Raw genomic sequence first — 72,089 nt, 5'->3', positions numbered from 1 at the left:
AAGAAAAGGACGCAAATTTCATTTGGGTACAACATTGCATGACCACGCAATTACCAGTTAAAGCAGTGCAGTGTGAAATTGTAAAAAGACCTTTGGTCCTTAGGCTGACAGTTGGTCTAAGGCTTAAGTGGTTAAACATGTCCCTTTAAAAAAAAATAAAACATTTTTAAATTTCCCTCCCTATGTGCACTGTATCCTGGCGCCGGGCAATATAGGAAGCGCCACGTCTATGCAATCACAAGATTGCAGATGAGGCGCTTCATTTGTCCAAAAAAAGAGTGCTCTGTGGCGCAGCCAATCGCATCACAGCTTCCGGCATGATTGACTGGCCGAACAAGTGCATAGACTTGCACTTGAGTGAGCGGTGGGCGGTGCTTCCGACGTCGTGTCCCGACTCCTGCATGAGAGGATCAGGTAAGGGACTTAAAAATTCAATCTTCTTCTTGAATCTTGATTCTTCATTCAGCGCCACCGCCGGTACTCCCTCCACATCCACAGGGTTACTATGGTGGTCGGCAGCATACCGCAGCATACCACAACCCCCCCCACCCCCTGCTAAACAAGATTTAAAGAAAAAGTGTTATTATCGGTGGTCGGCAGCATACCCCCCCAAAGAAGCTTTAAAAAAAAGGGTTATTAATAATAACCCTTTTTAAAAAAAAAAATTTAAATCTTGTCCAAGGGGGGCATGCTGCCGACCACCGATAATAACCCTTATTTTTAAAATCTTGTTTATGGGGGGGAGGGAGTTAATGCTGCTGACCACCGATATTAACCCTTTTTTTTAAATCTTGTTTGGGGGGGCATTTACGGGGGTTAATGCTGCCGACCACCGATAATAACCCTTTTTAATTTTAAATCTTGTTGGGGGGGGTATGCTGCCAAACACCGATAATAAGTTATTATCAGTGTTTGGCAGCATACCCCCCCAAACAAGATTCAAAAAAAGGGTTATTATCGGTGGTCGGCAGCATTAACCCCCATACCTGCCCCCCAACAAGATTTACAGGTTGTAGATATGTGTGATTTACAGAATACAGATATGTGCGATTTACAGGTTGTAGATATGTGCGATTTGCATGTTGTAGATATGTGCTATTTACAGGTTGTAGATATATGCGATTTGCAGGTTGTAGATATGTGCGATTTGCATGTTGTAGATATGTGCTATTTACAGGTTGTAGATATATGCGATTTGCAGGTTGTAGATATGTGCGATTTGCATGTTGTAGATATGTGAGTTTTGCATGTTGAAGATATGTGCGATATACAGGTTATAGATATGTGCGATTTACAGAATGCAGATATGTGCTATTTACAAGTTGTAGATATATACGATTTACAGGTTGTAGATATGTGCGATTTGCAGGTTGTAGATATGTGCGATTTACAGGTTGTAGATATGTGCAATTTACAAGTTGTAGATATGTGCGATTTGCAGGTTGTGGATATGTGCGATTTACAGGTTGTAGATATGTGCGATTTTCATGTTGTAGATATTTGCAATTTACAGGTTGTAGATATGTGCGATTTACAGAATGCGATTTACAGAATGCAGATATGTGCTATTTACAGATTGTAGATATGTGCGATTTACAGGTTGTAGATATGTGCGATTTGCATGTTGTAGATATGTGCAATTTACAGGTTGTAGATATGTGCAATTGACAGAATGCAGATATGTGTGATTTACAGAATTCAGATATGTGCGATTTACAGAATGTGATATGTGCGATTTACAGAATGCGATTTACAGAATGTGCGATTTACATGTTGCAGAATGCAGATATGGGCAATTTACAGGTTGCAGAATGCAGATATGTGCGATTTACAGGTTGTAGATATGTGCTATTTACAGGTTGCAGATATGTGCGATTTACAGACTGCAGATATGTGCGATTTACAGAATGCGATTTACAGAATGCAGATATGTGCTATTTACAGGTTGTAGATATGTGCAATTTACAGGTTGTAGATATGTGCGATTTGTATGTTGTAGATATGTGCGATTTACAGGTTGTAGATATGTGCAATTTACAGAATGCAGATATGTGCGATTTACATGTTGCAGAATGCAGATATGGGCAATTTACAGGTTGCAGAATGCGATTTACTAGCCGCCACTGGATCACAGTCTAGGGTACTTTTTGATTCAATTACTTTAATTGTAAGGGATATATATATCTATTTGAAAAGTATTTTAGCCATGTTGAAGTCATATTTGTCTTTTGTATCTCTTCCATTGTATGTAGAATTGTCTGTGTTTACATGTGCTGATAAGTCAGCATATCAACAATTAAGCTAGAAGGCCATTCTGGCCACAGGAGTGTACAGCCAGTACTCTGTAAATATGTCTTTGTTTTTCACAATGAAAAGTAATTTTGTAATGAAAAAAGCTGCTCAGCTATTATTTTACTTTTTGCCTCTTTGGCCAGGACTACCTCCACCTAAGCGTGTGGAGGTTCCAGGTTAAAGGTGATAGCAGGTATGGTTAGTGATAAAAATACTGATCAAAAGAGAGGAGACTGTAATGGAAATTTGTAGGTTCTGTATATAATTGTATTCTATTTTATATGTATTGCACAATGCCCTCACTATAAGGATGCCACCTTTTCTTCAAGCCAAACCCGAACACTTTAGCCGTACACGGAAAATTTTTATTGTTAAGGGGGTACGCTGTGGACTCTGTTGTAAAGGAGGATCGTCAAAGGCAAGCCGGGTCGGGTGACAGGAACAGGTAACAAAATGCAGGTAGCAGGAACACACAGGAATGCTGTAGAGCAGACAGCACCAATTCTGTGCACTGGCAGTGTTTAAATAGGCTGTTGTGCTCCAAAGCTGTTACTGATGCGTGCAAAGATGCGCACATGCGGCACTCTGGCAGGTCTTGAATTCTCATGCGCACGTACACACATATGCGCGTGTGCGCGCACTCATGCTGATGCACCGGAGGTGTTCCTATTCTTCGGCCGCCATCTTGGATATTGGCTAGCCTTTCCTGACACAAGGAGCAAACAGGACAGGGAGACGGTGGATGGGATCAGGCTGCAGGGCAAGGGTACAAGGTCACAGGAGGGACGGGGACGGGTTCAGGGTACAGGTCAGGGCTCAAGGACAATACAAGGGCAAGTGTGTGAGTGCTTGCCGGGTATAATTACACATCTCCTGCAATCAGCCTCAGGTGACACCGGATCGCAGGAGATAATGTCGGCTCCACACTGCCAGGAGACACCCACTGGTGGACGCCAGTACTGCGGCCCAAGGATCAGACAGTGCCACCAGCAGGTGAAACCTTTCCTGACAGTTCCAGACTGCCAGGAAACACCCGCTGGTGGACACCATTACTGCAAGCCAAAGGTCTGACAGCGCCACCAGCAGATGAAACATTTCCTGACACACGCTGTCCCTCTGCCCGGGGTTCTTGGCACTTGATTGGATAGATTGATAACAGCGCAGCCATTGGCTCCCGCTGCTGTCAATCAAATCCAATGGCGCTATAGATGCCGAATGATGGACTTGGGAGTGCGCCTGCAGGGTAACCTCCCTGAGAGTGAGCTTCTCCTAGTGGGGACCCCAGAAGACGAGGTTCGGGGCCACTCTGTGCAAAACGAGCTGCACAGTGGATGTAAGTTAGATATGTTTGTTATTTAAAAAAACAAAAAACGAATCCTTACAATCACTTTAACCACTTCAGCCCCGGAAGATTTGGCTGCAGAATGACTGAGCCATTTTTTGCGATTCGGCACTTGCGTCGATTTAACTGACAATTGCGTGGTCGTGCGATGTTGCACCAAACAAAATTTACATCCTTTTTTCCCAGAAATTGCGCTTTCTTTTGGTGGTATTTGATCGCCTCTACGGTTTTTATTTTTTGTGTTATAAGCAGAAAAAGAGCGACAATTTTGAAAAGAAAACACTATTTTGTACTTTTTGCTGTAATAAATATTTAGGCCGATATGTATTATTCTACATATTTTTGGTTAAAAAAAATTGCAATAAGCGTATTTATTTATTGGTTTGCGCAAAAGTTATAGCGTCTACAAAATAGGGGATAGATTTATAGCATTTTTAATATTATTATTTTTTTTACCAGTAATGGCGATGAGCTGCGACTTTTTTTTATCGTGACATTATGGCGGACACATCGGACAATTTTGACACATTTATACAGCGATCAGTGCTATACAAATGCATTGATTACTGTAAAAAATGCCCCTGGCAGTGAAAAGGTTAACACTAGCGGGCGATCAAGGGGTTAACTGTGTTCCCTGGGAGGTGATTCTAACTGATGGGGGAGGGGACTGACCAGAGTGACAGATCATGGTTCCTAGCTAATAGGAACAGACGATCTGCCATTCCTCTCAGAACAAAACACGGATTTGTGTGTTTACACACACACTTCCGTGTTCTGTCCCTCATGCTCGCGATCGATCGGTGCATCTGTGCACTTTCCTCCAGCGGCACACGCACGCCTGCTATCTCGATCCCGGGAGCCTGATGTATAACTACGACAATTCACGGGATCGTGCTGACCTGCCACCGTATAAGTGATATTAAATTCAACCATAGAATGCACAAAGGTAAAAAACCTGCATCTTTTACAACCAATTTAACTCTAAACTGATAACCTGTAAAAGACAATTTTATCCCCTTAGCACCGACAGTACACACTTATGCAGTCTCAGATTTAAGGGGTTATACCGGGATGACGCAGCTGCAGGCATCACCCTGGGCCAGTTTTTAGAGCGGGTGGTTGGCTCTTTAGCGATAACAACTGATACGGCTAAAAGCCACTGTTATCTGTTAGGCTGTTATCCTAAAGGAGCGGGAGATGATGTCCCCCCCCCCCACCACTGCCTTCCGCTGCTCTTCCTGGGCCTCCCATCCTGCGGGGAGACCCGATTCATGATCCGGCACTTCCACTGGCTAGAGTAAGACTGGAAATGGCTTTGCGCCAGTCTCTTATGTAAAAACACGGAAGTGTCACTTCCGGTTTACTCGGCTGGCAAGGCTGCGGATTTAAAAAAAATTACAATATTCAAAATCGCCGTTTTCAGCGATCTGAATACTTTGAAGTGCAACGGAAGGATTGGGGTCTTTTAGACCCCCAAACCCTCCATAAAGAGTACCTGTTTTTTTTTTTTAAAGCGCTCCCATACCCGCGAGCTCAGCAAAGAAAACGCATACCTAAGTCGCACCTGTATATGTAAACGGTGTTCAAATCACACATGTGAGGTATCGCCGCGATTGTTAGCCCTTGTACACACGGTCGGAGAATCCGTCGGAATGTGTCCTATCGGACCGTGTTGTCGGATAATCCGACTGTGTGTGGTATGCATCGGACTGATTCCGTCGGACCCAATTTTCCAACATGTTGGAAATATTTCCCGACCAACTGGTTCGATCGGACATACTCCGATCATGTGTAGAGAATTTTGATCGGACCAAGTGCCACGCATGCTCAGATCAAATTCCTACATCAAAGCTATTGGCTACTAGCCTGAACGTAGTCCCATCGTAACGAAATTATGTCATCACGTTCTGAATGATCGGATTTTTCGACAACTTAGTCCGACCGTGTGTATGCAACAGTTTCGGACAAGATCCAACGGACAAAATCCGACGGATTTGGTTGTCGAAATCTCCGACCGTGTGTACAGGGGCTTTGAGTGAGAGCAATAATTATAGCAAAAGACCTCCTTTTTTTTAAAGCGTTGCCTATGGAGATTTTTAGGTACCGTAGTGTGTCGCCATTCCATGAGTGTGCACAATTTCAAAGCATGACATGTTAGGTATCTATTTACTCGGCATAACATCATCTTTCACATTTTACAATAAAATTGGGCTAACTTTACTGTTTAGTTTTTTTAATTCATGAAAGTGTCTTTTTAAAAAAAAAAAAAAACTGCATTTGAAAGACCACTGTGCAAATACCGTGTGACATAAAATATTGCAACGATCACCATTTTATTCTCTAGGGTCTCTGCTAAAAAATATATATATATCTTATATATATATATATATATATATATATATATACCGTATATACTCGAGTATAGGCCGACCCGAATATAAGCCGAGGCCCCCAATTTACCCCCAAAAAACTGGAAAAAATTATTGACTCGTGTATAAGCCGAGGGTGAGACATGCCTGTCCATCCCTGTGTGTCCGTCCATCCCTGTGGGTCCATCCATCCCTGTGTGTGTGTCCATGCATCCGTGTGTGTGTGTGTGTGTGTCCATGCATGTGTGTGTGTGTGTGTGTGTGTGTGTGTGTGTGTGTGTGTGTGTGTGTGTGTGTGTGTGTCCGTGCAGCCTACCTGTGTCCAGCCTGCCTGCGTCCCGTCCAGCCTGCGTCCCGTCCAGCCTGCGTCCCGCCCGGCCCGTCCCGGCCCGGCCCGAGCCGAGCCGAGCCTCCGTCCTTCAGCTCTTCGTCGGCGGCCATTCTAGGATTCAAAAGCCGCGCCTCCGTCGGTGATAGGCGGAACACTCAATTTCCCACTGACTGCTGTTCCGCCTATCGGATGTCCGTGATAGGCGGAACACTCAATTTCCCAGCAGCCTGTGTTCCGCCTATCACGGGCATCGTCTCATCCTCGTCCGTAGTACGAGGATGAGACGATGCCCGTGATAGGCGGAACACAGGCTGCTGGGAAATTCAGTGTTCCGCCTATCACAGGCGAAGGCGGAGCCGGAGGCGCGGCTTTTGAATTCTAGAATGGCCGCTGTCTGTCTGCTCGACACGCTGATCGAGCGGGCAGACAGCGATGACTCGAGTATAAGCCGAGGGGGGCACTTTCAGCCTCAAAAAAGAGGCTGAAAATCTCGGCTTATACTCGAGTATATACGGTATATATATATATATATATATATATATATACATACACACACACACAATGTTTGGGGGTTCTACGTAATTTTCTAGCAAAAAATACAGCTTTTAACGTGTAAGCAACAAATGTCAGAAATAGGCTAAGGCTTGAAAGGGTATGAAAGACTTGACATGTTAGGTACCGTATTTATCGGCGTATAACACGCACTTTTTTCCCCTTAAAATCAGGGGAAAATCGCGGGTGCGTGTTATACGCCGATACTCCGCGATTTGCACACACGTTTTTGGGCTCTGGGCGGCTTTCGGCTGCTCTCGTACCTTCTCGGCGGCTTTCGGCTGCTCTCGTACCTTCTCGGCGGCTTTCGGCCGCTCTCGGACCTTCCGAGAGTGGCCGAAAGCTGCCGAGGTCCGAGAGCGGCCGAAAGCCTCCGAGAGAGGCCGAAAGCCTCAGAGAAGGGCCGAGGCGGCCGAAAGCCGCCGAGAAGGTCCGAGAGTGGCCGAAAGCCGCCAAGAACTTCCGGGTGCCGCCGAGATACACGGGACATCTCGGCGGCGCCATTTTTAAAAACATAAGCGGACAATGCACTAAGACGGACAAGCTGCATGTCAAGGCTGCAATGAGGACAGGCTGCAATGAGGACAGGCTGCATGACAAGGCTGCAATGAGGACAGGCTGCATGACAAGGCTGCAAATAACGCTGACGAGGCTTCAGATGGACACTGATAAGGCTGCATTGATGGGCATTTAAATGTAAGGTTTTTTTTCCTTAAATTTCCCTCCTAAAAGTTTTTTCCACAAAATTCCCTCCTAAACTTGGGGTGCATGTTATACGCTGGCGCGTGTTATACGCCAATAAATACGGTATCTATTTGCTTGACACAATCTTTTTTATTTTATCAAAAAATGGGTATAATATTGTGTTTGTTTGTGCGAACATTTATTTCAGTGTATTTTTCTCTGAAAATAAGAGTTTGATAAATAACTTTGCAAATATTGTGCTTCATAAAAAATTGCAACTACCACCATTTTATTATCAAAGGTCTCCGCTTTAAGAAAATATACACTTTTTTAAAGGAGTTTACAGTAATTTCTAGCAAAAAAAATGCCTATTTTAACCACTTCAATACTGGCCACTTTTTCTCCCCTTTCATGCCAATTTTCAGCTTTCAGCGCTGTTGCACTTTTGAATTGTAAGGTCATGCAAAGCTGTACCCAAATTCAATTTTTCAATTTTTTCCCCACAAATAGAGCTTTCTTTTGGTGGTATTTGATCACCTCTGGGTACTTTATTTTTTTGTTAAACAAATGAAAAAAAATGAACATTTTGAAAAAAACTAAAAAAGTTTTTCTTTGTTTCTGTTATAAAATGTTGTAAATAGACTCAGCCACTCACTGTCTCCTTTTTTAAGGTTTTTCTTGCCAAATTTTATTAAAACCAAGTTCGGAAAAACACCGGAGTTTCCCATGCAAGGGTATTCAACATTTATCTTTTATCAAAGCAAACGACATTCAGCCCTTCTGGACGGGCTGGTTCATGGACAGCTCTAAGCAGAGAGCGATGACTCAGTCACCGCTCTCTGCTCCTCCAGCGCTTACTAGAGCACCGGGTTGGAGAAGGGGTGGGCACAGCTGGCTTTGGCTGTCAGCTGAGCGCTGATAGTCAGAGCCAGCTGTCAGTCAGGTAGCTGTGTGGATCCAAATAATATGGTTGGGATCCTCCCAAAGCCCGGAGCTCTGAAACGTCAGCCAATGGCAGGCTTTAGCAAAATTATGTGTATCCCCAATATTGGCCATGCAACACATCGGCGGTGATGTGACGCATGACGTCATCCCGCCCATGGGGTGGGGTAGTGCCACATGTTGCGTCACCAAGGGAACCCCTAGCAGTGCCGCTCTGGCATCTACGGCAGGGCAGCCTGCTCATACCACCAGCTGTTTCCATTATGGGATTAATTGAGGGAGGTGTTCCTCCCCACATGTTCCCTATAATTACAGAATGCCACCCTACTCGTCTGTCTCAGTCTTGAGTCTGCAGATGATGTGTGGATATGGTGTTTGCTCTTTCCAAGGTAACACATTTATAGCTTTATACATTTTTGGACTTCAAGTCTTAGGCCCCTTTAACACTGAGGTGCTTTGCATACACTAAAGTGCTAAAAATAGCTCCTGCAAAGCGTCCTGAAAGAGCCGCTCAATGCACTCCAATGTGAAAGCCCCGAGGGCTTTCACACTGGAGCGGTGCACTTGCAGGTCGGTCAAAAAAGTCCTGCAAGCCGCATCTTTGGAGTGATGTAGGAGTGGTGTATTTACCGCTCCTAAAGTGCCCCTTCCCATTGAAAACAATGAGGCAATGCTGCAAACCCATGGGCGGTTTCAACCCTTTTTCGCCCGCTAGCGGGGTGGTTTTAACCCCCGCTAGCGGCCAAATAGCACCGCTAAAACGGTATTTTATATACCATATAGCGCAGCTTTAACTCCAGCGCCCGCAACGCTTCAGTGTGAAAGTAGCTTAACTCACATGAGTTGCTCACCAATATAGATTATTTTTGGCCACCCTAACAATGATCCCACCTATCTGATACAGTTACTTCAGATGCTCTTTAACTGCTGCTATATATCTTTGCATATGATGGGGACTACTCACTTCCTTATTGCCTGTGATTTTTTTATTTTTAGATCTTATCACACAGTGACTGGTGGCTGTGCAGGGGTTGATTTCCACCATAATCTCCCTTGTACTGCGTTCCCTGTGTATACAGCAGTGATTGCTGTAAGAGCTTCCTCCCTGGATGGGCCCCCCTGATTTATGCTCTGCAGATGACAACACACATGTCTCTTGACTAGTGTAGTCTGAATGTTCCCCTTATACTATTCCTTACCTATTAGAAACGAGACCACACCATAGGTTGGAGTAAACTGGCCACAACAGCCTTTATTAAACATAACTCAAAATTCACTCCAATAACTTGTAAATATGAAAATATATAAATATATAAATATAAATAACTTTATTAACATTAAACCACATTAAATAACATTAACTGCCCATTCTGGTGATCTCTGACGGTGACCCCACTTAAGCCAATACCAAATCACTGCGGTACACCTGACCAACTTCCCAAAGGCCTCCACCTGTGACCGGTCGGAGACAACTTCCGCCAGTGAACATAACCGTATTCCCTCCAACGTTCAGGAATACCCAGAGGGGCCGATCGTTAGATGAGCCCCCCACACCCTCAGATCCCTTCTGAGTACCTGTCTACCGTCAGAAACCACCAGAAAACACACCGCCACAGCCCGAAAGGGTGACCCCCTCAACCTTGAGGGCCACCCCACACCCGAAGAGCTTTCTGTATCTCCTCCTGTAAGCCCAAGGACCAGAGGTCAATCCCCACATCCGATAGGTGAACGCCATCCTGCCGAAGATAAAGCCCCACATTCACCTCCAACTCCCGATGTCGAACCACAATGCCCCCGTTCTGCACCACAAACCGCCCAACCACCTTATTCACCCTTATCCTAGTTTTTTCAATGCTGGCTAAAGACCTAGCCCAACGCCACACCGTCCTGGCCACAATGTCCGACCACACCAAAATGGTGCCCGGGAAAAGGACTCGCAGGCGCAACACATCCGCCTTAATATCCGCCAAAATGTCCTTCACCTTCCGAACGCCCAGGTCATTGCCCCCCGCGTGAACAACCAGCACATCCGGGGGCCTGTCTCTCAAAGCGAAGCGCTCCACCTCCCTCATGACACGCTCCCACCTCATGCCCGGGAACCCCAACCACATCACCCTAGCCACCCGCCTGGGGATACCCAATTGCCTGCCTGCTGGTAGAGAATCACCTCTCCTGGCCCCCCAGCACACGTACGAATGCCCCAGGATCCAAACGAGGCGTGGAGAACCTCCATCTGGAATGAAAACAAGAGAAATAACAAAACAACCAACGGAACGTTACAAGTACAGTACTCCCCCCCCAGAAATCCCAACAACAAACAACAACACCCCCAGCCGCAACCACCTTACCCCAGGACCAACTGTGGCCGGACATAGGACCAGAACCTCCGGGACTCCCACCTACCAATCCGGCGAACCACCGCCTCCTCCAGCCCACATCGTGCCGCTTCCGTTGCCGCCCCAATCCGGAAAGAGTGGGACGCGTATTCCCGCTCATCCAAACCCACCGCTCTCAGGCATTGCCGGAAAACCGACACAAACTGAAACCGGGATAGAAAAGAGCCCTCCGCATGCACCAAAAAGGGGGCTGCCCCCGCAGGCCGCACCGCCCGGAAAGCCCGTACCGCCGCCACCGGGCATACTGCCGAGCCCGGAAGGGCGAGCAGCGTAATCGCCACTCCCTTGCCCCGCTGATCAGTCTTGGATCTACGCAACCGTATACTCACCCGATCCGCAACCACCTGCACATCCTGATCCAACAGACCCCCAGCCACCCATTTCGAGCGACACACCAACTCCCCTATCCTAAACGCCCCATAAAACGCCAACGAAAAAGCTGCCGTAAACAGAACGGTCTCGTAAGCAGACGAGCAAACGTCCACCAGCCGAGAACAAATTGCCACCAAATTGTCAAACGACACCGGCCGGCGCGCATCCCGACCCTTCTGATCTCTCCGGTACCCCTTCAACGTTTGCCGCACCCAAAAATCCTTCGTCCCGTCCGGCTCCCCCCACAGTTTAAACAAAAAGGCCAACCCAGCCAGCTTCCGCTCAATGGACGCAGGCGACAGACCCGTCTCAATATTCCGGGCCACCCAATACAATACCACCCAGCGCCGGTCGGAGCCCCGACCAGCCACGCCAACCTCCCGCAGGAACGCCCACCATTCCGCCCACACCCTAGAATAAGCGGACCATGTAGCCTCACTCAACGACCTTTTTAACCAACCTGCGGCGATTCCAAGGGCAGCTCCCACATCTACCCGGGGCAGGGCGCCCCCGACTCCTCCGCTCCCGGTGCCAGCTGCCAGAACTTGTCCCACTGAAAACGAGAGAGTGAGTCAGCCAAAGAATTCTCCACCCCAGGTATATGCACTGCATAAACGTAAACATTGAGCCGCAAACAGCGAAAAACCAGCTGTCGCAGCAGCCGGATGACAGGGGGCGAGGAAGCAGTCATCCGATTGAGGACCTGAACCACCCCCATGTTGTCGCAATTGATGCGCAACTTCAAATTACGAAACTCCTCCCCCCACAGCTCCAACGCCAACACTATCGGGAATAATTCTAGCAAAACCAAATTGCCCAACAACCCCGCAACCGCCCAGGAGCGCGGCCAAGGTTCAGCACTCCACCGGCCCCGAAAAAATGCCCCATAACCCGTAGACCCAGCCGCGTCAGTAACCAACTCCACATCGAAGTTGCTCACCGGCCCCGACATTCACATGGCCCGCCCGTTATACGACCCCAAAAATTCATGCCATGCCCGCAGGTCCTCCCTGTGTTCCTTCCGCAAACGCACAAAATGGTTAGGGAGCGGTCACCCCGGCGGTGGCCCCCGACAGCCGTCGGCAGAACACACACGGCCCATAGGGATGATCCGGCAAGCGAAATTCAGCTTGCCCAACAGGGACTGCAGGGCCCGAAGCTGAACCTTCGGCCGGCCCTGCATCCCTGCCAACTCTGCCTGCAGATACGGTAATTTATTCTCTGGCAATCGACACTCCATTGCCAGCGAATCAATCACGATCCCCAAAAAACTCAATTCCGTAACCGGGCCTTCCGTCTTATCCCCCGCCAACGGCACCCCGAACCTGCCCTCAATGTGCTGCAACGTGGACAGAAGAATCGCACACACATTGGAGGCAGGCGGGCCCACGCACAGAAAATCATCCAAATAGTGGATGACCGACTCCAGGCCCGAAACATCTCTCACCACCCATTCCAAAAATGAGCTAAAAGCTTCAAAATAGGCGCATGAAATGGAACAACCCATGGGCAGGCACAAATCTACATAAAACTTGCCCCGCCAATGGCATCCCAACAGCCGGAAGCTGTCCGGGTGGACCGGCAGAAGTCGAAACGCCGATTCCACATCCGCCTTGGCCATGAGAGCCCCACGACCATACCGCCTGACCCACCGTACCGCCGCGTCAAAAGACGTGTAGGAAACCGTACACGCCTCCGGGTCAATGAAATCATTGACCGACCCCCCTTTCGGAAAAGACAGATGATGAATCAAGCGAAACTTCCCCGGCTCCTTCTTAGGAACCACACCCAACGGGGAAACCACCAGGTCCCCCCACGGCTGCACTTCGAAAGGCCCGCCCATCCGGCCCAGCGCCACCTCCTTACCCAATTTGTCATCCACCACCCCCGGGTGATCTAAAGCCGAGCGCAAATTCCTGGCTAACGGCGGCACCCCTTCCAAAGAACAGGGAATCCTAAAACCGTCCCGAAAGCCCGCAATCAACCCCCGCGCCGCCTCACCATCCGGATACCTATTTAGGAAAGGAAGCATCCTTCCCAGGTTCACCGGCGTCATCCCTTTTGTGACCGGCGTCACCGGCGCGCTTACCCTTTTTGAAACAGCGGGACAGGGGGTGGGTGCCGCCGCACCCGGAGCACTCATGCTTGAAACGGCACGCGCCCCCGAATTTACAAGCCCCTTCATTAAAGGGCCAGCACACCCCCCACTTTTTACCGGCCGGCAGTCCCGGGGACGACGCACTCCCGGCCCCCCCCTGAAGAAACGGAGTGGGCGTCCGCAGAGCAGACATAAGCCTCATCCATAGGCTTATGTCCTTGTGATCCCAGCGCAGGTCAGCCCGCACCGCCTTCCGCTGACGAAACTGCTCATCATAGCGCAGCCACGCCAACCCCCCATACACCCGATGAGCCTCACCAATCGCGTCCAGGTAACAAAACAACGCCGAGCAATGCTCGGGGTTCTTTTCCCCTATCACGCTAGCCAAGATAGCGAACGCCTGAAGCCAATTCGCAAATGTGCGCGGGATCAGCCGATACCAACGCTTCTCCTCGTCGTCCTTCTTGGAACTGTCCGGCTTGACCCTATCCAAGTTAAACTTCTCAAGGGGGAGCAAAGAGAAAATCTCCACATACTCACCCTTTCCGATCTTGTCCCTCACCTCCTGCTTCAAATGCGCCCCCAACGGGCCCTCGAAGCAAACATAAACTTCGCACCGGGCAGCATCCGCGAGCCTAACCAGATCAGACCGCGCCCCCGGGTCCGCGGGCACCCCCGAGCCCCCAGCTCCCGCATCCACGCTCCCCGCTGCCACCGCAGGCGGTGCGTCCCGCGCAGGCACAGCCTCCGCCCCCCCGCCCCCCCCCAGTACTCAGCCAGGGGGCCACCTGAGGCGACCCCGAGCCCCCAGCAAACTTACCAACAAGGGCCTGCAGCCCCTCCAACAGCTCCTGCAGCGGACCCGAGGGCCCCCCCAGGGCTACTGGCCCCCCCCCCCCCAATGATCCAGCCGAAACCCCCCCATGTCATCCTGGGACCCCGTGGGCCCCGCACCCCCCTGTGACACCCCCATCAGACCACGCAAAGCATCCGCCAGCAAAGTAGACTCGCGCAACTTACCCGGCCCCCCCGGGGCCCCGGCAACCTGAACTGGTCCGGGTGCAGAAAAGGACACCTCCTCCTCCTGGGACAGCTCGCTCTCGGACCCGACCTCACCAGCGCGCACCGGGGACGCCGCCATCCCCCTGTGCTCCGAGCGGTCCTTCCGGTCCATGCGATCCGGGACTGCAGGCAATGTCCTCCTCCCCCCGCCGCCCCCGGCATGCCGGCGTCTGAAACCGGCCCTTCCAGGCACCTTGGCGGCCTTCTGCGACCCGCCCTCCCCCCCCACCAGCATGTGACCCCCCCGAAGCGCCCCCCGCCCCCCCGCCGCGCGGATCACCGCTCCTGAGCCAGCAGGCCGCAGATCCACTGCCATGTGCACCCCCCCTGACACCCAGACCCCGAGCCACCCGCACTCCCCCCCTCCTCCGCCGGGCCCAGTGCAGGCCCGGCGCCATTGCCATGCTGCCGCGAAGCCCCGCCCCCCTCCGGTCGGCGGCGCAACGACCGCCCGGACCGGGGAGAGCCGAGAACCGTCCGTTTCGCCGGGGGGACCGAACGGTCCTCCCCCGGGCTCCGGGAGTCACGAGGCGGCCGAGATGTAGGCCCAGGGGAAAAACGCGCCGGAGGCCGAGACCTCCGCGCGCGCAGCTGTACCTCACCTGTCCCGCCGCCGTCCTCATCGCCGTCCGCCAGGTCACCCACGCGGTCCCGCAGCCAGTCCGCTCCGTGCACCTCCGCCGCCCGTCGCAGCCGCGCGAAGAGTCCCTCAAGGTCAGCCATAGCAGAGGAGCAGCGAAAAACTGCCTCCTCTGTGTCACACTGTGCTCCGAATGATCCCTTACAGCCACACCCCTCCCTTTTATGTGACCCCTCCCCTACACTGAACTTGTTTCCTGCAAACCTTTTCCTCAACTCCACCCATAAAGCTTAACCCTCTGTGTCCCTCATCCACACTGTCATGTCCAGCACTCCTTATATCATTTCATTCTTAATCCGTGCTTCTCTTTCTGCATCTGTGCTTGTAAGTATAACCAGTAATTATATTTGATGTAAAGTTATAGGACCATTTAATATATGTGTATATCAATATATGCTTCCATACTGATTTCCAAAGTAATTGATTATATATATACATATATATATATATATATATATATATATATATATATATATATACTTTCAGAAGCAAACACCCCATTCCCTGAGGAAGGACTATTGGACAAAACATGTTTGTATGACCACTAATACTTACCTGGGCTGAAGTTGTACGTAGGCGTTTCGGTGGATGGTTTAGATGGCTGAGGGTATTTTTGTATGTATATACAGATATGAGACATGTATAAGTGTAAGGCCGCGTACACACGGGCGGACTGTTCGCCCAACTTTGTCCGCTGAACAGTGTTTGGGCGGACAGTCCGCTCGTGTGTGGGCTTTCAGCGGACAGTTTCAGCGGACAGTTGGACGGACAAGGTTTTTCAGAATTTCCGAAAAACTGTCCGCTGAAACCTTGTTTCAGCGAACAGTCCACTCATGTGTAGGCTTGTTCGTCAAACAAAGTTGCGCGCATGCTCAGAAAGGATTTTCACGCCGAAAGCTATAATGCAGTGTATAGGACGTCGTATTTTTCGTCCCGTCGTACTGCCGTTCACGTCATCGCGCACGGTTTCAGCAAACTGTTCGTTCGTCGTGTGTGGCCATGTCCGTCCATGCTAATTTTGAGCGGACTGTTTGCCGAAACTGTTGGACGGACAAAGTTGGGCGAACAGTCCGCGCGTGTGTACGCGGCCTAAGTGTTTTTTGTTACTTTGTCATTTTATAGGGACTTTCTTCCCTGTTTATTCGTTTTTTAATAAAAAAAAAAATTTTTTTGACATGTGTTACTCTCTTTCTGCCTCTAAAGTCCACGATGGGTTCTTTTTTGATATGCAATTTGTGCAATCTAGCCATTATTGTTAAATATTTGGATGTTGGCAGATTACACTACACCCACCCCCAGCCTTTCTTTCTATACCTCTTTTTTAAAGCTGAACTCAAGCTAACACTTTTTAAGACCCCTTTCACACCACACCGCCTATAGCGTCGGCGGTAAAACGCCGCTATTATTAGCGGCGTTTTACCGCCGGATTTGTGGCTCATTTCGGCCGCTAGTGGGGCGTTTTTACCCCCGCTAGTGGCCGAGAAAGGGTTAAAACCGCCAGCAATATGCCGCAATACCGGAGTTTTGCCGGCGGTATTACCGCTCCTCCACCGCTCCAAAGAAGCTGCTGGCAGGACTTTTCCTGACGTCCTGTCAGCGCACCGCTGCAGTGTGAAAGCCCTTGGGGCTTTCACACTACAGACAATGGTGCAGCAATTGTAGGGCAGATTGCAGGCGCTATTTCTAACACTATAGCGCCTGCAAAACGCCCTGGTGTGAAAGGGGTCTAAGGCAGCATTTTTTTTCTATTTGAGTTAAAGGTTTTATATAAATTAATAAAAGCTGACTATTGTTAGCACCTCTGTCAGTATTAGCCCTCTAATGTCCTGTACACACAGACGGAGTTTCATTTGGAAAAAACGTGGATGTTTTTTTTTTTCAACGGAATTGCGCTCAAGCTTGCCTGCCATACACACGGTCACACAAAAGTTCTCTGAACTTTTGTCAAGAACGCATTGACGTTCAACACTACGACGGGCCGAGAAAATTAAGTTCAATGCTTGAGAGCATGCATTGAATTGTTTCCGAGCATGCGTCAGAATTTGTACAAACGATCGGAATTTCTGATTGGAACTTTTTCCGACCAAAAAATATAGAACCTGCTCTCAATCTTTTGCTGGCTGGAACTCTGCCAGCAAAAGTCCGATGGAGCATACACACGGTCGGAATTTCTGACCAAAAGCTCACATCTGACTTTTGCTGGCAGAATTTCTGATCGTGTGTATGGGGCTTTACTTCCACTTTTGCTGGACAGTTTGGTTTGTTAAAGGACATTGAAAAACAGCAGACTTACTGGTTGGATCACCAGTTGAAAGTAAAGGGAAAAAATAAAACTAATGCAGGACACCACATCTAAGAATTGGTAAGCTGGTATATATTATTTTTTATTTATGAGTTTAATACTGCCTTAATGAATTAAACATACAGCTAATTTTAGGTCCTCTGATATGCTGACCATACAAAATAGTGGCAGCACAGTGGCTTAGTAATTAGCTCTCTGCAGCACTAGGGTTGTTGGATGGAATAAACCCTATCTGCATGGAGTTTGCATGGCCTATCTGTGCTTGTGTGGGTTTCCTCTCACAATCCAAAGATATACTGGTAGGTGAATTGGCTCTTGTCTAAATTGGCTATAGTATTTATGCATGTGTAATAGGGACTTCACATTGTAAAAAGTATAAAACGCTGTGTAAATTGACAGTTCTATATAAATACCTGTAATAGTAATGTATGTTGCATTCATCACACTAATTTGAAATAGAACCAGTATGTTGATTATTTTTTTTTAAAAAGGGGTTATTTTATTTTCTAAAGAATAATCAAAGATTGTGGGGGTTATTTACTAAAGGAAAATCCACTTTGCACTGCAAGTGCACTTGGAAGTAAAGTCGCTGTAGATCCGAGGGGGACATGCAAGGAAAATAAAAAACAGCATTTTAGCTTGCACATGATTGGATGGTAAAATCAGAAGAGCTTCCCCTCATTTCAGATCTACTCCTTAGAGTTGGGTGACTCCACTTGCAGTGCAAAGTGGAGCTGCCTTTCGTAAATAACCCCCACAGTGTAATAAAGAGCAAGCAAAGCTAATTAACCGCTTGCCGACCACCGCATGTACATTTACTTCGGCATAATGGCACAGACAGGCAAATGGACGTACAGGTACGTCCCTTTAAATTTGCCGCTGTATGGCCACGTGCGCACCGCTGGCGGTGTGCACACGACCCTGCCGCGAGCTCTGTGAGTGCGATCACGGGTCCCGCAGACTCGATGTCTGTGGGGATACCCACAATTGTCTTAAGAGAGAAAGAACTGGAAGATGCTGATGTAAACAAGCATTTCCCCATTCTGCCTAGTGACACTGACACTTATCACAGCTCCCTGTGATAGGGAACAGTGATCAGTGTGGTGTCACACGTAGCCCCTCCCCCTACAGTTAGAATCACTCCCTAGGACACACTTAACCCCTGCAGCGCCCCCTCCTGATTAACCCCTTTACTGCTAGTCACATTTAGACAGTAATCAATGCATTTTTAATGCACTGATCGCTATGTGAATGGTTTCAAAATAGCGCCAAATGTGTCCAATCTGTCCACAATGATGTTGCAGGCACGATAAAAATCACAGATTGCTGCCATTACTAATAAAAAAAATATTAATAAAAATGCCATAAAAATATCCCCTATTTTGTAGACGTTCTAACTACTTTTGCGCAAACCAATCAATACATGCTTATTGTGTTTTTTTTTTTACGTAAAATATGTAGAATATGTACCGGCCTAAACTAAGGGGGAAAAAATATATATTTTTTTGGGGATATTTATTATAGCAAAAAGTAAAAAATATTGTGTTTTTTTTCAAAATTGTCGCTCTTTTTTTTTTTTTTGTGCAAAAAATAAAAACCACAGAGGTGATCAAATACCACCAAAAGAAATCTTTAAATGTGGGGAAAAAAGGACGTCAATTTTGTTGGGGAGCCACGTCGCATGACCGCGCAATTGTCAGTTAAAGCGACGCAGTGCTGAATCGCAAAAAATGCTCTGGTCAGGAAGGGAGTAAAATCTTCTTGGGCTGAAGCGGTCAATAAACAGTATTTTAATTGATCCAATGAGTTCATATAATCTTACAGGGATGGCAAATTGTCTGGGGCTAAAGTGGTTGATCACTGCAGATATTTGGTGCATGTTGCAATAATCTTTATACATTTCATCTTTTTTACTGTATATATTAAATCTCCATATATGAACCAATAGAATTTATATAAATTTTTTTATTTTTTTTTATTTTGCAGTATGAGTTTTTGAAATTGTAAACCCTATGGAGAAAAGAAAGAACTCCCAACAGATGCCAAAACCCACCAACACTAGAATGGTGAGACCAAAGTTATAAAATACTAAATAATATAGCCGCACTATATTATGTATTTTTGTTACAGTAATGTCCCTTGACACACACGTATTGGATGGCTTCAGTTCTACTGTCTTTCTATTATTTGCCAACCGTTCACTAGGTTTGCAAAATTAGTAGCTCCACAGACATGACACGCTCCTCCCGCCACTGACTGATGCCTACCTAATGAACAGATCAGGGGTTTAGTTACTATGGACACCTTAACTCTTTTTTGTACCTTTTTATCTCCTTGGAAACGGAATGCTTCTAGTCTATTTATTCTCAGAAAAATTCGTAATGCGCTCATCAGCAGCCTGCACATGGGGAGGGGGAGTTCAGTGAGGGAAGTTTTTTTTTTAACCATGTCTGTGTTTATGTGCCCCTGTCATCCATGAAAAACCGTCAGTGCTAAAGTTTTCTTGAGTGAGCTAGTAAAATGACCATGATGGGCGGATTGCAGGGGAGGGGGGGCAATAAGCATGAAAGAAGGCTCTTAAGAGGAAGAGGTGCTCACATCCCTCATACTTCAGATAAGAAGCAGTAGGCTCAGCACAGAACAAATTAGACAAAATGTGCAGCACATACAGACCTGGAGCAAAATAATTCTTTTTTTTTCCCCTTAAGAACAAAGTAGACTTTTTGTATATCATTATGTCCGCCAACTTATAAATGAAACAAATGAGGGCTTAACATTTTTCAGAAATTCTGAGGAGATGCTTAAAACCTTGCTTGATCCATCAAAAGGGGGATACGGGATTACTGGAACAAAGCAAGCAATATTAAGACTTTCCTGTGGTCACAGAGGTCCTACATAACAATTGTTCTTAATCCAAATTGTAAGGAGATGCTGCCACTGAGAAGCGCCAAGAAGAAGTTGGCTACTGAGAAACTTCATTTTATGAACAATTTGCTGTAATCTGTACCACTCTGTAATATCAGCGACCACTTGGTCCAATCTTCTGCCGGGAAAAGGCTGACTTAAGGAATTAAAGGGATTGATCAATTTTGATGCTGTAATGTGAAATATAGAATTTTTTTCCTGAACGTGGGACTGCAGAAGAAACAGTGAAAATGAATGTCTCGATCCTGATCTCCTCTTCGGACAGTTACCATCCAGAGTCAATTCTCATCCCGGTGCTCTACTCCCTCATTTTCCTAGTAGGTACGGTGGGCAATAGCCTGGTACTGGCGGTGCTGCTGAGGAATGGAAAGATAAATAACACAACTAATCTCTTTATCCTGAACTTAGGCGTGGCAGATCTGTGCTTCATTATTTTCTGCGTGCCATTTCAAGCCACCATCTACACCCTAGACAGTTGGGTGTTTGGCCCCTTCATGTGCAAAGCTGTTCACTTCTTCATATATCTCACCATGTATGCCTCTAGTTTCACCCTGACCACTGTGTCACTTGACAGGTAAGACAAGGTCTTTACTTAGCGAGATTAAAGAAAAAAATCATGATATTTTTACTATATTAATAAAAAACAATATTTAATAATATAAATAGTATATATTAATATTTAATATACATTTAAAATGTATTTAAAGCAAAATGACCACACGTATAAATCTGGTATATCATTAATTAATACCATTCCCTAATTTGTTTAAAGGGGAAATTCAATTCTCAAACTACTTTACTTTTAAAACGTGTGTCAAGCCAAAGCTTTTTTTTTTGTAGTTTTGTATACAGTGGGGAAGGATTAGACAGCAATAAAAAAAAAAAAAAAAACTGTAAGGGGTTCTAATACTTCCCCACTCTATCCAAAAAATAAAAAATTGGGCTTGACATGCACCTTAATTCCAGACTATAACGTTAACTAGAATGTGTCAGAATAAATAACTATTGAAAAAAAAATTAAGGTTGCGCTAATAGTTTTAAAAAGAATTTGTCACCAACATTGCATGAATGCTTAAACATGAATCACTTCTGTTATTAGACCAAATGACATATATTTTCAATCTGTTTCCAAGTTGTGGCTTCAATCTGCACAGGTTACACTTCCAATGCAGTGCAAACTTTACTCCCGTCGTGGTCATGCTGAGTAATAATCTGTAGTGTCATGGCACAAAGCAGTGTTTACAGTTTCATGGAACTCCTAAGATTACATGGCAATGTCAATATAAATAAAGAAAATGTGAATTTCACTTTTAAAAATGTCTTAATCTGCTTTTATACATTCAGATTTTGTTTTATATGGGTTGCTTTTGTTTTAAAGGGGTGGCTAGACAATACATGTCAGTCATATTTAAAATACACAACTATTGTCTCTGGTTTCCAGTTGAAAACTGGAGAGAGAAAAAAAATCACAATAATTTTTTTCTTATGCCCCATACACGCTGTCGTACATTCCGACCACAAAATCCATCGGATTTTTGGAGAAACTAGTCTTGCATACACACGGTTGATCAAAGTTGTCGGAAAATCCAATTTTTTGGAAGGAGGTGACGTTCGTAACGTACGACGGGACTATGTAGAGGCCAGTAGCCAATAGCTTTCGTCTCCAATTCTTTTCGGAGCATACTACGTCGGGATTCTCTACATGCGATCGGAAAAAGTTTGATCGGATTTTGTTGTCTGAAAATTTGAAATCCTGCTCTCAAACTTTTTCCGTTGGAAATTCCGACAGAAAAAGTGAGAGCCCACACACGATCGGATTTTCTGGCAACATAATCCGATCTGGCTTTTGTCGTCTGAATTTCTGACCGTGTGTATGGAGCATTATGCTCTGTAACTGAATCTACTTCTTTCACTTAACCCGTGGTTCTAAAAGCACCTCTGCAAGAGGGGACGGACATTGTATCTTTAATGGGTGGACACCCTTAAGGCCCGTACACACGATGAGAATATCAAACAAAAAAAAACACATTCGCTATGATCATCCCATAATTTATTCGTCAGTACACAGCTTTCGAGAGTGGATCATGACAGTTCATGCAAAAATATCTTTCTTGTACGATAACAGAATGATTTCCCTGTAATTAATTTAGTATTTGTAGGAAATAAATTGTGTTACCAAGACCTTGTATGTTTGGAAACGAAAGAATACATTACAATTTCGAAAAACGATTAGATCGGTACCTTAACCACTTCAATACAGGGCACTCCCCCCCCCCCCCCCCCTTCCTGCCCAAGCCAATTTTCATCTTTCAGCGCTGTTGCTTTTTAAATGACAATTACGCGGTCATGCTACACTGTACCCAAACAAAATTTTTATAATTTTGTTCCCACAAATAGAGCTTTCTTTTGATGGTATTTGATGCACCTCTGGGGTTTTTATTTTTTGCTGAACAAATAAAAAAAGACTGAATATTTTGTAAAACAAAATGTTTTTCTTCGTTTTCTGTTATAACATTTCGTAAATACATTTTCTCCTTCACTTATGGGCACTGATGAGGCTGCACTGATGGGCACTGATGACATGGCACCAATGAGGTGCCACTGATGGGCACTGATGATGGGCACTGATATGCGGCACTGATAGACGGCACTGATGGGCACTCATAGGTGGCACTGATATGCAGCACTGATGGGCACTGATGGGTGGCACTAATGGACACTGATAGATGGCACTGATAGTTACATAGTTAGTCAGGTTGAAAAAAGACACAAGTCCATCCAGTTCAACCTTAAAAACAATAAATAAAATAAAAAATATTGTACAATCCAATATACCCAATTCTATGCCCACAGTTGATCCAGAGGAAGGCAAAAAACAAACCCCCCAGCAGAGCATGATCCAATTTGCTACAGCAGGGGAAAAAAATTCCTTCCTGATCCCCCAAGAGGCAATCAGATTTTCCCCGGATCAAATAGGCATCACTGATATGGAGGAATTGACAGGCATTGCTGATGGTCACAAATTGGCATCATATGTGGGCACTGGCATCCCTGGTGGCCATGGGTGGCATACCTGGTGATCATCAGTAGTGGGCATCCCTGGTGGCATCCCTAGTGGTCCTGGGTGGGCTTCACTGATAATCAGTGCAGACCCCCCCGTCAGGAGAGCCACCGTTCAGCTCTCCTCTACTCACGCCTGTCAGATGCGAGTGTGAAAAAGTCGATACACGGTTTTTCCTATTTACATCATGACCAGCTGTGATTGGATACAGCTGATCGCGTGGTAAAGAGTCTCCGTCAGAGGCTCTTTACTGATATCAGTGTTGTGGTGTGTCAGGCTGACACACAGCACCACCGATCGCTCAGCAGGAACCAGCCGAGATTGAAACCATGCATGGGCAGGCTGAATGTATCAAGTTGATCGACTGATCAACTCGGGTACAACCAGCTGCTAGACTTTACATGCGATTATCACTATCAGCTGGTATAGCCGCTAGCAATAATCACGTTTTTTTCTCTGTGGAGACGGCTTCTCCTGCCAGAGGATACAATGGCTCAGTGGTAGGGATTCCCTTGTCAACACTGTCTGTGTTGATAGGAAAATCATGCAAAATTCTTTTCCTGCAACCTGTGCTCCTTGTATGGCCTGCTTTAATCACCTTCTAAGCCTAGCACAGTTCCAATGCAAGGACAAAGCTATTTGCTTGGTTTGCTATTATGTAAGTTTACACCACTGTGATGGGGTAGTGTGCAAAGAAAAAAAGTATTACAAGCCACTGTTTTACAACGTGCTAGAGCAAATAGAACAGAATGAAATATCAGTTTCAATAAAATTCTAACAAACAAAAACAGCACTGTTCTCACCAAAGCACACCAGTGCACCAGCATGGCTGTTGGTGTGACTGAGCCCTTAAAGTAGACCTTTCATAAAGGGAAAAATGGTGGCTCCATTTCAAATTTTAAAAATGCTAGCTGCCTGACACTGACTCCTGGTTCACACCTATGCATTTTTAGTGCGTTTTCAGATTTGCAGAAACACACTACAGTCCATTTAACATGTTTTCCTATGGATGTAGTTCACATCTGTGCATTGCTCATTTCAAACAAACGGAAGTGAAGGGGAAAATGTTCAGAGCTTGCAGAAGGTTACATAATTACATAGTAGGTGAGGTCGAAAAAAGACACAATTCCATCAAGTCCAACCTATGTGTGTGATTATATGTCAGTAGTTTCTTGTATATTCCTGTATGTTGTGATCGTTCAGGTGCTAGGCCCTTTTCACACTGGGGCGGTGGGTGCATCAGTAGAGCGCCGCCATTTTTAGTGGCGATTTACCATAAATTTTGCGGCGCTATTCGGTCGCTAGTGGGGCTCTTTTACCCCCCGCTATCGGCCGAGAAAGGGATAAAACCACCACAAAGTGCTGCTGCAGCAGCGCTATGCCGGCGGTATAGCCGCGCTGCCACATTGATTTCAATGAACAGGAGTGGTGAAGGAGCAGTATATACACTGCTCCTTCACCACTCCAAAGATGCTGCTAGCAGGACTTTTTTTAGCGTCCTTCCAGTGCACAAGCCCTCGGGGCTTTCACATTGGAGAGACAGCAGCAGCTCTTTCAGGACGCTTTGCAGGCGCTATTTTTAGCGCTGTAGCTCCTGCTTTATAGTTTCTTGAAACTATCGATGCTCCCCGCTGAGACCACCGCCTGTGGAGGGGAATTCAACATCCTTGCCGCTCTTACAGTAAAGAACTCTCTATGTAGTTTAAGGCTAAACCTCTTTTCTTCTAATTTTAATTAAAGATGTTACAAGGAGGCAGAAAAATACAGTAAGAAACTATTTCATAAAACAATTTATTACAGGACCATTAAGTAGTGAATGTGTATGGAGTATTTTTGGTGAATAAGGATTTTTTTTAGTGTCACTTTAAGACTTACTCCACTTTTCCAAATGCCTGTAACAGGATGACATTGGGTATGCTGATGTACCTTGAGCTGGACAATAGAACATTTTTCTCACTATTATATATAAAAAAAAATCATATTTATATCTTTTTTTTGTAGTAATTTTATTAATCATTGTGAAAAAATATTATGCTTGGCAGTGCAATATGAAGCTATTCACCTTCACTTATATCTCATAGTTACCCGGTTCACTCAGATGAAAAGTTTTTATTATTTATTACCTTAAAGTGGTTGTAAAGGTAATTAAAAAAATAAAATAACAAACCTGTTATACTTACCTCCACTGTGCAGCTCGTTTTGCACAGAGTGGCCCAGAAACTGGTGTTCTGGGGACCCTCGGTGGCTGTCTCGGCTCCCCCCCGCAAGGACTTCTCACGTTCATGCGAGCTCCCTCGCATGGTGAGGAGTGTTTGCGGGCACACTCCTGTGATACAGCCAACGGCCATAGCCGCTCACTGTATCATTCGACCCCGCCCCCCTCACCACGTCATTGGATGTAATTGACAATCCATCTACTGTAACCAATCAACGGCCAGGCTGAGGGGCGAAGAGGATGTCGGGGGTGAGCACGGGACTTTTCGAGAGGTCAGGTAAGTAAAACGGGTAGGACTGGGGGGGGGGGGGCATTGTCGGTTGTTTTTTCACCTTAATGCATAGAATGCATTAGGGTGAATTTTTTTTTTTACCTTTACAACCCCTTTAAACTTGATTAGTTATTTGCAGTGGATACAAGCCAATGTAAAATGAATATGTTATGTCTGATTTTTTTTTTTTAATAAACACAAGGTATGGTTGAATCGTGAGATCTCTTAATACAGTGTTAGACGACATATGGTTTTGTAGCTATTATGTGACTCCAGATCTCTGCAAGCTGCTTCATAGCAGATGGACAATCACTAGTTATCTATAGCTAGCATGTGGAGTCTAATCATGTATCCTGTATAACAAAGTATGCAATGTCTGTACTCCAAATAATTACAGTACACACTATAGATATGGCAGCCTATTTCTGCTATTTATTTTTGTGCATGAGACTCGAGAACTAAAAATGAGGGCAAAATGAAAAGTTGTTCACAGTAACAAATCAGATTTTTGTTAAAGTTTTTCTTGAAATGAAAGCTGGCCATACACTATTCGATTTTTTTTTTTTCGTTCATCAAAAAAATCGAACAGATTTCTCCATCCACACTATGCACTGTGGAAGGATTAAATCCCCCTGCTGGGCTATTGTATTATGACAGCTGGTGGCAGCTGTTGTCAGAATACCCTAACAGTGGCTGCATCTGACTGGATGCAGCATTTGATTTGCCAACAATTTTCCACCCGCCTCCTTTGCTTTTCAATGAAAGGTTGTCAGAGAGGATGGGGCCAATAGGGCCACCCACATAGCAACTTTCAGAAGAGTTCATCAAGAACAGTGTATGGCCAGCCTAAACTTTAAACCTGATTGGTTTCTGTTGGCAACAGTAAAAATCTAGCCAAAACTTTGAGTTTTGTACAGAACTGTGGTGCATTAGAACCTCTATAAGGATTTTATTGCTGTGTGATCGCTGAGAATTATCCTCATTTTCTGTCCCAGGAAAAGCGTGCCCCAAGGACAGGAAGTAATAGAAGAATTTTCTGACAGAGAGGGCAACAAAAGCACATATATAGTGTCTTGCAAAAGTATTCACCCTCCTTGGCATTTTTTGTGTTTTGTTGCCTCACAACCTGGAATTAACATGGATTGTTTGAGGATTTGCATCATTAAATTCACAGAACATGCCCACAACTTTGAAGATTTTTTTTATTGTGAAGCAAACAACAAATAGGACAAAATAACAGAAAAAGTCAATGTGCATAACTATTCACCCCCCCCTAAAGTCAATACTTTGCAGAGCCACCTTTTGCAGCTATCACAGCTCCAAGTCGCTTTGGATAAGTCTCTATGAGCTTTCCACTGGGATTTGTGCCCATTCCAAGTCTGAACACAGATTTTCTATTGGATTGAGGTCTGGGCTTTGACTAGGCCATTCCAACATATTTACATGTTTGCCCTTAAACCAATCAAGTGTTGCTTTAGCAGTGTGTTTGGGGGCATTGTCCTGCTGGAAGATGAACCTCCGTCCTAGCCTCAAATCACACACAGAGTGGTACAGGTTTTGCTCATGAATATTCCTGTATTTAGCACCATCCATCTTTCCCTCAACTCTGGCCAGTTTCCCAGTCCCAACTGCTGAAAAACATCCCCACAGCATGATGCTGCCACCACCATGTTTCACTGGTGTTCTTTGGGTGATGTGATGTGTTGGGTTTGCGCCAGACATAGGGTTTTCTTTGTTGGCCAAAAGTAAAATTTTAGTCTCATGAGACCAGAACACCTTTCTCCATACATATTGGGAGTCTCCCACACGCCTTTTCACAAACTCAAAACGTGCCATTTTGTTTTTTGCTGAAAGTAATGGCTTTCTTCTGGCCACTCTCACGGCTTATTGTTGTCCTATGTACAGATAAGCCAGTCTTTGCTGTGGACCTCTTCAGCTCCTCCAGGGTTACCTTAGGTCTCTGTGCTGCCACTCTGATTAATGCCCTCCTTGCCCGGTCTGTGAGTTTTGGTGTGCGGCCATCTCTTGGCAGGTTTGCTGTTGTGCCATGTTCTTTCCATTTGGTTATGATAGATTTGATGTTGCTCCTAGGGATCATCAAATATTTGGATATTGTTTTATAACCTAACCCTGACTTACTTCTCAACAACATTGTCCCTTACTTCCTCTTGTCAGATAAATAATCAATACTATAGTATATTAAATTATTCATCCAAAGCAGTGCTCTTGTCAAAAGTTAAAATTGACTCTACCAAATGCCCAACACAGGTGTATTTAGAGGAGAACAAACAGAAGTAGCAGGTGGTGATGAGAACAGAAAGTCCAAAAGAACACACAGTTGGAGATTTTAGTGCAATCTGTAAAATGTGCACCTTCCACCAGATTCCTCCAAATCGTGTATCACACACCTCTCTGGGGTTTGAACTCACCAGACTTCTATAGTAAACAAGCCTTAATCAATATCCAGGGCAACCTCCACATCTTGTGCTCAATTGGAATCACAAAAGGAATCCACAGGTGCCTGTGAGTGTGTGAAGGAGCTCAGACACGTCATAGGTTAGGACACAGACACTCTGTTGCTCGGTGACAGGTTCGCTTTGGACTGACACTCGCCGTACAGCCGTTTCCACAGTCTACCCTCCTCATGCCTCCATCACACTCACCTCACCCACTTCACACCCAGCCTGGTGACTTTTCTCCTTTATTTTTATTTTTTTAAATCTTTTTATTAAGTTTGTATGTATAACATACAACAATGGGACGCGTCCACAAGGACAACATCCATAACCAGGCCAAGTGGCCCAATACCTATCTAACAGAGACCTCCTATCTAACAACCCTTACCCCCCCACCCTCCAGTCACATCTCGACAATTCTACCAATTCACAGTTTCTCTTAACACATGTATGTGTGTGTTATTACCATGCAGATCTACGCTATCCTCCTAGTAGCTGCTTCCTTTCTAGGCAAAGCTGTTGAGTGTTAGACCACTAAGAGTGAAATTTGGCTGGCCCTGTCTCGGTGGTCCTCATGTCATTTCCTTTATCCTACAGTGGTGCTGGAGTTAAACCACGAGTGCCATACTTTGTCAAATTTCCTCATACAGCCTCTATTTTCATGTGTAGCTTTGTAATAAGGTAGCATTGAATTTACCAGGCCTTTCCAGGTGGAGATGCTCGGAGCCTCTGTTTTTTTCCAGGCCAATAAGATAGGCTTTCTGCCATAAAAAAATAGTATATCCAAAATTATTCGCATGGCCCTTGTGGGCACTACATCATCTACTAGACCCAAGAGACAAACCCTAAGACTTTTCTCCTTTAGATCGCCCTCTGAAGGAGAAAAGGGCGATCTGACCAGTATTGATGCCAGGCACGGACATCCTTTCCAACTCCAACTCTCAACTTTAAACACTTTGTAAATTTATGCTCCCAGATGGGACTTTTTCCAGATGACCAGCAAAAGGACAGAAAGGTCTTCTGTTTACACAACCCCTGATAAGTAAATCTCCTTTCCACATATATGTGACTGTTGAAGCATTTGAGGGAGGTGCTATATGCATTGCTGTACATTCAGACTTTGGCAAAAAGACTACTTTAATCATATGGATAATCTACTATATGCTATCCATTGCTAATGAATTGCTATTATCTATGGTGTTAGGAAAGTTTTCCCACTACAACCATCTTCTGCTATAATAAATATCCCCCCAAAAAATGTAAAAATTTCTTCATCAGTTTAGGCTGATATGTATTCTTCTACATATTTTTGGTAAAAAAATCGCAATAAGCAAATATTGATTGGTTTGTGCAAAAGTTATAGCGTCTACAAAATAGGGGATAGATTTATGGCATTTTTATTATTATTTTATTTTTTTACTAGTAATGGCGGGGATCTGCGATTTTTAGCAGGACTGCAACATTGCGATGGACACATCGGACATTTTTTATGGGACCATTGACATTTATACAGCAATTAGAGCTAAAAATAGCCACTGATTACTGTATAAATGTCATGGGCAGGGAAAGGGGTTAACACTAGGGGGCGATAACTGTGTTCCCTATATGTGTTTCTAACTGTGGGGGGGGGGGGGTGTGGTTGACTAGAGGAGGAGAGTGATCATTGTTTCTACTTAGTGGGAACACACAATCTGTTTCCTCTCCCCTGACAGAACCGAGATGTGTGTGTTTACACACACACATCCCAGTTCTTGCTCTGTCAAGAGCGATCGAGGGTGCCAGGCGGTCATTGCACCTGCCAGGCACACGCATCAGCTCTGGGGACATGCTGCGGGTGCGTGGTCACCTGCTACAGCACCTTAAAGAGCCAAAGTACAGCTACGATGGCTCACGCAAGGGAGCCAACCTGCCGCAGTAAAACTGCGGCGGCTGGTTGGGAACGGGTTAATGTACTTCCGTTCCAGCTGAGCCGTGGTGCAGGACATCATGTCCTCTTGTGCAGCGAGCCCCCTCCCTGTCTTCTGGGACCTGTATGTGTGTCCCAAAAGACAAGCTGGCCATTCACAAAGCACCACGCGCCTCTCGCATGCGCAGTAGGAAACCGGGAATGAAGACGCAAGGCTCCAGTGATGGCTTCCCTTAGCTAGAATGGTGGTGCCTGTACCCGATCCGATAGACGGATCGGCCTGGGGGGGGGGGGGGGGGGGAATCATGGGCTCCCTGGACAGGTAAATGTCCTTATAAAAATTCAGCAGCTACAGTGTTTGTGGCTTTGTTTGTGAGTTTGTTAAAATGTTTGTGGCTTTAACTGGCTGGAGAGTGTGATGTTATTACAGGACAATTTTATGGTCCAGTTTATTGAGGCCCCAACTAGGAATGATGCTCTGTTGGACCTGCTAATCTCAAACCATGCAGAGCGTATTACTAATGTTCAGATAAAGGAACACCTGGGTAGCAGTGACCATAACATGATTTCATTTGATGTTAGCTGTAAGCAAAAATCACATACGGGAAAGATTAAAAACACTTAACTTCAAGACAGCAAATTTTCCAAGGATGAGGGCTGCTCTCTAGGACTTAGACTGGGAGAGAATATTGGCATCAATGGGCACAGAACAGAAATGGGAATCCTTCAAAAAGGCTGTTTATGAACTCACTGCAAAGTATATTCCCATGGGCAATAAGTTTAAAAGGCTAAAAATAAAACCTATGTGGCTCACGGCCAAAGTTAAAAAAGCTATAAACTATAAGAAAAGAGCTTTTAAAAAATATAAAAATGAAGGAACACTAGTGTCATTTAAATGTTACAAATAATATAACAGAATATGTAAAAAGGAAATCAAGGATGCAAAAATTCTAAATGAAAGACAGATTGCAAAAGATAGTAGGACAAACGCCCAAAAAAATATTCAAATATATTAATATTAATAGTAAAAAGGTCAAGTCTGAGCATGTAGGCCCTTTACAACATAATCTAGAGTGGGTGACTTTGGACAAAGAGAAGGCTAATTAAATACTTTCTTCAGCTCTGTGTATACAAAGGAGCATGGGGGAGCTCATGTCAATGGGGGTGGTAGTGACACAGCCCCAAATCCACAATGGCTCAAAAGTGATATGGTCCAGAAATATTTGGACAGAATAAAGGTGGATAAAGCACCTGGACCTGATGGCATCCACACAGATCCTAAAAGAATTGAGCTCTGTAATTTTAAAGCCACTGTATCTAATTTTTAGGGACTCATTAATGACAGGAATAGTACCACTGGATTGGCTCAGGGATAATGTGGTGCCTATATTTAAAAAGGGAACAAAATATTTGCCAAGTAACTATAGACCTGTTTAGTTTAACTTCTATAGTTGGGAAGATACTGGAAAGATTAATAAACGCCCACATAGACGAGTTCTAGAAAAAAAAAATATTTTAAGCAACAGACAGCATGGATGCATGAAAGACAGAAGTTGTCAGACAAACCTGATTTATTTTTATCAGAAGGTAAGTAAAACCTTGGACAGAGGGGTGGCGGTGGACGTGGTATACTTAGATGTTGCAAAAGTGTTCGATACAGTTCCGCACACACGGCTCATGTGTAAGGTAAAGCCTACAGGTTTTGAAATATCAGAAAGACAGAATTCAGAGAGTAGTGGTTAATGATTCTTACTCTGAATGGTCTAAGGTTATCAGTAGTGTACCCCAAGGTTCAGTGCTGGGGCCCTTACTTTTTAACATCTTTATAAATGATATTGGGTCTGGAATCAAAAGTAAAATTTCCATCTTTGCAGATGACACCAAGCTATGCAGTGGAATAACGTCCTTACAGGATGTCACCAATTAACAAGCCGACCTCAATGCTCTGTCTAATTGGGCGTCTATGTGGCAGATGAGGTTTAATGTTGAGAAATGTAAAGTTATGCATTTGGGGGCTAAGAATATGCATGCATCATACATTCTAGGGGGAGTACAACTGGGGGGATCCATAGTGGAGAAGGATGTGGGGATTTTGGTAGATCATAAGCTCAATAATAGCATACAATGCCAAGCTGCAGTTTCCAAAGCAAGCAAAGTCCTTTCTTGTATTAAGAGAGGTATGTACTCCAGAGAGAGAGATATAATTTTGCCCCTGTTCAAATCATTAGTAAGCCCTCATCTGGAATATGCAGTTCAGTTTTGGGCACCAGTTCTCAAAAAGGATATTGGGGAACTGGAGAAAGTGCAGAGAAGTGCAACCAAACCGATAAGAGGCATGGAGGAGCTCAGCTATGAGGAAAGATTAGAGGAACAGAATTTAACGTAAGAGGAGATTAAGGGGGGATATGATCAACATGTACAAATATATAAGGAGTCCATATAGTGAACTTGGTGTTGAGTTATTCACTTTACAGTCAAAAAAGAGGACAAGGGGGCACTCTTTATTTCATCTCCAAATACGGAAAGGTTTCTTCACAGTAAGAGCTGTGAAAATGTGGAATAGACTCCCTGCAGAGGTGGTTCTGGCCAGCTCAGTAGATTGCTTTAAGAAAGGCCTGGATTATTTCCTAAGTGTACATAATATAACTGGGTACTAACATTTATAGGTAAAGTTGATCTGGGGAAAATCCAATTGCCTCTCGGGGGATCAGGAAGGAATTTTTCCCCCTGCTTTAGCAAATTGGATCATGCTCTGCTGGGTTTTTTGTCTTCCTGTGGATCAACTGTGGGTATAGAATTGGGTATGTGGGATTGTATATATATTTTTTTTTTTTTGTGGTTGAACTGGATGGACTTGTGTCTTTTTTCAACCTGACTAACTATGTAACTATGTAACTATGCTGGTGTCAGTGCTCTCTATCACAGTGCTGGTGTGGTGTCAGTGCTCTCTATCTCGGTGCTGGCAAGGGGTTTGCCATAAGTAAGTAGCATACAAATAATAATATAATGTATATTGTATTTAAGATAATTTACTATATTTTCAAAAGCTGCTGGTGGCTTAATGGACAAATTACTTGATTAAATGAGAGGGGAGTGTTACATGCAGCCTCCCCCGCACCACTGATTTCCCTGCTAACCTGAATGACTTAACAAAGCAGTATGTGTTACAAACTAAGCTGCAAGGGGACAGGGGAAGTGCAGGTGCCCCCATGCAGCTGGGTCCCCTTGGCAGTGCCCAGGTGTGCCTGCTTATTAAGATGGCCCTGCAAGGAGCCCCGTATCTCCGGAACCATAGGTCGTAGGAGCCCCAGTGGTGGGGTAAGACTTAGGCTACTTACCCCCACAAATTTGGGGTCTGTGGGACCTCAGGTCGCCAAGCTAAGACCCTCGAAGCTCGATTTAAAAAAAAATGTAATGTCCCCTGACTGCACGTCCCTGGTTTTAATAGCATATTGTGTGTAGTTTAGTTTGTTTAGTATGGTACCATTGTATATGTTATTTATGATTTTATATTTTTAACATTAATAGACACTATTTTAATTGATCCAATGAGTTCTTATAATCTTACAGATTTGGTTGAGCTCAATTCAGGTCTTTTATTTCAGTTGTTCATCATTCAATCTCTTTGGATACTGAAATCCTGTGAGATTTTGAATCCATTTTCACTCAGAATAATTCCATAAATAGGACATTCTGCATCATTCGGTGTGCCACTGTGCCACTGTAAACTACTGGGGTGGTTCTCTTTCTGTCACGTTGATTTGGAAGGTGGCTTCCCTGGTCTTTATAGACAGGATGGTTTACATCTCTCTCTCTTGTTTACAACAAGCCTGGCTAGGTGGGAACTTTGTTTTAATGAAATTATTCTTTTATAGCTCGAGTTCTATGACTGAGCGAGTTTAGAGTTTGTTTTAAACAATTTTAATATAAGTTTATTTATGTATTTATTTATTATTTGATTTATACTTGAATAAAGTTATTAGATTTCAAATTTAATACCAATAAAGGTGCCGCTGCCATTTTAAGGGGGCGGGGGGGGGGGGGGAGATTCCTCTAAAAACCCTCCCTGCTGATAAGGTGGTCTATTGTTCAAATATTTCAATGCCTGTGTGTTCCTTATTGCTGATTGGACAGTTTACCCCGTCCTGAATCCAAGGTATTGTCCCTGAGTGTTACCTCTCTGTGCCTGTGTTTTGAATAAACAGACTGTTGTTTTCACCCTACATTGAGTTACGGCTAATGACTGGGTGCTCTGAGGGATCTTGGATTGTGTGGTAGCGAACAGAGGAAGCATTTACAGCCGGCAGACAAATCTTGAGTATGGGGGTCCGCCACAAGAACCATCATCATCTGCATCTCTACCAGCAACTTCTGTTACATTTTCAGTGAGCAGGCACCTGCCCATTTAATCCTATAAGACACAGTGCATATAGATATTATTGTCTCTGCCCAGATTTCTGATACATGTAATGCCACTTGAAGCAAGTCTATTCACTCTAATAGACACTGTATGCAGCCATCTGTGCTTTGCACACATCCCTGTCATCTGTAATCCTACTGGATACAATACTACTAAAACAACATATATGGTGACCACAAGTTACATAGTTACAAAGTTGGTAAGGTCGAAAAAAGACACAAGTCCATCAAGTCCAACCTGTGTGTGTGTGTGCTTTTATGTGAGTATTACATTGTATATCCCTGTACGTCGTGGATGTTTAGGTGCTCATCTAATAATTTTTAGACATGTGTTATTAGTTTTGTATGAATGGAAAATTCGGACTAATTTCCGGAAATTCGTAGATTCGTATGAATCCAAAATACAATTTTTTTTGCCTATGAATTCTGTACAAAATACGAAATTGCGTATACGAACTTCGGATCCAAATTCCGTTACAACAGAATTGGACAGAATGTTCGTTAACTACGATTATTCATTATGATGATAAAATTATGATAAAAACCCCAGGAATACGTTTTCGGATGATTCATTATTATTCGTAGAGTGTCTAATTCATTCGTTCGTATTCGTTGAAATTCGCTATTTATGTATGTATAGACATTCGTGATAATGATTCGTAGTTTGGAAAGTTGCTTGTGTATTGAATCTTTTAACACACACAATGACAACGTCTCTTCTCCTCGGCTCAAATACAATACAACACCCTTCTAACTCAGTTCTCAGGAGTGCACTTTGCCAGTAATCCATCCTCCGGCACAAAATTAATTAGCTGATTGGACTATAAGATTTACTTTGAGCTGACCTTTTGTTTCATTAGATCTTTAAAGAATTACAGAATCATGTCGAATTCATTCGTTATAGTTCTTTCGTATTCGTTGTAATTCGTTTTTTTATTCGGATGCATTCGAATGTCCGAAAGATGCAAAATTCGGCCGAATTTTGATTCGTTACGAAACTAATTGCACAAGCCTAGTTCAGACCTTCTTGCAAGGTTTCCACATTCTGCAGCGAAGCTATTGCCCCACTTAACTTAGTATCATCTGCAAATACTGCGATTGAGCTTTTTATCCCATCCTCCAGATCATTTATGAATAAGTTAAATAGGATTGATCTCAGGACAGAACCCTGGGGGACCCCACTCTCAAACAGGACCGTTCTCAGTACTCACTAATTATCACGACCCTTTGAACTCACCACTGTAGCCAGTTTTCAATCCATGTACTCATCCTTTGATACATTTACAGGGAACTGTTTCGAATGCCTTTGCAAAATCCAGATACACCGCGTCTACAGGCTTTCCTTTATCTAGATGGCAACTCACTTCTTCATAGAAGGTTAATAGACTGGTTTGGCAAGAATGATTTTTCATGAATCCATGCTGATTTCTGCTAATGATACTGTTTTCATTACTAAAATCTTCTATATGTCCCCTTATTATCCCTTCCAAGAGCTTGCAAACTATTGATGTTAGGCTAACTGGTCTGTAGTTCCCAGGGATATATCTTGATCCTTTTTAAAAAAAATTATGCTACATTGGCCTTTCTCCAATCAGCTGGTACCATACCAGTCAGTAGACTGTTTGTAAAAATTAGGAACAATGGCCTGGCAATTACTTGACTGAGTTCCTTAAGGACCCTCTGGTGCAAGTCATCTGGCTCCAGTGACTTATTTATGTTAAGTTTTTCAAGTCTATTCCTAATTCTATCCTCTGTTAGCCATGAGGGTGCTTCCTGTGACATGTCATCAGGATAAACATTGCAGTTTTGGTTACTGAAGCCCCATTTCCCTCATGAAGACTGAGGAAAAGAACACATTCAAAACCTTCGCCATCTCTGCATCCTTTCTAATCAGATTCCCTTCATCATTCTTTATGGGGCCGATATGATCTGTCCTCCCTCTTTTACTATTACTAAAGAATTTCTTCAGATTTTTTTTACTTTCCTCTGCTATGTGCCTTTCTTGTTCTATCTTAGCCGCCTTGATTGCACCTTTACATTTTTTGTTGCATTCTTTGTACAGTTGGAATGCTGATGATGACCTCTTAGCCTTGTATTTTTTGAAGGCCTTCTCTTTTGCTTTTATATGCATTTTTACATTGCATTCAAGTCACCCAAGGCTTTTATTGGTTCTTTTAAAATTATTACCCATTGGGATGCACTGGCTAATATCCTTATTTAATATGATCCTAAAGCACACCCATTTTTCCTCTGTGTTCTTTGTTTCTAGTATTTTATCCCATTTAATATCTTCTAGCAAGGAGCGTAGTTTCTGGAAGTTGGCTCTTTTAAAGTTCAGTGTCTTTGTATACTCCTTGTGTTTCCTGTTTGTGTGATTTATACTGAAAAAATTGACCTGTGATTGCTGTTTTCTAAATTGCCCCATATTTCCACATCTGTGATGAGATCTGTATTGTTAATAATAAGTAGGTCTAGTAAGACATTGTTTCTTGTTGGGGCATTTACCATCTGACCCATGAAATTATCCTGCAAGACATGTAGGAAATAGCGAGACTTAGACGGATGCGCAGTTCTTTTTCCACCCAGTCTATGTCTGGATAATTCAAATCCCCCATTATAATGAAACTTCCCATCCTTGCCGCCATTCCAAGCTGTGATAGGAGGTCCACCTCTCCCTCCTTCCTCTGGTTAGGGGGCCTATAGCATACTCCCAGTATTACTTTCCTATTGGTTTCCACCCTCTGTAGCTCTACCCATAAGGATTCCACCTCCTCCCTTACTCCATTAGTGATGTCATCCCTCACATTCACTTGTACATCATTTTTGATATACAGGCATACCCCTCCCCCTTTTTTACCCTCCCTTCTCTATGAGATAGGGAATACCCGTGAATGGTTTCCAGCCAATCATAAGAGCTGTTAAACTAAGTCTCTGAAATTCCCACAAAATCAAAATCCTCCTCATACAATAGCAACTTTAGTTCTCCCATCTTGTCCGCCAGACTCCTGGATTGGGTGAACAAGCCTTGTAGTTTTGTCTGAATGCATACATCTCCTTATTGGGTGTTCTGAGGTTGCAAATAGGACTTGTTACTATACTTACCATGGGTTTATGTTCTTTAGTCAACCTACCACCAATGCCCCCAATACTACCCACTGAAATTTGTTGCATGCTGGCTATCTCTCTATATGGACCCTCCCCCCTGTTACCTAGTTTACTTTTCGGCCATCTTCTCTCCCAGATGGCCGAAAAGTTAGCAGGGCTTTTAAACTAGACCATGTTCTTAGGTCATACAGGAATAGTCTGCAATTGAAAAAGGCTTAATCACATACCAGCTACATTTGCTCTTCTCTACCATTAAGGATTATTCAATTTATCATACTTTAAGTGCTAGCTGAAGATTCGCCAGATTCCACAGAGATACTATTAACCTCATTTATTCTCTCCTCCTCTTCCCAAGTGACTAGTGTTGTTTAGCACAAGGGGTCTGCTCTCATTTATCTGGAACTCTGTTTAAAGGAGCTAGCCAATTTAAATACAACAGTTTGCCTAATGTCTTTTCAGTTGTTTTGATGTTCATGGCCTGTGGGCTGAGGAGACAGAAAGGAGTGGTCTGACATAGAACACAAAGTGCCAGTCCCCTACTTTTCTGTGACTGAAATAAGGTTTGAATTTGGTCACACTGTGTTCTTTGCATTTCATTTTACTAACATAAATCTATAAATTGCAAAACTGCATTTCATACTAGTGCTATATAGTTCAGATAAAATACCTTAATGACTTACAGTGTTATGTTATGCTTTTTCATGTGTCACTTTTACCACAGTGAACAAACTTGAACTGCTTCACTGGTATCGTGTAAGTTTCTTGTTATTGGTGGCAATTGGTAAAAATGTTATGCCCGCCTACAGGTCCCTTTCAGCTTCTTCACTAGTTGTCATTAACGTAGGTCATAGAGCACACGTGCTCTGGACACTTCCACTATCCAGAAAACTGAACAGTAAGATAAGAGATTGGGCATGCTCAACTTGCATTTAAGCGAGTAACCCATGTTTTTGTTGAATGTATACAGTACAATATGCGTAATATGACACAGATGGTTTACTGTCTGCTAATGTACTTACACCTACAATAAACTGAAGTTTCACTTACAACTTTAAGCACAGTCTTAATTGAATCACTCACTAGAGGCGATTCAGTTCACATTGTGCGCTATACAAGTATTTGATTCACTCATTCATTCACTCAGATTTTTTTTCAACAAAAATATTCCATTAAAAGGTTTGCTTTTAACTTAGTGTAGCACCCTCTAGAGCAGTGATGGCGAACCTTGGCACTCCAGATGTTTTGGAACTACATTTCCCATGATGCTAATGCACTCTGCAGTATAGTTGAGCATCATGGGAAATGTAGTTCCAAAACATCTGGGGTGCCAAGGTTCGCCATCACTGCTCTAGAGTGTGCTAGAAGTGAGTGTAGGCAAACTGTGCTCTGATTAGGGATGAGCTTCGAGTTCGAGTCGAACTCATGTTCGACTCGAACATTGCCTGTTCGCCTGTTCAGCGAACAGTGAACAATTTGGGCTGTTCGCGGCAAATTCGGAAAGCCGGAACACCCTGTACAAGTCTATGGGATAAATCTAAAGTGTTCATTTTAAAGGCTAATATGCAAGTTACTGTCCTAAAAAGTGTTTGGGGACCTGGGTCCTGCCCCAGGGGACAGGGATCAATGCAAAAAAAAGTTTTAAAAACGGCCGTTTTTTCGGGAGCAGGGATTTTAATAATGATTAAAGTGAAACAATAAAAGTGTAATATTCCTTTAAATTTCGTACCTGGGGGGTGTCTATAGTATGCCTGTGAAGGGGCGCATGTTTCCCCTGGTTAGAACTGTCCCTGCACAAAGTGTCATTTCGCAAGGAAAAAAAGTCTTTTAAAATCACTTTGAATTGTCAGCTCCCGTAATACAGAGAACACTCAATGAGTGTTCTCTGTATTACGGAGCGGACAATTCATTCATTGATTAAAAAAAAAAGCGTCAGGTTCCCCTAAATTCAATTACCAGGCCCTTCGGGTCTGGTATGGATATTAAGGGGAACCCTGCGTCAAATTAAAAAAAAATTGATGTGGGGGTCCCCCTAAATATCCATACCAGACACTTCAGGTCTGGTATGGATATTAAGGGGAACCCCGCGTCAAATGTAATTTTTTTTTTTTACGTGGGGGTCCCCTAAAAATCCATACCAGACCTTTTATCCGAGCACGCAACCTGGCAGGCCGCAGGAAAAGAGGGGCGGACGAGAGAGCGCCCCCCTTTCTGAACTCCTCCTGAACCGTACCTAATTCTATTAGGAAGAAAGAAGCCTTCTTCCTCTAATCACACCAGCTTCTCTCCCATATTCTCCACCTCTGAGCCGGTGAATCTGGAAGGGAAATATTTGAGTGTAACGGCTGTGAGATCTTTAGATCTCACTTTTATAAACTGTCCGCTTGTGACGGAATGGTCAAATACTGTGATGAGAAGCAGAGAACCTGAGGATCACGGCTGATCTCTGTTTTAAAAACGGACACCAATGTGCGCCAAACTGAGTGCAGTATGTATTAAACAATTTATTGAAGAATAAAAGAAGGTCAAATGGCTACTCACACGTTATAACCTGAGGAAAAAGCGGAAGCTTTGAAACGCGTCATCTGACACGTCCACGTGTCACTTTCGGTTCATGTAATACATCTAGCTTGCGTTCCACCATGGTACTCTCATCCGGGTCTGGGTCCCAGGCTCCCCCAAGGATGTATGGCGCCCAGCTGAGCCGCTGGACTTTACCATTATATGTCTATGTGCTTGATTCTCACTTATAACGTGTGAGTAGCCATTTAGCTTTCTTTTATTGTTCAATAAATACTGCACTCAGTGTGGTTCAGCTTGTCCTTTTTCTGTCTGAAGGACAATAAACTGGCCTTTTGTTGTGAATGTTTGGAGACCCCTGGTCTAGTGCATTTCCGGAAAGGCCTTTTACCGGCGGTAAAGAGAACAAACCACAGTCCTATTAATCTCATTCCGGGGTCAGCAACCCGTTGATTGCGGGCTACCTGTCGACCGCGGGTAGGTGACAGGTAGAATGGGTCTGTGGTGCCGACCCTGCCTTCTCTCTCTGTCCTCAGCCTCCCTTACTGCGCCTTGCTATGGTCCTCCTCTTTTCCCCGACCCCAGCCTTCTCCGCAGCTGTCATCAGTGAACAGCAATGAGAGAGAGAGAGAGGCAGCATAGCTCAGGATGGAGGGCAGAGGGAGGAGCTGGCCAAGTTAAATCTTCAAGTTAATGTGCAGGTGATTGGCTCCCAGGGTCTAAGCAACCAATCACCAGCTTGTTAAAATAAAAAGTCACTCTGCCAGCCCCCACTCCCGCCCCCTCTTCAAATCTGTGCTGTCTTTTGCTCTCCTGTGTGCACAGATAGGATGCTATGGGAGGGAGGGGGGAAAAGAGGACACTACTGTGTGTGTGTGGTGGGGTGGGGGGTGATGTGTAGGGGGCAGTGGACACTGCTATGGGCAGGGGCACCCACATAGCAGTGCCCATCCCCATAGCAGTGCCCTCTAGCACCCTTCACTTCACCCCCCTCCTGCATTTTGAGCGCAGCACACTCATGATCCCTGCATTCTGAGCATAACACACTCCTGAACCCTGCATTCTGAGCATAACACACTCCTGATCCCTGCATTCTGAGCGTAACGCACTCCTGATCCCTGCATTCTAAGCGTAAGGCACTCCTCAGCCCTGCATATTGAGTGCGACATACTCCCTAACCCTGCACTCTTTTGTAATACTTTTTTTTTGTGTCCGATCTACGTTTGGGGTTAAAAATTTATCATCACCCACAGTAGATCACAATGGCAGTGCTTTTTGAACATGGTGCAGGAAACACACATAGAACATGCCGTTTTGGCATTGCGTTCTGGTGTCACTGGCCCTAACAACAGAACACTGTACCCGGTGATTTTCGACTTCATCAGTGTTGTTCAAGTAGATGTCCATCTCTGTAAAGTTACCTACCCATGAACTCGTTGTATTGTTTCACAATTCCACTGGTATTAAATTGTTGTCTTCATTGTTGTGCAGTCCACCTCTCAAATACTTTTCTGCAGCGCTTATTTTTATTCTAAAACCAATTATTCACTATTGCTGTATTGATGTATTGTTGGGTCTACTTATAGGATGGCTCATCACTGATAAATGTAAGTGGAACACAACATTTCCAGCAGCTCCTTTAAGGGTTATTTCCACAATTGTATTTGTATTACCAATACTATTATAAATAATAAATCCATTTAACAGGGGCAACATGTGATATGTGTGTGTGTAAAGTATCACACATTGCTCTAAAAAATATCATTAACGGACTAATGAAAATAACAATAAAAAGGAAACCACAGCGGTTTTCATTTAGCTGTCAAGAGAAGTTCAGTTAATGATACTTGTCTCTAATCATTTATAAATGGATGGGTTTTTGGATTGGTAATTGGACTAAAATGCTCTTTATTAAAACATCTTTACAGCAATCTAGAGTCACTGAACACTTGGGCTTTCAGGTTTATATGATTTCAATATGAAAAATTACAGAGGGATTTTTTTTTCCAATTCTATTAACATTGTATAGCAGACAGTAATTATGAAATAATACAGAGATCTATAGTTCTGTTGTTCCATGTCATTTGGGAACAAAGCACTGTAAGGGGTATTTCCATTGAAATGTGCATTTTTTTATGTTTGCATTTTTTATATTGAAAGCTAAGCTATAGACAGACATTTGAAGGGGCGCATTATTAAAGCTCTGTAATCAAGAACACATAACATCTTTTTAATGCATGCAATGTACAGTAAGTAGCTGAATTTAAAGCAATATTAAACCCAAAAGCAAACATTTATTATATTACAGCTTACTAATTCTTAGATGTGATGGCTGTATTGTTTTTTTTAGGTATTCTTTCTTCTAGTTTCATTTGGTAATCCAGCCAGTAAACTTAATAAAGCCTAGTGCACACAGGCCAAATGTCGGCCAGTTCATTAGAAACCTGCCGACATGCGGCCCATGTGTATGGCAGCCAGTCCGACAAAAGCCGACCATTCAGACAGCTTCTGACAAAGGCTCATGACCAAAAAAGGTCTGCTGATCAGCTCCCTATCAGCGATCTCAGCCATTGCTGAGAGATCTGACATGAGTGTTCTGGCAGGGCAAGGTGGCATTACCCTGTCAGAACACAATAGCACAGCAGGAGAGAGTGATGTACTAACATTGAATTGTTAGTATAGCGGCTCCAATATGAGCTGTCAGTACAAGAAACTAGTGGTGTGCATGTGGCTTAAGTCTTTTGTTTTTCACAGCACAAACGCTCCAGCAGAATGTATCAGTTTACATGAATGAGACACTCCACTTAATGCTTGCAGGGTGATTATTTATTCATGCAAAACCTTTATCCCAAAAGGAAGAAAAACTGTTGTAACTGCTTATAAAGTCTGAGCTCGAGTTTGGCTTGATTGGTAAGTGGTTCTAAATCTACTAAGGGCAACTTCACACGGACGTGTCCGTGTACGGACGTGTCCGTGTACGGAGCCCACTCTGCTCAGCGGGGGATCGCTCCGTCCGATGGACCTGTCAGAGCGCCGCTCTCCCCTATGGGAAATTGGATGAAGATGGGCCTTAGAGTCTGTTGTCACTCGATCCGCAGACGGATGGAAAAGTAGGTTTTTCCTTCGTCACACTTTTTTCGATCGGAGCGGGTCGGATCTCAGCGGTCATGTCACTGCTGACATCAGACGCTCCATAGAGGTCTATGGAGCATCCATTCAGGTCCGCATAAAAACAAACTGAGGCGGACCTGAACAGACAGTCCGTGTGAAAGAGGCCTAATATGTTTAAGACTCCCTCCCCCCTAGACTGACAATGCCGTTGTCTGCTGTGTCCTCTCTGCTCATTCATCCGGAGTGGGGACACTCTAAGCCCTTGTACACACGGTTGGACATTCCGACAACAAAATCCGTCGGAGTTGCATACACACGGTCGGACAAAGTTGTCGGAAAATCCGACCGTACGTAACGTGATGACGTTATTTCGTTACGACGGGACAATGTTCAGGCTAGTAGCCAATAGCTTTGGTCTAGGAATTTGATCTGAGCATGCGTGGCACTTTGTCCGATCGGAATTCTCTACACACAATCGGACAAAGTCCGATCGGATCATGTTGTCGGAAAGTTTTATAGCCCAGCTCTAAAACTTTGTCCGTCGGATATTCCGACGGAAACAGTCCGATGGAGCCCACACACAGTCATATTATCCGACAACACGTTCCGATCGGATATTTTCCGTCTGAATGTCCGACCGTGTGTACAAGGGCTAATACAAGAGGTATGGTACTGGCCAGATCACCAGGTGAGGGGAAAATGCCAAAGAAAACTGATGCAGCCATCACATCTAATGACTGGTAAGCTGCAAAATAATACATTGTTGGTTTTGGGTGTAATACCGCATTAACTTGGTATCGGCCTCAGTCAACTGTACAGTCTGTACAGTAGAGTTTAGAGAGAATGAGGAAGAAGCAGCACGTGGAGCTGATCAGGAGAATACTGATAGGAGGAGAGAGCAGAGTGACAGAAAGATGAGCTCATTAGTGTGCTGCTTCTCCTTTTACTGTCCAGTCATGGGGTGGAGGTGGTGTGGGGAGTGTACTTGTAAGTGAAAGTGAAACAGCAGCAGAGATAAGGTTCCCTCCCCTTCTAGATAGGGTTATGCTGTATGGCAGAGCTATATAATTGTATAATTAAAGTGGAGATTGTGAGCCAGGCTTTCTTATCCACTATCAGTGCCTGACCTTACAAATGCCCTTCTGGAAGAATGGTCAAACATTCCTATAGACACACTCCTAAACCTTGTGGACAGCTTTCCCAAAAGAGTTGAAGCTGTTACAGCTGCAAAGGGTGAGCCAACTCAATATTTAACCCTACAGACTAAGCCCTTGTACACACGGTCGGAATGTGTCCTATCGGACCGTTTTGTCGGATAATCCGACTGTGTGTGGTATGCATCGGACTGATTCCGTCGGAATATCCGTCGGACCCAATTTTCCTTCATGTTGGAAATATTTCCCGACCAACTGGGTCAGTCGGACATACTCCGATCATGTGTAGCCTACTCCGACGGATAAGGTGCCACGCATGCTCACATTCAAATTCTGACACGGAAGCGCTCGTTCAGGTAAAACTACTGCTCGTAAGCGATATAGCACATTCGTCACGCTGCAATGTTAATTCTTTCATCAAGCGCATTCTCTTGTTCTTTACAATGCAGCAAGAAGGAACGTCTTTTGACGCTCATAGTCACACACACTTCTCCCAAATGGATTTCATTACTCTTTTTTAACCATTTCAGCAATAGCAAAACGTCACATCTACACAATTTTAGATTAGGTTTTTTCTTTTTTGGATGTTTTTTTGGGGGGATTCCCTAAAAATCTCCTTTAAAGACAGTTTGCTCATTTCTCCTTTTTTTTTTTTTTTTTTTTTGTGTGTAAACTTACAACAACAACATTATTCTATTTTTTATATTTTGTTTTTCTTTTTTAATCTACAGGAGGTTGTTTAGTGTTGGGACCCCTTGTTATTTATTTCACTTTGTAATTTTGAAATGTACCTGCCTGCTCACAAATAAACTGGCCTTTTGGAAGGAAAACACATACGCAAGTATTTCTTCAAAACAAAAAATACCTTTATTTCGGTGTCAGTAACAGATAAAGAGGGAGGCAGCAATGTCGAAACTGGGGAGATTAGCGAAGCCTTTGGCCCCCAGGGCACGCATCAGCTATTTAAACGCAAAAATTGGTTGCCTGAGGAATACATATCTGAGGGAGAGAAGTCTGGTCCTGAAGTCCATGAAACCCGGAACAGCAGCAGATGACATCTATGTTCCCAGGCTGTGGTACTACAACAGGCTGCATCTTCTGTCAGACCAGACTGAACCCAGGTCATCACTCTCTGGTCTTCCTTCCACGCTTCTTTCCAGGCTGTGGCTGTGGTTCTGGAGGTGTGGCAGAAGGAGGAGGAGGAGCAGGGCATGGGCCAAACGACACAAGTGTGTTTCTGGTGTCATTTGGCCCAACAGACCCGTGTTGAGGGTGTGGAGAATAACCTCCTCACACAAGATCTGTTGCCCCTGCTCCATTTTATCAAGCTTGCACGCAACCATTGCGGCAAAGGCCTCTTGGTAGGTGGGTTTTGCTTGGAGTGCCGCAGAAGCCTCACCAATCAGCCTCAGGGCCGACTCCTCAACATTCCCCCCCCTTTCTCGCCCTTCTGCGTGGAAGGCGGAGGGGAGGGACCTGGCATTCAGTGAGGCTCCTTTGGCTGCCCACTGCCTGGCTGCCGCTTACCCCCGCCTCCTCCTGGCTGCCACTTTTCACAGCCATCTCCTGGCTGCTGCATTCCACACCCTCCTGGTCCTGGCTGAGTTCTTCCTGTGTATGAAAAGGGACATAGTTTGAGTTTTTGGTTCCTCAAACACACACAATTTTCACATCAAGACTGTTGCAAATTGTTAACCAATAGAAAAGACTATCATTCTGAGCCCAGCATTTTTCTTTCTTGTCCCAAAGGTTTTGGCCACTACTGTCTATTGATATGTGAAACACTTTATAAACTCAGCAATTAGGGAGCAAAAATTAAGTTAACATCATTCATTTTGACTACACAAATATGTAAAACAATACTATACCTGGCTCAAGCTGGGCTCCTCCAGTTCTTCCTGAGTGGAAGGCCCAGGTTGGGCGTCAGAAGACTCAGCGGGTGTGGAATGGAGCATAGGACGCGTGGAAGGAAGAGTAGAGGGGGATTCTCTGACCTCAGCCTGGTCTGACAGAAAATGCATCCTGTCATAATACCACAGGCTGGGGACATAAACGTCATCTGCTGAAGCTCCAGATTTCATGGACTTCAGCACCTTCTTCCTCTCCTTCAGATATGTACTCCTGAGGTTCCCAATTTTCTTTTTTAAATATTTGACGTCTGCCCTGGGGACCACCGGCTTCACAAACTCAACCAGTTCCAACAGTGCTGCCTGCCTCTTTTGTCTGTTACTATATAGAGGGTGTGTTGATTGCCACAGGATGGGCATGCCTCTGTATTTATCGATGAACAGAGGGAGAAAGCTATGGTCATTAAACCCGTCCATAATGTCTGCAAGACACAACACAAGACAAACCCTAATGTCAGGCTAAACTCCACTAATGCAGGCCTCAGTCTAGAAGCAGTGTAGCCTAGTGATGTACCAAGTTCAAAATTTTACCTTCGTTTGCGCGTTCGTCGCCTCAGCTTCTCCCTCTGTTCACAGATCGTACGGACGACACACGCGTGTTGCGTTTTATATACGATGCGCATGCGTCAAACTCCGGCCGCCCCTGACGTTCTTTCCAGACTATTCCCCGCCCCTTCGCTTCTGTCGCAGTGGGGAGAGTACATGGCGGAGAGAACACAGGTGCGCACTAATAATTCCACTAACGAGGAGGAGGGTGAGGAAAGCCCGGAGCCTGAAATGTCCCGATCCAGGAAGACAAGTTTTAAGGCCTCAAATATGTCTTTTGGAGAGATGTTGGAGATGGTGGACATATTGAACAGGACCGACTATGATGGGAAGTATGGACCTTACCCAAACTCAAATATCAGAAAGGCCAAGATCATGACTAAAGTTGTGAAGAGTCTTCTGCATAATTTTGGGGTACACCGATCCATGGATCAACTGAGAAAACGCTGGTCAGTCCTGAAACTGAGGGAGCACGAGCAGTACATAAGGATCAAGCGTGTTCTTGACAAAAGTAAGTAGTTGTCGTGTGTTCATATGATTATTTTGCTTGCATACTGCTCCATGTGCTTTGAGTTCATGTTGTGCATTTTAAAATGGCCACTTTCAAGTTCATGGTTTCATTCGTTCGTAGGAAACATCATTCTTCCGGTAAGTATTCCAGCTGAACACAGTGTCCCCAATAATGTTATGACCTTGAAGCTCGGCCAAAATAAACAATTGAACAACACTTCCAAACAATGTTTCATATTGGTAATTCTGCCCTCTGTGTGCTAATTCTTTATTTTTTTCCAATCTCATAGGGGAGAGAAGACTCGGCAAGTATGAGGACACCAGGGACCCCACCCCTCACAAAGAAGGACAACTTCCAAAAGCAGAAACAGAGGAGCAGGAGGAGGAGGAGGAAGGAGAGATCGTGGAGGTTGGGCAAATTGTCACCACAACAGGTGAGTGTGGGAGAACACAGCTTCCGGTAAGCTCATCAATGTATGTCACCATATTTATATTACATGGTGTTTTTTTTTTTTGCTTTGTTTTGTAGGTGATGTGGAAGAAGATTCCCGTTTTACCAGTGAAAGTGCCCAGATCTGGGAGATAATGGGGTGCAATCAGGATTGGGAACATATCCTGCAAAACATCAATGATGTAAATCAAAAATTGAAGAACATCATTGATGTTTTGGGGAGAGTGTGAAACACCCAAAACTAGATAGGGTCTTATTTTTGAAATTTTCCAAACAAACTTGTATTTCTCAAAATTCTAAATTTGGAAGATGCACAGAGTGTGTAAACATGCATTATCTCCCATCATGGGGGATGAATGTACGTGTTTTGTGTAAAGTGGCTGAGATGAAGGGGTTGCAGCCCCAAAGCATGTACATTGATCCCCCATGATGGGAGATAGCACATGTTGACACACTGTGTGCATCTTCCAAATTTGGATTTTTCAGGGGTGACACCCCATGTGATGAAGGCAATATCAGCCCAGTTTGTACATACTCATGTCTGATATTGTCTTCACTTTTCAAAGTTCCTGTTTTGTGTATTTTACAGTTAGATACATGCCTGTTTACCCAAAAACACCAAGTAATCCAAATTTTTATTAAACTCTGTTTTTGAAACACACAATTTCTTGGTTGGTTGTATAAACCTTTTCAAAACGCACATGTGAATGTGCTTGGATTAAAAAGTTAAATTATCAACAATGTGTGGCTTCCTTTTTCATGGCAACAAAAATGTATTTGGAGTACAATTTAAGTTTGTGCTGAGAAGGAGTTTGATTTACTAAAGTCAACTCCACTTTGCACTCCAAGTGCAGTTTCAGGTGTACTTTTGCAGTGCACTTGTAGGACATAGTGGATGTGCCTTTAATAAAAAAAACACCCACAGTGATTTGTAAATTTGGACAATCATCCCATTTTCCTGCGATGGTGCTGAAAATGAGCACACTTTTGGTCAGTAATGCACTACATACATTAGTTACCAAAAAAGAAGGTGTGTGTGTAGCAGACCCACAACATAATAACATTATCTGAAGAAGAGACTGTCCCCTCATCTCGCTCTGAACTTGGGTTTGCACTGTTGGTGAAAAAAGGCACAACTTGAAAAAACCTAACTAATACCTAGGACCTAAAACCAAGCCAAGCAGTAAATGAAGGAGTTTCAGATCAAAATTTATTTTTAAAATGCCGCTCAGACATTGTCTGGCATATCAATGGCCCCCCTACCCACAAAGAAGTCCATGTATTGTGTTCTAACCTCACGGGCACTTTGGGCGGGGCAAGCCAGGATGAGCATGTTGAAGTCCCGTGAGGTTATCTGCATTTTCCATCAAGTCTGCTTCTTGTTGGCCAACTGAGACCGCATAGTTCACAGAAACTTTTTTCAAATAATTGTGCAGAACACAGCACGCCAGCACTATGTGATTCAGTTTGTATTCCGCCATGTGAATAGGCGTAAGAAAAAGGCGGAACCGGCTGGCCAGTATACCAAAAGTGTTCTCCACCACTCTTCGGGCTCTGGACAGGCGGAAATTAAAAATACTCTGGTCTGGGGTGAGGGTCCTCATGGGGAAAGGCCGCATCAGATGGTTCGCCAGGGCAAACGCCTCATCCGCGATGAAGACAAATGGGAGTCCTTCCAGATTCTCCTCTGGGGGTGGCAAGCCCAGACTGCCACTCTGGAGACGCCAGTAGAACTCCGTCCGTGTGAAGACTCCACCATCCGACATCCGTCCATTTTGCCCCACGTCCACATACAAAAACTCATATGTCGCAGACACCACCGCCAACATCACGATACTATGAAGCCCCTTGTAGTTATAATAGTACGACCCCGAGTTGGGTGGTGGGACGATGCGGACGTGCTTCCCATCTATTGCTCCTCCACAATTGGGAAAGTCCCAACGACTGGCAAAGTGGGAGGCCACAGTCTGCCATTCCTGTGGCGTTGAAGGACACTGTGGAGTGAAACAAGAACAAAAATTAGTAATTTGACCAATCAACATTGCAAGCAGATTAGACACAAACATTTTGTGACAAAATTAGTATAACATTTTGGGAACTGAGTATTTAAAGCCTAAAGTCTAATGTCCCCTTATGAGAGTCATCACCCCCCCATCCCCCCCCCCCCCCCCCCATATGATGGGCCCTTGCAAAAAATTGAGGGGGGGGTGTTTAGGACAGGTAACCCTCCCTCTTGATTGAGAGCTGAATGGCTAAATAATGTGTGCTACTTTGGGAAGCCCCTCCTTAGTTACACTATTGGCAGCCCACCGGACAGGTAAGAAGTGTCATAATAACAAAAAGAAACCAAAATGGAAGCACTTTTTGACATTCTGCTATTACATATCCAGATAATTATTAGGTTAAAAAAAAAGCTTTTTAAAGTATTGAGGCAGGCCCTTGCACTACATGCTTAGGTGAATTCATCCATAAATGTGAGCATCAAAAAGGTAGATATAGTGTGTATTGGGTTTGGCAAAGTCATCAGATAGAGGATTGCTATCAGCTGAGCTAGCAGTTGGGGGGAGGGGGGTTACTAATGAGTTTGGCACAACCCCCCAAAAAATAAAAATGTCACTCTGCATTAATTGAAGCACACACATCACATTTGTAGACATTTTAGGGGGTGTTTAGGGAAAAGCAATACTATGGAGCTGACAAAAGACATTGGTAAGTGACTAGACTATAGTTTTATGGGCCAAGAAGAGCATGGTGGGGAAGTTAGTGAGGCAAATATGCCTGAGGACAAAAGGGCAGAGTATATGAATTAGAGCATATTGCAATGATGGTAATTAGGGAATGAGGAAAGAAATGCAAGACATTAGCAATCATGAAATACATAGAATGTGATGTTTAAGGATAAAACTTAGCATAATATAGTCCTTCTGCAGGACCTGAATGATGGCAGAACAGGTCTCTGGAATAATGAGCCCCAGAGCCTGGGGGGAGATGCCTGTAGAGAACTTGAGGTCCTGAAGGCTTCTCCCAGTCGCCAAGTAGCGCAATGTGGCGATGAGCCTCTGCTCCGGAGTGATGGCTTGCCTCATGCAGGTATCCTGCCTGCTGATATAAGGGGTCAGCAAAGCCAGCAGACGGTGAAAAACAGGGTCCGTCATCCGGAGATAATTCCTGAAATCATTAGGATTATTCTCCTGGATCTCACGGAGCAAAGGCATGTGCGAGAGCTGGTCACGCTGGCGCAACTAATTCTTGGTCCACAAACGCCTCCCCTCCCTGTTCATGGACCGGGCTTGTGTCAAAGTAACAACCCCAACACGAAGCCCCTGCACAGCATAAACTCTACGACGAGTATGTAGAGGAAACATGGTTTGAAAACGGTCGGCTGGTCAGAACGGACACCAGAAAGCACCGATAAACAGCAAGGCCTGAAAGAACGACCTGAATAGCAGAAGCAAGCAGACAATAAGAAATGCCTTTCAAAGCGTACTATACCAAGATATAGTCCACAATGATCAACAAATACTTACTGACTGCACGCACTGATTATCAGATACGCAAAGACAAGCACAAACTGAAGAGCGGTAGCGATCTGAATCACAAATCTGAAAAGCGCGAATCGTCTCTCACCAAACTTCTACTAACACGCGATAGACACGAGATCAGCAGAAGGAGCCCAAAGGGTGCCGGACGTGGAGCTGAACTTCCCTTTTCTAGTCCCGTCGTACACGGCTTACGTCACTGCGTTCTTGGCAACCGCTACATCAGACAACTTAGTCCGACCGTGTGTATGCAACAGTTTCGGACACAATTCGTCTGACAATATCCGACGGACAAAATCCGACGGATTTGGTTGGCAGAATGTCCGACCGTGTGTACAGGGGCTTAGACTGGGATGCCATTAAAGTTCATGTGCGTGTAAGTTCACAGCAGGTGCCCCAATACTTTTGGTAATATAGTGTATTTGCAGCCAGTTTTGATCCAGTCACATGATCCCCTGTATCAGCCAGTGGCAGCTGCAGGGGAATGGAGAGAGCACTCAACAATGGCTGAGTGGGCCAGGAGTGATGATGTCACCCATAGGCTCCCATGGTGCAGCTATTGTCAGTGGTCCCTCCTCTCCCCTGCTGACTGACACAGGAGATCACGTGACCGGACCGGAGCAGGCTGAAAATATGTAAGCAGGGGCAGACTGACAACACTGGGCCCCCGGGGCAAATATAGCAAGAGCCCCCGACAGGCCACGCCCATGCCCCACCCCTACATTTTGCGCAAGTGAATAAAGGCATACAGTTTTATGAGTCAAATAAATAAATAAATAAAAAATATATATACACACACACACACACATACACACTCTTGTTTTACCCAATCTAACTGAAAATCATAAAGGTGTATAAATGCACTCAAACACAGATACTCCCCTAAGGAGTTTTCGTTTCCCTGGGATCCTCCTACAATCTCTTCACATTCAAAAGTAAACAAAAAAACAGAAGTGAAGCAGGCAACTCTAATGGGACCTGGAGGAGTCTCTCTCTCTAACAGAGGCCCTCTCTGTGTCCATTAGAGAGGATTTAGAAAGAGTCTCCTCCAGGCCCCATTAGAGACTACAACAGAGTCTAATGGTGTCAGGGCTCAGCCCTTCCTTCTCTGAGCTTGCCGCTCAGCTGTCGCTAATTGCCAGCTCTTATTTCTCCATGGTGACTCACCTGTTGATGATATACTGCTCGTCAGTCCTGCCTACTTAAGCCATCCAGTCCAGATGATCTCTGCCTTCGCCTTAGTCACATCTCTAGAGACGCTCTCCTGTGTTCCTGTTAAAGACTTACTTGGCTGACATTCCTTTTGGCTCCAGATCCTGCTTGCTGTTCTACTATGCTGTTCTCTGGCTCCCTGATGTTTTGGCTTGTCTGACTATCCATTCCGGTTACTGAACTCTGGCTATGTCTTGTCTACGTTTACTTTTTTTTTATTATTATTAAACAAGTGTGATTTAACTGTATTTCTGTCTCAGTCTGATTCTGATTAATGGTTTATGACAAATGGGATCCATTAGAGACTACAAAGGAGTATAATGGAACCTGGAGGGGGTTCTCTTTCTAACAGAGGCCCTCTCTGTGTCCATTAAAAAGTCTGCTAGAAAGCATCCCCTCCAGGCGCCATTAGAGACTACAACAGAGTCTAATGGGGCCTGGAGGGGGGTATCTCTCTAACAGTGTCCATTATAGAGTCCCTATTAGAGAGAGACCCCCCTCCACATCCCATTAGAGACTACAACTGAGTATAATGGGACCTGGAGGGGGGCCTCTTTCTAACAGAGTGTACAGTGAACCCCTCCATTCACTTTAGTCATCACGGGACCTCTCCTTGTGCCATGACTCTAACCCCTGCCCCAACCTCTCACAAAGTAGTCACTCCTCTTACCTTAACTATGGGTACTGTAGCTGTGACTGGCTCCCACCTCCTCTGTGGATGGCTGACTCCCACATCTGTGGCTGGCTCCTGTGGGTGTCTGGCTGTCTCCTGTGGGTGGCTGGCTGGCATCCTGGTGTGCTTGCTGGCTCCCTGGTGTGGGTGGGTCACCATCGGTGGCTGGCTGGCACCCTGGCCCTGCTATAGGTGGGTTTACCATTGGTGGCTGGCTCCTGTGGGATGCTGGCTGGCAACCTGCTTTGGCTGTTGTTGGGTCCCTGCTGTGAGTGGTTCACCGTGGGTGGCTGGCTGGCACCCTGGCCCTCATGTGAGTGAGTCATCATGGATGGCTGGCTGGCACCTTGGCCCTCATGTGAGTGAGTCATCATGGATGGCTGGCTGGCACCTTGGCCCTGGTGTGGGTGGGTCACCGTGCATGGCTGGCTCCTGTGGGTGTCTGGCTGGCACCCTGCTCTGGCTGGCATACTGCTGTGGGTGGATCACGGTGGGTGGCTGGCTGGCACCCTGGCCTTGCTGTGGGTGGGTCACGGTAGGTGGTTTGCTGGCACCCTGGCTCTGGTGGGGGTGGGTCACTGTGGGTGGCTGACTGGCACCCTGGCCCTGCTGTGGGTGGGTCACTGTGGGTGGGTGGCTGGCTTTACCTGGCTGGCTTTACCTGGGTGGGTGGCTGGCTTTACCTCTGTGTTGTGGAAGGAAAGGCAGCCTATGGCCATAAGTTTTCTCCCTTCAGATATGCCTCTGCTGCGGGGGATTTGGCCACCATAGAGAATATGACATAGGGGTTGTCACATCAAAAAAAGGACCAAGATATATACCTGGAAGCTACAGCCAAGTCAGCTTAACATCAATGTAAACTATTGGAAGAAATAATAAGGGACCACATCCAAGAATTTGCTGATGAAAATAGTGTGATTTATTGGAACCAATATGGATTTATGAAAGATCTTTCCAGACCAACCTACCTTTTAACATTTTCTGAAGTGGAAAAGTTGTAATCTGAATAGAAGAAGGCTTGTTGATGTAGTGTATCTGAATTTAGATAAGGTATTTGATAAAGTACCCCATAAACGCTTAAAGGAGATGTAAAAGAAGAAGATTTTATTATCTTAATGCATTCTATGCATTAAGATAAAAAAACCTTCTGTGTGTAGCAGCCCCCCCCAGCAACAAATAACAAATTACTTACCTGAGCCCCTTCTCTCTGCAGCTATGTCCATGAGTGTCTTAGCTGTTACAGACACAGCAGCGGCGGCGGCATTGGCCTCAGTCAGCCAATCGGTGGAAAGAGGGGGTGGGGCCAGGTCGGGGGTCCGTGTCTGAATGGATACACAGAGCTCTGACTTGGCTTAGCTGCCCCCATAGAAAGCTGCTGGTTGAGGGGGTACTCACTAGAGGGAGGGGCCAGGAGAGCATAAGAGGGGCCCGAGAAGAGGAGTATCCGGGCTCCTTTGTGCAAAACCAACAGCACAGAGGAGGTAAGTATAACATGTTTGTTATTTAAAAAAAAAAAACAAGACTTTGCAATCGCTTTAATTTACAAATTAAGATATTTTTACGTTTAGGGTCCGTTCACACAGGGGCAACACGACTCTCAACACGACTTTTGGAGGCAACTTGGACACGACCTGAACACGACTTGGGGTGACTTACAACACGACTTTAAGTCGCCCCAGGCCAGGCGACTTTTGGCGTGGCCAATCAGAAAATGATCTCTCAAGGGGAAACTCCACGCCAAATTTATTTAAAAAAATTTGCCATGGGTTCCCCCTCCGAGAGCATACCAGGCCCTTAGGTCTGGTGTGGATTTTAAGGGGAACCCCCTACGCCGAAAAAACGGTGTGGGGGCCCCCCCAGATCCATACCAAACCCTTATCCGAGCACGCTACCCGGCCGGCCAGGAAAGGGTGTGGGGACGAGCGAGCGGTACCAGGCCACGCGCCCTCAATATGGGGGGGTGCCTTGGGGAAGGGGGGGCCGTCGCCGCTGTCTTCTGTTCTTCTGTTCTTCCGTTCTTCTCTTCTGGAGATGTTGCCTCGCCGCTGTCTCCTCTGACTATGACAGAACACGCGGCGTGCGGCGACTTATATAGGGACATCACCGGATGATGTCCCCACCCATTATGATGACACAGTCCCAGATGATGCTGGGACTGTGACATCATAATGGGCGGGGACATAATCCGGTGATGTCCCTATATAAGTCGCCGCACGCCGCCTGTTCTGTCATAGTCAGCGGAGACAGCGGTGAGGCAACATCCCCAGAAGAGAAGAATAGAAGAACAGAAGACAACAGCGGCGGCGGCAACGGCAGCGGCGACAGAAGACCGGGCCACCGCTTGTAAAAGAGCTAGAAGAAGGCGCGGTGGCCCGGCAAGAAGAACCGAAGAGGGGGACAAGACCCCTGAAGTCGAAAGAAGAGAGCGGCGGTGAAGAAGAATGCCGGGCTCCTCCGCTAGTAAAAAAGCTAGCAGAAGATAGCGGAGGAGTCCGGCGAGAAGACCTCCGAAGACGGAAGACCACCGAAGCTGTGCAATAAACTATTTTAACCCTGTGTTGTGTTTTTTTTGTACTTTTTTTTCACAGGTGAATGGGTAGGGGTACATTGTACCCCATACTCATTCACAAAGGGTGGGGGGCCGGGATCCGGGGGCCCCCTTATTAGAGGGAGCTCCCGGATTCCGATAAGCCCCCCTCCCAAAGACCCCGACAATCAACAGCCAGGGTTGTCGGGAAGAGGCCCTTGTCCTCATCAACATGGGGACAAGGTGCTTTGGGGTAGGGGGGCGCGCAGCTCCCCTTCCCCAAGGCACCCCCCGTATGGCTCAGGGGGGGGGGGCGCTCGCTCGTCCCCACCCCCTTTCCTGGCCGGCCGGGTAGCGTGCTCGGATAAGGGTCTGGTATGGATCTGGGGGGACCCCCACGCCGTTTTTTCGGCGTAGGGGTTTACCCTTAAAATCCATACCAGACCATACCAGACCTAAATTTGGCGTGGAGTTCCCTCTTGAGAGCTAATAATTCTGTCGGAGTCGCCGCTGTATAGACGGAGATCTGACTTGGAGGCGGCCTCCATTGAAATCAATGGACTTGTACGCCTACAAGTTGGATTGAAGTAGTACATGAACCTTTTCTGAAGTCGGAGCGACTTCAGTAGTGTGCATTAAGACGGCTCTCATTCACTTACATTGATTTTTAAATGTTGTCCGACCTGAGGCGACTAGGGGCGACCTGAAGTCGGATCTGATTTGCCCCTGTATGAACGGACCCTTGGAGTTGTTAAAAAATAAACATGCATACACACCTCAATGCTGCAGCATTGGTCTGAAGCTACAGCTGTCCCCTGCTCGCTATAATCCATTTTTTTTCGGGAGCAGTGATTTTAATAATGCTTAAAGTGAAACAATAAAAATGAAACATTCCTATAAATAGGGGGGTGTCCTTAGTATGCCTATAAAGTAGCGCATCTTTACCGTGCTTATAACAGTGTCACAGCAAAATAACACTTCTAAAGGGAAAAACTTAATTCAAAACTGCCCGCGGCTGTAATGTATTGTCGGATCCCGGCAGTATATAGATAATATTACCAAAAAAAATGGCATGGATGGTGTGGAGGCCATTCAGGTCTGGCATGGATATTAAGGGGAACCCTGCACCAACATTTTTTTTAAAATGGCGTGGGGGTCCCCCCGGCACTATATACTTTGAACAGCAGTATATATACTATAAGGCCTGCCCTATATACTCTGCAGAAAAACAGGGCCTTAGGTGTTGGTGGTACCAGAACACTGTGAGCCCTCACAGATACTTTTGTTGGGCGCATGAACGGGCCCTGTTGTGAAATATTATATCAAAAATTTTAATTACATGTCCCTGTTAAACCAGGCCCGAAAATTTGGGCCTTAGGTGGTGGTACCACAACACTGTAACCCCTTTAATCTTGTTGGGGGCAGGAACGGGCCCTGCTATGAAATATTATATTAAAAATTGTAATTACATGCCCCTGTTAAACAAGGGTAGAAGAATTGGGCCTTGGGTGATGGTGCCCTAAACCAAAAATATTTTTGAAAGCTAGCATCATTCAGATTGAGGAGGAATAGGATAGTCAGCATAGGCAGTCTTCAAGGGATCCCACATCCATAGTAAATTCAATCAGTTACATCAGCATCAGGTGTTTGATAGCTACTGATCCAAGACTGATTATTTTTTATGAATGTGAACCTATCAACAGAGTCTGTGGACAGGCACACTCTTTGATCCATTACAAACCCTCCAGCAGCACTGAATGTCCATTCAGAAAGCATGCTGGATGCAGGACAGGCCAGTAGCTCAATTGCATATTGAGCAAGTTCTGGCCAGTGGTCCACCCTCAAGACCCAGTAACCCAGTGGATGCTCTGTTGGAAAGGTCTCCAAGTCTGCCCTTGCCCCTAGATATTCCTCCACAATGTAATGCAGATGCTGGTGATGGTTGCTTAAACCAATCAGACCTTGGTGCCGAGGACTGAAAAACTGTTTAAAGACATTGGTCAGCCGGCCATCTTCTCCATCGCTTTTCCACTGACTGAACGAAGCCTCAGCAACGCGTTGTCCAGCACCAGGAAATTAATAGACTCCCATAGGTTGACGTGCACATTTCCATCATCCCTCTAAACACTGAAAAATAATAAACCTCAAAAATTGTATTTTAAAGGCAATTATGAAAAAAAAATTAAAAAAATATATAATAAAGATTTTATATATATATATATATATGTATATATATATATATATATATATATATATATATATATATAAAGAGAATTTATTAATACAAAATACGATTCATAAAAACAGAATTCTTATGGACACAAACCACAAGAAAAACATATGTACATGCATACAAAATAATACATAATTGTAGACAAAGGTGGTACTTCTACTACATAGGGATAAACCATCCAAGCGGGTAGCCTAGAAGGTGAGTAGTGGAAAAGTCCAACGCGTTTCAAAAGAATGCATACAATTATAATCTTCATCAGGGCCTGTTACCACCTTTGAAATATGAAGTATAATATGAATATATTGAAGTACAAAAATTATGTTTTATCATTGAAACATTAATTATGGTGTATGATAAACACTTTTCAATACAGAAAACATATAAACAATTGACTCACATGTCAAATAAAATTGGTCTGGAGAAAGATATCCCTCAACACCCAGAACTCATCCTGAAAGTTTGTAAATGCCTTTCATCATACAAAAGGGCCGTGGGGTGTAACACCCAACAAGGGCTTCAACAAGAGGAGATCCAATAATTGTCTCAATTGTTATAAAGGGGAAACTTAGAATCAAATTTTTAATCTCAATCAGAAAGTGCACATAGACCAATTATGTACGTGTCTACAAGGGAAAGAACCGGACCCCCAAGGCAAGGACATCCCTGGGGCAACCGCAGCTCACAAAAATTGTAACCAGGAAATTGTAACCTCCCAGGGTCTGGAAATGCGTTGCACAAACATTTCTTCAATGCCTCCTGAAGATGTTTCATCGTCTGCTCCCTCTGCAAAGGCAGGATTAGTTCTGCAACCTTACCCTTGTAATGTGGATCAAGGAGGGTTGCTAGCCAGTAATGATCCCTCTCCTTGATACCAGGAATCCTAGGGTCCTTTCGCAGGCTTTGCAGAATCAGGGAGGCCATGTAGAATAAGTTTGCAGTGGCATTCGATTCTGAGTCCGTTGGGTCACTAAGGATTACATAATCCGTAACTACCTCCTCCCAGCCACATACAACTCCTTGGGTTTTTGGGGACTGAAAACCACCTCTTGAAGACTGCTGCTGAGTGTTATCCTCTACATCCATGCTGGCACAATCCTCCTCCTCTTCTTCCTGTGTGTTTGGCAGGCCTGCAGGAATGCTATCTGGATAAAAGGGGCCTTGAGAGGGAAGGAAGTCCTCCTCTTCCTCCCGCTGTTCTACCTCAAGTGCCCTGTTTATAATTCCACGAAGCGTGTGCTCCAACAGGAAGACTAGAGGGACAGTGTCACTGATGCATGCATTGTTCCTGCTCACCATCCTTGTGGCCTCGTCAAATGGTGCCAGGACAGTGCATGCATCTTTGATCAGTAGCCACTGGCATAATGAAAAGAAGCCAAGCTCCCCTGACCCTGTCCTGGTGCCATACTCGCACAGATACTCATCGATGGCCCTCTGCTGTGTGTGCAGCCCCTGCAGCATTGCCAACATTGAGTTCTACCTGGTGGGAATGTCACAAATGAGGCGGTTGGTGGGTGGGCATTCCCTTTGAATGTCAGCCAGCTGAGCACTGCCATTGTATGACCAGCAGAAATGACCACAGACTTTTCTGGCCTGCCTCAGGTGATCATGTAAGCCTGGGTACCTGCTCAAGAACCACTGCACCACCAAAGTCAGGATGTGTGCCAAACATGGAACATGGGTCAACTGTCCCTGTCAGAGGGCGGAGAGAAGGTTGGTGCCATTGTCACATATAACCATTCCTGGCTGAAGCTGGCATGGCATCAACCAGCTCTGAGCCTACCCCTGCAGAGCTGACAGAATTTCTGCCCCGGTGTGGCTCCTGTCCCCTAGGCAGACTAACTCAAGCACCGCATGACATCTTTTAGCCTGACTGCTTGCGTAGCCCCTTGAACGCTTACAGAGCACCTCTGGTTCAGAGGACAAATCTGCAGAAGAGGCCATAGAGGAAGAAGAAGAGGAGGGGGTGGAGGAGAGAGCTGTGATGGACTGACCACTAGCATTTTGGAGGCGTGGTGGCGGAACAAGCTCCAACAACACTGAACCCTGTCCTGCATTCTTCCCAGCTGCCAGCAGAGTTATCCAGTGCGCCATGAAGAAAAGGTAACATCCCTGCCCATGCCTGCTGGACCATGAGTGAACAGTAATATGAACCTTACTACTGACAGCCCTTTCCAACGAGGCCAAAGCATTGCCTTCCACATGCTGGGAGAAAGCCGGAATAGCCTTCTGTGAAAAGAAATGGCATTTTGGAACTTGCCACTGAGGTACAGAAAATTCCACAAATTCACGAAAGGGGTCAGAGTCTACCAGCTGAAAAGACAGCAGTTGCAGTGCTAGCAATTTGGCCAAGCTAGCATTTAGACACTGAGCATGTGGATGGCTGGGACCGAATTTCTTATTACTGTTCGGCAACTGGGGTAGGGAAGTTTGCCTGCTAAAATCAATTGGTGGTGTACTGTACTGCTATCATATTGGCTGCAAGTACTTGGGACACCTTCATTCGTCCCAGTGCAGTTTTTTGAGAGGACTGGAGGTATAGTAGGGTTGGAGATCCCAGATGAGGAGCAAGGAGAAGTCTGCCTTTTTCTTTAATGTGTGTCTTTCAAGTGCTGTTGCCAAGGGACTGCATGGCAGGTCATCATATGTCTGGTTAAGCATGTGGTGCCCATGTGGCTGATGTTCTGGCCATGCTTGATCCACTTCAGACATAGGTTGCAAACAGCAATGGCAAACAGCAACAAAAAGTCCCACACCAAGGAATCTTTAAAAGTCAGCGGGGAGTCAGCAACAATTTCTGTGGTGTGATGCAATAGGGTGGCTGCCCTTAAGCTGCCCCTAGAGTGTATCCTGCCTCATTGGATTTGTGCTTCCTCCTCCTCACTTTTCTCCTCTTTTCTCTCAGGCACCCAAGTACAGTCGGTGACCTTATCATCCCCTCCCTCCCCGTCACTAGAGAAAACTTGGCAGTATGCTGTAGCTGGGGGAACATGACTGCCAGTTTCTTGTCTTTGTGGCACCCCCTCTCTTTAGTCTAGGCTCACATTACTCCCTTCCTCAACCTGTGAACCAACATCAGAGCCTTCAAATCACTGCGCATTCTCCAGCAGCATATAACCGATACTGTGGTCGAATAATTCCACCGCTTTGGCAGCTGCATTGGAAGGCAAACTACTCTGAGCCTGGGTGACAGAGGATGAAGAGGATGAGGACAGTTTCCTTTTCCACTCCACCAACTCTTCTGCATGTTGTGGCTCAATAACACGGTCAGCAGCAGCAAAAAAGGACAAGCTTGCCACCTGCAGAGGATGCACCACGTCCACGACCACCACTGTTGACTGTAAACACAGAGGCTACTTGCCCTTTTTTAATGGCATGTGAGCCTCTGCCTCTCCTTGGTGGCCTTCCGGACATGATGTATATTTTGTTTTGCAACACCACACTACACTGTATTAGATACTGTGTACACAGCCTAAGTGTATTAGAACGTGCGCACCGGCTGCACTGTATTGTATACTGTGTACACCACCAGAAGTGTAGTAGAAACTGTACGCACTGTATTAGATACTGTGTACAGCGCCTAAAGTGTATTAGAAACTGTACACACTGTATTAAATACTATGTACACCGCCTGCACCACATTAGCAACTGTACAACGACTGCCCTGTATTGTATACTGTGTAAACCTCCAGAAGTGTAGTAGAAACTGTAAACACTGTATTAGACACTATACACTGCCTGAAGTGTATTAGAAAGTATACACTACTGAATACACTATAATTTTTATTTTTTTTGATACACTGCCTGCACTAACTGAATATAGAGTAAACACTGAATATATAGTCTATGCTAAATGCAGAGTATCATATATATACAGTATCTCACAAAAGTGAGTACATTCCTCACATTTTTGTAAATATTTTATTCTGTCTTTTCATGTGACAACACTGAAGAAATGACACTTTGCTACAAAGTAAAGTAGTGGGTGTACAGCTTGTATAACAGTGTAAATTTGCTGTTCCCTCAAAATAACTTTTGAGTACACCCCTAAGTAAAAATTTCCAAATTGGGCCCAATTAGCCATTTTCCCTCCCGGTGTCATGTGACTCATTAGTGTTACAAGGTCTCAGGTGTGAATGGGGAGCAGGTGTGTTAAATTTGGTGTTATCGTTCTCACTCTCTCATACTGGTCACTGGAATTTCAACATGGCACCTCATGGCAAAGAACTCTCTGAGGATCTGAAAAAAAGAATTGTTGTTCTACATAAAGATGGCCTAGGCCAGTGATGGCGAACTTTGGCACCCCAGATGTTTTGGAACTACATTTCCCATGATGCTCATCCACTCTGCAGTGTAGTGGAGCATCATGGGAAATGTAGTTTTAAAACATCTGGGGTGCCAAGGTTTGCCATCACTGGCCTAGGCTATAAGAAGATTGTCAAGACCCTGAAACTGAGCTGCAGCATGTTGGCCAAGACCATACAGTTTAATAGGACAGGTTCCACTCAGAACAGGCCTCGCCATGGTCGACCGAAGAAGCTAAGTGCATGTGCTCAGCATCATATCCAGAGGTTGTCTTTGGGAAATAGACGTATGAGTGCTGCCATCATTGCTGCAGAGGTTGAAGGGGTGGGGGGGTCAGTCTGTCAGTGCTCAGACCATACGCCGCATGCTGCATCAAATTGGTCTGCATGGCTGTTGTCCCAGAAGGAAGCCTCTTCTAAAGATGTTGCACAAGAAAGCCGGCAAACAGTTTGCTGAAGACAAGCAGACTAAGGACATGGATTAATGGAACCATGTCCTGTGGTCTGATGAGAACAAGATAAACTTATTTGGTTCAGATGGTATCAAGAGTGTGGGGCAGCAAACAGGTGAGGAGTACAAAGACAAGTGTGTCTTGCCCACAGTCAAGCACGGTGGTGGGAGTGTCATGGTCTGGGGCTGCATGAGTGCTGCCGTCACTGGGGAGATACAGTTCATTGAGGAAACCATGAATGCCAACATGTACTATGACATACTGAAGCAGAGCACTGTCCCCTCCCTTCAGAGACTGGGTCACAGGACAGTATTTCAACATAACAACCCCAAACATAGCTTCAAGATGACCACTGCCTTGCTAAAGAAACTGAGGGTAAAGGTGATGGACTGGCCAAGCATGTCTCCAGACCTAAATCCTATTGAGCATCTGTGGGGCATCCTCCTACAGAAGGTGGAGGAGCACAAGGTCCCTAACATCCACCAGCTCCATAATGTCATCATGGAGGAGTGGAAGAGAACTCCAGTGGCAACTTGAGACGCTCTGGTGAACTCCATGCCCAAGAGGGTTAAGGTAGTGCTGGAAAATAATGGTGGCCACACAAAATATTGACACTCTGTTCCCAGTTTGGACATTTTCACTTAGGGGTGTACACACTTTTGTTGCCAGTGGTTTAAACATTAATGGCTGTGTGTTGAGTTATTTTGAGGGGGCAGCAAATTTACACTGTTAAAGATGATGTATACTCACTAATTTACATTGTAGCAAAGTGTAATTTCTTCAGTGTTTCACATGAAAAGATATAATAAAATATTTACAAAAATGTGAGGGGTGTACTCACTTTTGTTAGATACTGTGTTTGTGTCTCTCTGTGTGTGTGTGTGTGTGTATATATATCAAATACACTGCCACTAACTGAATAACCTGCCTGCTTAATCTAACTCAAGCTATCTCTCTGTCCACGCCAACAACACTACACACGGCCGCTCTGTATGCAGCCTTATTATTCCCCCTGAGCCATGATTGACCAAATGCACCCTGCCTTTGGCCAATTATGGCTCTCTCTGCAGAGCATGCTTTGATTGGCCAAAGCATGCAGGTCAGGTGCATGCTTTGGCCAATCATCGTACGGCAATGCACTGCAAATTTTCCACGAACACCCCATAATGTTTGAACTTATGTTCAACCCGAATATTGAGCTCATCCCTACAGGAAAGCACAAGTATGTGCATTTTTGTGACCCACAAAAAATGCATGGTCAAAACAGCTTTGGTCATACTTCTCTTTAAATATTGTACCCCAGGGTTCTGTCCTGGGACCAATTTGTTTGATGTTTTCATAAACGATATAGATTTTTTCTAATAAATTGCTCTCAGTGTATGCTGATGATACAAAGCTGATACAGGATATATAAACTTTACAAGAGGACCTAGTGGTGCAAGTGTGCCTACCCTATTTATTATGTTCAGATAGGCTGTGCACATACACTGGTTTGGCTAAAGGCATACCTTCTGATTGTGCAGTACTTGTTTAAAAGGACACCAGCTCATACAGTCTAGTAAACCTGTTGTTGCTAGGGTATGCACTGGCCTGATCCTGATTTCCATTATTCTGTTCCCATTTCTTGTTATCCTGTCCTCAGTGTGTACCTAACTCCCCAGTCATCACCAAGTTCCTGTTCTTGTATTTGTGCCTATTTTCTTGTTAGTTTGACTCCTGGTTGCTGTCTGTTCTCAGTCTGCCTAAACCAAGTTACCTTCCTTTGGGGATATCTCTAAACCTGTTGATTTCTTTTATATTACCTCATTGGAACTCCACCTGCACTGACCTTGGCTGTGTTTTTGACTACCGTATATACTCGAGTATAGGCCGACCCGAATATAAGCCGAGGCCCCCAATTTACCCCCAAAAAAACTGGCAAACTTATTGACTCGTGTATAAGCCGAGGGTGAGACATGCCTGTCCATCCCTGTGTGTGTGTCCGTCCATCCCTGTGTGTCCGTCCATCCCTGTGTGTCCGTCCATCCCTGTGTGTCCGTCCATCCCTGTGTGTCCGTCCATCCATCCCTGTGTGTGTGTGTGTCCATCCATCCATCCATCCCTGTGTGTGTGTGTGTCCATCCATCCATCCATCCCTGTGTGTGTGTGTGTCCATCCATCCATCCATCCCTGTGTGTGTGTGTCTCCATCCATCCATCCATCCCTGTGTGTGTGTCTCCATCCATCCATCCCTGTGTGTGTGTGTCTCCATCCATCCATCCCTGTGTGTGTGTGTCTCCATCCATCCATCCCTGTGTGTGTATCCATCCATCCCTGTGTGTGTGTGTCTCCATCCATCCATCCCTGTGTGTGTGTGTCCGTGTGTGTGTGTGTGTGTGTGTGTGTGTGTGTGTGTGTGTGTGTGTGTGTGTGTGTGTGTCCAGCCTACCTGTGTCCCGAGCCTGTGTCCCGAGCCTCCGTCCCGTGCCTTGCCTCCTTGCCTCCGTCCCGTGCCGTGCCTTGCCTCCTTGCCTCCGTCCCGTGTCGTGCCTTGCCTCCGTCCCGTGTCGTGCCTTGCCTCCGTCCCGTCCCGTGCTGTGCCTTGCCTTGCCTCCGTCCCGTGCCTTGCCAGGATCGCCGCTCTTCGCCGGCGCCTCGGCGGCCATTCTAAAATTCAAAAGCCGCGCCTCCGCCTTCGCCTGTGATAGGCGGAACACTGAATTTCCCAGCAGCCTGTGTTCCGCCTATCACGGACATCGTCTCATCCTCGTCCGTAGTACGAGGATGAGCGGATGTCCGTGATAGGCGGAACACTGACTGCTGGGAAATTCAGTGTTCCGCCTATCACAGGCGAAGGCGGAGGCGGAGGCGCGGCTTTTGAATTTTAGAATGTCCGCTGTCTGTCTGCTCGACACGCTGATCGAGCAGGCAGACAGCGATGACTCGAGTATAAGCCGAGGGGGGCACTTTCAGCCTCAAAAAAGAGGCTGAAAATCTCGGCTTATACTCGAGTATATACGGTACATCCCTGCCTAATCCTTTGGCTTAAATGCTTGGTTCTTATTACTCCAACAGCAACCCCTGGCTGCTCAACTCAACTCAACTCTTTCTTAGCTTACCTTCACAGGGGGTGGGTATCTCCTCCTGTTAAGGCCAGGTAATATCATGTCTAAGTTTCACAGGGAACTAGAGCACCCCTTCAATGGATAGAAAGCATTCTCGTAAGGTGCTAAAGGTGAAGGGCACCGATATAGTGGTCATCTTGTCTTAACAGAGACCTGCCCTAAAGTATTATAACTTCCTATATGAGTCAATAACCATTGATTGTGCACATCAAATTGTAATCAGTGTCCTCCAAAGATATAGTTTATATATCAAATGCGTTGGCATGGTCTTGGACTTATACTTAAATATTGTCATGCAGAAGCACAGTTGGATGCCTCCCTTACATGGAGAGCAGACTTGTTTAAACCTGTGTTGAAGCACAAGTAAATGAGCAATGTTCATTGTACCAGTGGTCAAAATTTTAGAACAATACTATTACATGTAGTAAACGATTACACTCCCCTAGCATTATTCATAGTTCTTAGAGATCATTTTGTTTAAAAACCAGAGAAAATGCTAACCAGACACATCCCAGTTGTAATATTGCAGACAAACATATTATAGGCATATATTGTGTTTTGGTAATTGAAGGATTTTCTCAGTGCTGTACTGGGACCATTGAGCATAGAAAATATATGCATCAGATGATCTATTAATTAAAGTAATACAATATATTATTACCTATATAGAAGGAAAAGTTACGTAAATATTGACCACTGAATTATTCATTACTGTCTTTTCAGGTATCTTGCAATACGTTATCCATTGCGTTCCCGGGAATTGCGCACTCCTAAGAATGCCCTGATGGCTATCACTCTAATCTGGAGCTTGTCATTGATCTTTTCTGGACCTTATCTGAGCTACTACCAAGAGTTTCAGCTGTCTAATCTAACTGTCTGCCACCCAGTCTGGCAAATCCCACATCGCAAGACTATGGACCTTTGTACTTTTGTCTTCAGCTATGTCATTCCTGTGCTGATTCTCAGTCTCACCTATGCCCGTACTATACGATACCTTTGGACATCTGTAGACCCTATTGAAGATATGTCAGAATCTAAGAGGGCAAAGAGAAGAGTGACTCGCATGATCATCATTGTTGCTGTGTTATTCTGCCTTTGTTGGCTTCCCCACCACTTGGTCATTCTTTGTGTCTGGTTTGGATACTTCCCCCTTAATAACTTTACATATGCCCTTCGTATTCTGTCACATCTGGTGTCTTATGCAAATTCTTGTGTTAATCCAGTGGTGTATGCTTTGGTCTCTAAGCACTTCCGAAAGGGGTTCCGGAAGATATTTCGCTGTTTGCTATTGCGCCAGAGGGCAGCCAATAAGATACATGTGGTCCCTGCTGCCCATGTTGGTGTCAGCACTCTGGAGGTGGCATGCACAGAAGTAACTCAGTTAAGTGAGGGCCCCTTGCATTGCTCTGCCTGTTGTCAGGATCCTGGGAGTCCTTGGGAGGAGACAGAGAGAGCTGGTGATAAAAGAGGCCCAGCATTCCTCAGATTTAATATTACATAGCTAACAGAGAGATGTTGAAGAGACACCAGTAGTAATATACTAAGTTCTGTTTATGAAAGATTTTGGGCTCTGATTCAAGACATCACCATGCTGTAATTAAGCAACCATTCATATACTGAATAGCATAGTACAAAGTGCAATAAAGAATAATAATTCTTAGCAACAAGTTGTAAACTAGTTGTAATGCCTAACCACACTGAACATCAGAAGCTGATGGCTGGTTTCTTACAAAGCTATATTATAAATAGTTTAAATGGACATTATTTGTGTTAAAATTACAACCAATTAAAAGCCGAATATTGTATTTTCCAACCAATTACTACACATTAATGTTCTTTTCAGTATGGTATTGATCTTTTTCCTGTATAGAAAAATAAATAAATGGGATGCTGTGCCTTATTTGAAGATATTAGTGCCCTTCCCCTCCACCCTGGCCTGTAGTCTCCAAATGTCTATACATATTGCTGTGCAATGGCCATCACTAGGCCCTCACTAGGAGCTCTTGAGAGACAGGAGAGGAGTAAAGTGCAGATGTCCTCCTCTTCTGGAATTCAGAGACTGCTTCTTCAGCAACATAGAAGGATGTCAAGACAACCCAGGAGGCTGCAAGCCATGGTAAAGGGAAAATGCTAATTACTTCAAATTGAGGTACAAAGCCCTTTTTTTCTTCTGGAAGGCAACATATAGTTGTGCTTATAACTTTACATACCCTGGCAGAATTTATGATTTCTTGGGCATTTTTTCAGAGAATTTAAATAACGCAGAAACATTTCTTTCACTCATGGTTAGTGTTTGGCTGCATCCATTTATTATCAATCAACTGTATTTACTCTTTTTAAATCATAATCGCAACAGAAACTACCAAAATGACACTGATCAAAAGTTTACTTACCCTGGTGATTTTGGCCTGATAACATGCACACAAGTTGACACAAAATGAATGGTTATTAAACCATCCTCATCTGTGATCAGTTTGCTTGTAATTAGTGTGTGTATAAAAGGTTAATGAGTTTCTGGACTCCTGACAAACCCTTGCATCTTTCATCCAGTGCTGCACTGACGTTTCTGGATTCTGAGTCATGGGGAAAGCAAAAGAATTGTTAGAGGATTTGAGGGAAAGGGTAGTTTAACTGTATAAAACAGGAAAGGGATATAAAAAAGAAATCTAAGGGATTTAGAATGCCAATCAGCAGTGTTCCAAATAATCAAGAAGTTGAAAATGAGGGATTATGTTGAAACCAAACCACGGTCAAGTAGACCAACTAAAATTTCAGCCATAACTGCCAGAGAAATTGTTCAGGATGCAAAGAAAAATCCACACATAACTTCAGATGAAATACAGGACTCTCTGAAAACATGTGGTGTGGCTTTCTTTAGATGCACAATAAGGAGGCACTTGAAGAAAGATGGGCTGCATGGTCGAGTCACCAGAACAAAGCCATTACTATGCAAATGCCACAAAGTATCCCACTTACAATACGCCAAAAAGCACAGAGACAAGCCTCACAACTTCTAGCACAAAGTCATTTGGAGTGATGAGCCCAAAATTTTGCTTTTTGGCTACTACCATAAACACTACATTTGGAGAGGAGTCAACAAGGCCTATGATGAAATGTACACAATTGCTACTGTGAAACACAGAGGTGGATCGCTGATGTTTTGGGATGTGTGAGCTACAAATGAACAGGAAATTTGATGGCAAGATGAATGCAGTATGTTATCAAAAAATACTGGAGAAACATTTGCATTCCTTAGCCAGGAAGCTGCACATGGGACATACTTGGACATTCCAACATGACAATGATCCAAAACACAAGGCCAAGTCAACCTGTCATTGGCTACAGCAGAATAAAGTGAACGTTCTTGAGTGGCCATCTCAGTCTTCTGACCTCCATATCCTTGAACCACTCTGGGGAGATCTCATATGCTCAGTTCATGCAAGACAGCCCAAGAATTTACAGGAACTGGAAGCTTTTTACCAAGAGGAATGGGCAGCTTTACCATCTGGGAAGATAAAGAGCCTCATCCACAAATACCACAAAAGACTTCAAGCTGTCATTGATGTTAAAGGGGGCAATATACAGTATTAAGAACTGGAGTATGTAAACTTTTGATCAGGGTCATTTGGGTAGTTTCTGTTGCGATTATGATTTTAAAAAGTAAACACAGTTGATTGATAATAAATTGCTTCAGCCAAACACTAGCCATGAGTGAAAGAAAAGTTTTTGTGTTATCATTCATATTCTCTGAAAAATGGACAAGAAATCATAAATTATTCCAGGGTATGTAAACTTATGAGCACAACTGTAGATAATAATAGCTACAGTGCCTTTAAAAAGTATTCATAACCCTTAACATTTTAACATTTTCCAAATTTTCTCATGTTACAACCAAAAATGCAAATGTATTTTATTGGGGTTTTATGTGATAGAAGAGGCACATAATTGTGAAGTAGAAGGAAAATGATAAATGGTTTTCCAAATGTTTTACAAATAAATATATGAAAAGCGTGGCATACATTTGTATTCAGCCCCCCTGAGCCAATACTTTGTAGAACCACCTTTCGATGCAATTACAGCTGCAAGTCTTTTTTGGTATGTCTCTACCAGCTTTGCACATCTAGAGAGTGCCCATTCTTCTTTGCAAAATAGCTCAAGCTGTGTCAGATTGGTTGGGAGCATCTGTGAAGAGCAATTTTCAAGTCTTGCCACAGATTCTCAATTGGATTTAGGTCTGGACTTTGACTGGGCCATTCTAACACATGAATATGCTTTGATCTAAACCATTCCTTTGAAGCTTTGGCTGTATGTTTAGTGTTGTTTTCCTGCTGGAAGGTGAATCTCCGATCCAGTCTCAAGTCTTTTGCAGACTCTAACAGGTTTTCTTATAAGATTGCCCTGTATTTTGCGCCATACATCTTCCCATCAACTCTGACCAGCTTCCCTGTCCCTGCTGAAGAAAACCATTCCACAACATGATGCTGCCACCACCATGTTTCATGGTGGGAATGGTGTGTTCAGGGTGATGTGCAGTGTTAGTTTTCCGCCACACATAGCGTTTTCCTTTTAGGCCAAAAACTTGAGACTTTTGTCTCATCTGACCAGAGCCCCTTCTTCCACATGTCTGCCGTGTCCCCCACATGGCTTCTCGCAAACTGCAAATGTCTTTCTTTCAACAATGGCTTTCTTCTTGCCACTCTTCCAAAAAGGCCAGATTTGTGGAGTGCACGACCCATAGTTGTCCTGTGGACAGATTCTCCCATCTGGGCTGTGGATCTCTGCAGCTCCTTCAGAGTTACTATAGGCCTCTTGAATGCTTCTCTGATGAATGCTCTCTTTGCCCGGCCTGTCAGTTTAGGTGGATGGCCACGTCTTAGGTTTGCAGTTGTGCCATTTCCATTTTCAGATGATGGATTGAACAATAAGATGTTCAAAACTTGGGATATTCTTTTTTATAACCTAACCCTGCTTTAAACTTTTCCACAACGTTATCCCTGACCTGTCTGGTGTGTTCCTTGGCCTCCATTATACTGTTTGTTCTCTAAGGTTCTATACCAACCTCTGAGGGTTTCAAAGAACAGCTGTATTTATACTGAGATTAAATTACACACAAGTGGACTCTATTACCTAATTAGGTGACTTCTGAATCCAATTGGTTCCACTAGATTTTAGTTAGGGGTATCAGAGTAAAGGGGGCTGAATACAAATGCATGCCACACTTTTCAGATATTTACTTGTAAAAAATGTGGGAAAACATTTATAATTTTCCTTCCACTTCACAATTTTGTGTGACTTTGTGTTGGTCTATCACATAAAATCCCCAAAAAATACATTTACGTTTTTGGTTGTAACATGACAAAATTTTAACATTTTCAAGGGGTATGAATACTTTTTCAAGGCACTGTAAAGCAATCTACACTGAAAGGTTATATTTTTTAAAACTTGTGCAAATACTTAAATGCCAATTTAGAAATTTTCCCCCATAGTTTTGCTTTACTTTTGCCGTTAACCTCCCTGGCGGTACGATTATTTCGGATTTTAGGTGCTAAAAGCGGTACCATTATTTTGCATGAAAATTTGGCGTTTTATATTGTAGTCCTGCAATTCTTAGGAATAACTCTCTTAAATCTGTCCAAACCAGAGTCTAGCAGACATCCCGGGTATGATAAAGTTTGAAAAATTAAATCATAAATTATAATATAATAAATAATTATAAATAATTGTACCAAATAATAATATAACAATAATAAAAATTATTCAATAATGTATTAAAATCAAAAACACTGAAATTTGCTCAGTTGCAGAATTGTCACTGTCATTACTTTTCAGTATTTGATGACGGATCTCCCCACAAATCGCTATCGCTCAATTCTGCGAGTGATTCTAATTTATTATCGCTGTTTTCTAGCTGGTCTAAAATCATTTTTGATGTACAGTGACAGTTTTGGTTGCTATGGACAATCTCCAGTTTCCAGGCATAAAGAACAGTTTTTATTATATAAAACTGCATGCAGGACACTGGGCAGACCACTAGGGACAACGGGGATGTGAAATATTTACATACAGCAATGTAATCTGTAAGATTACATTATACTGTATGTTTACTGTTTGT

The 72,089-nt window shown here is 44.6% G+C and overlaps 1 protein-coding gene across 1 annotated transcript; it reads left to right on the top strand.

The window, feature by feature from the left end:
* The first annotated feature begins 19,932 nt into the window (after positions 1-19,932).
* GALR2 (galanin receptor 2) lies at positions 19,933-69,639 on the top strand. Its single transcript, XM_077459355.1, has 2 exons — positions 19,933-20,881; positions 66,701-69,639. The coding sequence occupies exons 1-2, from the start codon at positions 20,538-20,540 to the stop codon at positions 67,476-67,478; spliced, it is 1,122 nt and encodes a 373-aa protein (XP_077315481.1). The 5' UTR covers positions 19,933-20,537; the 3' UTR covers positions 67,479-69,639.
* Positions 69,640-72,089: the final 2,450 nt, after the last annotated feature.

This window comes from Lithobates pipiens, unplaced genomic scaffold (genome assembly GCF_037356315.1).
Source record: "Lithobates pipiens isolate NorthernLeopardFrog02 unplaced genomic scaffold, aLitPip1_a1.2 Scaffold_28, whole genome shotgun sequence".
In the NCBI taxonomy this organism is placed as follows: Eukaryota; Metazoa; Chordata; class Amphibia; order Anura; family Ranidae; genus Lithobates; species Lithobates pipiens.
The sequence above is the reverse complement of the archived record's forward strand: the minus strand, read 5'-3'. Positions and strand labels throughout refer to the sequence as shown.

Bases quoted from the DNA above. Each gene is read 5' to 3' on its own strand.
- GALR2 (XM_077459355.1), top strand. From the start codon at position 20,538: ATGAATGTCTCGATCCTGATCTCCTCTTCGGACAGTTACCATCCAGAG. The intron at 20,882-66,700 runs GTAAGACAAGGT...CTGTCTTTTCAG, and splicing joins ACCACTGTGTCACTTGACAG to GTATCTTGCAATACGTTATC.